We start from the raw sequence: 72,089 nt of genomic DNA on the forward strand, positions 1-72,089 counted from the left end.
ATGGCTCTCCTACACACTGGTAGGATATTAGGGTGACCTTGACTGGCTCATCTTTGAAGAAAAACATGTGTGTGCCTAAAATCCAAACAAGCCAAAGGACCTACAGTTACACAGCGTGGATATATCTGAATCGTTTAATTACTCTGCTAAAGCCTTTTTATTAAGGTCATTCCATATGGCACTTTGTAACATGAATGCAAAGTCATTGATGCTATATAAGTTTTCACAGATGTTATGAGAAAAAGAGAGGCATACACGTGGCAAAAAAGTGATTGGTTTACGAAACTCAGAAGGCTAAAAGCTAATAAATAACAGTGAGACTCCAGAATAAGTACCCATCTGAGCACATTCTCAGAGAACTGCTGCCATTCATAAATCACTGAAGTTGCACTATGTGTATTTTATGATGTCAGCAGAGATTCTTGAGTGAATTATTGTCTTGTATTCACATGACTACCACTCTTCACACTATATCATATAAAACACAGATAGCCAAAAGCAAAGGAAAAGCTGGAAATCATAGCAACAAATGCAAGGTGCTTATTCTGAGGAATACCCTTCTCAGGGAAGTATTTTCCTAAATATTTTTCTCAATTGTCTGATGACATGAAAATTACTGGAAGAAACTGCTCAGACCCAAGAAGAAGACATACCCAATAGATATTCCAGATAAGTTCTTGTCCTGAACAATATTTAATCAGCCTCCAGTCAGAGTAATGTATGGTCCGAGGGAAGAAGGAATATAGCCTTGGACTTCATTTCCTGGGTTAAATAATAGCCAGGATGTGAAGAGTTAATAAAGACAGTGCAAGGTCATTGGTTCCTCTAAGATGAAATATGTCCAGGTCCCTCTGAGACAGACTGGATGTCTTCCAGATTACTTTCATTACAATTCAATGGAAAATGGAACAATGGGAAGAGCAAGATGAGGGAAATGAAGGAGGATAAGTAATCCACTATTGTTGTAAGCATTGGTATTTACAGTTGTGTTTGTCATTGAATTTGCAACAACATTTTAGATTCCTTCAAGGAAGGCTACAAACAGTTTTGTAAGCAGAAATGTAAGCACTGGTAACAGGTTATTTAACAGGCAACAGATTACTGTATGAGACAATGAAGATAATTAATTGTTTTCTTCTGGAGGGACACAGAAGATTTAACATTTTCAGATATTCCTAAACACACATGTTCAAAAGGTCCAAAACCTTAAATGCCTTTGTTGTATCTATATAAAACAGAGAGCGTAAAATAGTTTCTTGGATGATTTCTTTTCTGTCTCTTTCTTTACTCTCTTTCTCTCTCCAAAATTACTTACTTTTTCTCTGTTTTTTTGCCTCTGAGATAGCATGCTACTACATCCATGTCCAACCTGTTTCTTCCAAATAGTAGAGTTACAATAAAAATGTAATACGTGGCTCTTATTCAGCAGATTACTTTGTAGTTCAGTGGCTCTGTTAGCCTGGAGTTTCAAACTTTTCTGAATTTTAGATTTTCTGTTTGGTTGGTTGATAGGTCAAATGTGAATTTTGACTTGCTCTCCAAAAAGAAAATTCTTATGGGCATTTAAGAACGAATGCACAACTTTGAAGTATTTGGTTTGGAAGAATCCTAACACCTCCAGTTCACATCTTTGTCAAAATCCAAGGAGGGTGTAAATGGTGGTATACATTCCACACCAATGAACCAGTATCAGTGAGTATAGCCCAGTGAAACTGAAAGAATAACGAAGTCAGATTGGTTCTCTACAAGTGTCTTGGTTTCGGCTGGGATAGTTAATTTTCTTTATAGTAGCTGGTATAGTGCTGTGTTTTGGATTTTAGTATGAGAATAATATTGATAAGACGCTGATGTTTTGGCTGTTGCTAAGTGGTGTTTACACTGGTCAAGGACTTTTCAGCTTCCCATGCTCTGCCAGGTGCACAAGAAGCTGGGAGGGGACACGGCTGGGACAGCTGACCCCAACTGACCAAAGGGCTAATCCATACCATATGACAGCATGCTCAGAACATAAAGCTGGGGAAGAAGAAGGAAAGGGGGGACGTTTGGAATGATGGTGTTTGTCTTCCCAAGTAACCATTACGCGTGATGGAGCCCTGCTTTCCTGGAGATGGCTGAACACCTGCCTGCCCATGGGAAGGAGTGAATGAATTCCTTGTTTTGCTTTGCTTGCGTGCGTGGCTTTTGCTTTACCTATTAAACTGTCTTTAACTCAACCCACGAGTTTTCTCACTTTTCCTCTTCTGATTCTCTCCCCCATCCCACTGGGGGGGAGCGAGCAAGCGGCTGGATGGGGCTTAGTTGCCAGCTGGTGTTAAACCACGACAAGAAAAAGCAATGGCTCTTCCAATCTCTTCATTCATGTCTTTTCCAGCCTGTAAAACATTTTAAGTCAAACATACTAATATAAACTTACCTGGTGGGATTCTTTTTTTGTTCTTTCAGCATATTCACATCAAGTCATTTCAACTTTCTGAAAGCCTAGTGAATGAAAATTCAAGGTGTGTTCTAGGCAACCTTAATTCTAACTTCGATGTTTGATATCTGCCAATGGGATTATTTCTTGAGGTTTTTTGGAGGTTTTGCTGAACTCAAGAAAATTAATAGGATGAGGGCTCCCAAAAGAAGTCTTACATTCTGCATTAATGCCATTCTTTGTTATGACTTACTCACTATTTATTTCCTAACTGATTATATTTGTTTGTTTGTTTGGTTTTTTGTAGACAAAGTATAAGAGAAACAGAAGAATTTAAGCATTGGAAGTTTATTCCTGTGGTTCAGTCACGGCGTTTACATCCCATCATGTAATGGATCCTCTACTAGCAGATATGATTTACTTGGAGGACACAATAGTGTCTCCGTCCTGTTAAATATTTGTTTCTTTTTTCTTTTTTTTTTTTATCCCCTGTTCCTCTCATTGGAAACCCTAATAAAATTGTACACTGTCTTTATGCTGTGCCTTTCCCAAGAATTTATCACTATACTCAAAAACCGCATCTTTTAAACAGAATTTTACAAGGTGAACTACATCTTCACACAGTGAGTTTTTAAACTTCTGATGATTAATCTTATGGTCAAGGTGAGGGAATGGTCAAGGTAACTAGTTTGGGTTAATTTACACATGGAAATTTTTTATAAGGGTGCTGAAAAATGGGGTTTACGAGTTATAAACTTTAGAAAAAGAGAAGTCAACCTTTTTATATATAAAGACATATGTATTTGAAGATTATTTTGCTGTTATTTATACTGTTTTAGGTCACATGCCCTTTACTGTTGACATTCATGCAGAACATGTCAGTGTAGGAATAAGAAAGAGAAGTGTTTCTGTTTGTATGAGTAGAGACAGAAGAGGTGTTATGAGCGTATATGAGAAATATGAGAAATCAGGAAGGGACAATGATATGAGCAACTGATGAAAAAGGGTACCCTTACTATAACCAGAAAATTTCAGAAAGATGCTAAAGAAGCTACATTGTAAATATTATTTAAAATTTTCTTGGATAAAAATACGGTCTCATGCTTTTAGAACTTTGGAGAAGAAAAGCAAATAAATGCTTTTTTAAATAATATTGTATAGATCTGGCTCATGGAAAGGTGGACAAAACCACTGTAAGATAAAATAAATGCAGGAAGTATGAGGCAAGGTATTCAGAGAGGTGACAAATACATGTTTCATAGTTGGTAAGAGTGAGCTGGGATGCTAGGTGAACAGGAAAGATAGTCTTTTAAAAACTGATGGATTTAGCAATTGACTGGATGTGAAAAACAGAGCTAGAATTTACACATAATATCATGGTTCTCATTTGAGATTAAAATAAAAATCTGTCAGATTAAAGATTTTTTAATCTATTCATAACAGAGATTGTAACTTTTCTAATCATATCCTGCTATAAAACATAATTTATTTTAACAAATGTTTCAGTGGAAAAGAGATTCTTAAGCAAATGTCAGTTCAAATAAAATTACAGGGAATGTAATATGAATGTGGTAAAATGGTACTTTTTTTGCCAGCTCCACATGCATTCTCAGAAAATTATTTTTTTGCTATTGTCTCAATCTTGAAGCCATGCTGAGGAATGCTGAGCTGGCTCAAGGCTTCTGACCTGTGTGTTCAGTGCTGTGACAGCAGCAGAGTGTATTGCTGGGGAGGACGGGGTAACAGAGCTGCTGGGGGACACAGTGGTTTTGGGGCACCAAAAAGGGGCGGGATGTGGGGTTGGAGGGACAAGGCAGGTTCAGAAATAGTGAGTCTGGGAGCTTCTGGATATAAAAGGAACAAGGGGGCACATGGTCTGTGGGAAGAGGGGACTTGGGGACAGGCGATGATGTTCAGGCTTATGGAGTGTAGGGGCCTGTCCTCTCCCAGTCCCAAGAGAGCCCAAACCATGCTCCTCTTTCCAAATTTCTGCATGATTTTCACCTGCTTTCTCCAGATTTCTCACTTCCCAGCTGCCTAATCCCACCACAGAAAAGCCAGCCTTTTCCCAGTGAAAGCCACACAGCTGCCTGCTTTGCACATGCCTAAGGGTAGTTCTGCTCAGGCTAAACCCTGAGTGTGGCCAAAGTGAGTTTTGAAAATGCACAAATTCTTCAAAATTTATCCCTACTGGGAATTCTGTGTGTAGAAAGATATAGGATTAGGACTTAAAATTAATGAATTAATGATTCATTTAAATTATTTTAGATCATTCATCCACTTCAGCAGGTTTTACCAATTATCAGGAAAGGTAATGGTCCCTTACAGTTAAAGGTGGATGCTATGTGTGATTTTCTCACTAACCAGCTGGGTTGCTTTGGTAATGACTGATTGCATAAGGGAAGAACACGAGAATCCTTGTCCCAAATGTAGTTATGATTATCTCCTGTCCTACCTTACACTGAAATAATAAAATATGATCCAAGACTGTGAAGCACCTCAAGTATAATATACAGACAAAATATTATTTTGCAACTTGAGTTGACGTTTGCTAACTTTATTCCCACATCTAAAAGGCATTTCAGCTCACAAAATAAACAGTGAAAAGTATCCTTGTGTTTATTTTATTATTTATTTCCTTACATAGTGAGAATTTGTAAATGTAAACTGTATATGGTGTGAAATGCAGAGATCTCATTTTGTCCTGTGCTTCTACAACACTTAATGTGATGGGAGCCCCAGGCTGGGTTGGCAGAAAAGTGCCACATCACAGATCATGTGTGGAAGTGGTAACGGGAATGAGCAACATTGAGAAGACCAAATTCCAACTTCCAACCCATATTAAAATACATATAGTTTTGATCCATTTTTTAATCTGATATGTCTAACAGTCTTAAATCAATGGTACATGACATAATTTCATAAGAAGAAGAATATCAGAAAACTAAAACCAAATCTATTACAGAATCACAGAATTGTATAGGTTGGAAAAGACCTTTAAGATGATCGAGTCCAACCGTAAATCTAACACTACCAAGACCACCACTACAGCATGTCCCTAAGCACCTCATCCAAATGTCTTTTAAATACCTCCAGGGATGGCGACTCAACCACTTCCCTGGGCAGCCTGTTCCAATGCTTGATAACCCTTTCAGTGAAGTAAAATTTTTCCTAATATCCAGTCTAAACCTCCCCTGGCACAACTTGAGGCCATTTCCTCTTGTCCTATCACTTGTTACCTGGGAGAAAAGACCGACCCCCACCCCTCTACAACCTCCTTTCAGGTAGTTGTAGAGAGTGGTAAGGTCTCCTCTCAGCCTCCTTTTCTCCTGGCTAAACAACCCCAGTTCCCTCAGCCGCTCCTCATAAGACTTATGCTCTAGAACCCTTTACCAGCTTCCTTGTCCTTCTCTGGACATGCTCCAGCACCTCAATGTCTCTCTTGGAGTGAGGGGCCCAAAACTGAACACAGTATTCGAGGTGCGGCCTCACCAGTGCCAAGTACAGGGGCAGGATCACTTCCCTAGTCCTGCTGGCCATGCTATTTCTGATACAAGCCAGGATGCCATTGGCTTTCTTCGCCACCTGGGCACACTGCTGGCTCATATTCAGGCAGCTGTCAACCAACACCCCCAGGTCTTTTTCCACCGGGCAGCTTTCCAGCCACTCTTCCCCAAGCCTGTAGCGTTGCATGGGGTTGTTGTGACCCAAGTGCAGGACCTTGCACTTGGCCTTGTTAAACCTCATACAATTGGCCGAGGCCCATCGATCCAGCCTGTCCAGATCCCTCTGTAGAGCCTTCCTACCCTCAAGCAGATCAACACTCCCGCACAACTTGGTGTCATCTGCAAACTTACTGAGGGTGTACTTGGTCCCTTCATCCAGATCATTGATAAAGATATTAAACAGGACTGGCCCCAACACAGAGCCCTGGGGAACACCACTTGTGCCCGGCCGCCAACTGGAGTCAGCTCCATTCACCACCACTCTTTGGGCCCGGCCATCCAGCCAGTTCTTAACCCAGCGAAGAGTACACCCGTCCAAGCCCTGAGCAGCCAGTTTCTCCAGGAGAATGCTGTGGGAAACCGTGTCAAAGACTTTACTAAAGTCCAGGTAGACAACATCCACAGCCTTTCCCTCGTCCACTAGGTGGGTCACCTTGTCGTAGAAGGAGATCAGGTTGGTCAGGCAGAACCTGCCTTTCCTAAACCCATGCTGGCTGAGCTTGATCCCTTGGTTATCCTAAGGTTATCCTTGGTTAAGGATATCCCTTGGTTATCCTTGATCCCTTGGTTATCTTTCTGGCTGATAAAAGTAGCTTTTTCCCACTGTGTTCTTACAGTTCTGTTTCTGCTTCTAGCTGGAACACAAACTTTAGGAAATGCACAAAAACACAATAAGCCTATTTCATTGCTTCTGCTGCTTAAACTGTGTAGGGTCTCTCCAGGTTGACAAAAAGAGACAAAAATCTGTTCTTTTCTGCCCATGTTTATCCCCTCTTACTTAAGGTTCTGAAACCACTTCAGACCAAATCAATGAAGTACAAATTTTCTTAATTTTCTTCCTTTCTAGATAGAGACAAAATTGGTCAGGAAGAGAACTGTGGTTGACCTGTGAGCCACACCCTTGGCTAAAGTGGGAGAATCTAAGTAACTTCACTGATCACATTATGTTTGGAAATTATAAACTGAAAAAGAGTCACCAAACATACACATATAAATAACATAGTCTTTTCTTCCAGTTCCATTGAAGTCCAAGATTGCCTCTGCACACTGAGGTCCCAATAAAGGAAAAGACCTGGTCCAGAAGAAAACTGCATTTTTTTAAGTGGGAAACAACACCCATTTCGGTTTTGAATTTGCTATAGTGTACTGGGACATACTGAAAGAGCATCACTGATATTTGTGCCTGAATGTCTTTATGCCTACAATTTTGCTGGGCCTAAAATTACAGTTGTCTTAACTTTATCCTAGATTCATATTTGTATTTAGATACCTGCTTTATATATTTGTTCAGTAAAAAATGCCTTTTCAAATGATTACTTGGAATCTAAGATCTTTCAGTTGTGCATTTGATTGGACTACTAAATGCAACTTATCTGTAAGTCCAGCAAATGATTACAAAAGCCAGCTGATGGTTCTCACTACATCAGTACTCATGGGCTTCCCATTTATAAAAAAGGGGATTAAACTGCTTCCCAGAGGTAGTGGGGAAAAGTTCATTAATGTATAGGTGAGGTCCCCAAGCATTTGATGAAAAAAGCTGCCTTGGTGCCAGGAGAAATGTCGAAACAGGTAGTGTGTATTTGTGTTGTTATCTTGCCATATGTATTTTACACATAAATATCCCCCAAAGATTTAAGAATATAAAGTTGCTTTTTAAGGATGAAATTGCAAAAATTGTGAGTAGAATCTCTTCTTAAAGAGCATTAACAGTGACTGAGCAATCACTTTAAATTCCGACTCAGTGACTTAGGCACAAGGAGGATTTTATGTGATTAACTCCCAGGACTGAGATTAAGAACAAATTTGTCAAATTCCAACCTCCTCCATAGATTTATCATGTGACATTGGACAAGTTACTTAACATCTCTTCTTAATTTACAAAAAAGGATCCAATTCTTCTTCGCACTTTCATCTTCCAAAAAATAAATCCTTTGAACAAAGTGAGGAATAGAGTGTAATTCCCCAGTCTTCCAGTTAAGGTAAATTTACATACGGTATCTTTAAGTCTCAAATGTTTAACTTGGTCCTGATGAACCACAGTTGTAGAGGGACCAACACTACTAAATATCAGCTCCATACATATCATAAAATTATTTTGGACAGAATTTGAGCAGCTGTACTCCCTTTGCTTCACACGGTCTACTGTTCTTTTCAAACTTGTACTATAAGGTAAGGGGAATGTGTGTATTTCAGATTTTAAGGATGGGGAATAAATTATGAAGGCCTTTGCCAAAAAAGATGAAGACAGCACAAGTAGATGAAAATACAGATCAGAAGACAGCAAATCCTCCATCCCTCATAATAATTGTGGCTGCAGAATGGCTTAAATATGAAAAACCTTCTTTTTGACTGAATTAACTGAGCTTTTTGAACACATTTCTGATACTTAGAAATCTTAATTAATAGTTGAAAATTATGGCATATATTAGGAACTGTTTCTTAAGAAAAATAATAGACTTAAGTCTCTCTGCAGAAAAAATTAATCTCTTTCATCCCATATCTGCTCTGTCCCCTACCTCCCTGGAAACCCTGACTGTGATGGGGGGAGCACAATGTGTGTCCACCTTACAAGGGGATGATGAGAGTGTTGTTGTCACCCTTAAGTGACTACCAGCTGCTGCTATCAAATCAAAAATGGCTGGAAAAATTGAAAGGGACATAAGAAAGTAATCCTTTCAAATTGCCACAATATTTACTGGAAAGAGAGGCTTTCAGGGGAAATCAGGCATGTAATCCTGTAAGCCCTCTGCCCAGTGATAGCATGAGCACACAGGGGCACCTATGGAAATATGGTAATGATCACAGTTCTGCAGCCCAGAGAACAAATGAAAATAATGAACACATTTAAAAAATAGGGAGAGATTCACTATTAAAGTCTTTTCCATGGGCTCAGAACAATTGTTGCTATTCATAATTAAAAGAATCCAGCTTTTGCCTTTTATGTAAGTTTGTTTAGAACTGAGATGGTAAAAAACTCCCCACCCAACACAAACACATTTATAGAAATAGTCACAGCATTATCATGCTGCATAATATCGAAAACATCCATTTTATGGCTGCACAATTTCCTCCTCATACTACTGTGCACCAGCAGTAACAAATACAAAAGCAGATCGATTTAAAGTTCAAGTTAAGTTGCATGAGTTCCCCATGGTGAAGCAATTATTCCCTCAGAGGCTCTCATTTTCTTTATCACACCAGGAATTCCTCAGACAATGAATGTGCAGTTTCCACCATGTGGTTACTTGCATTGCAACAAAAATCTCAGGAACAGTATTTAAGGACAGACATTTTTGTCTCTGTGGATGCTTCCTAAATTTGAAGTTTGATCTCTCTACAATCAGAAGCATTTATTCTTGGCAAAATCATATTTCCATTAATCTAATCTAAGCCATCCTTTTGCCTTTAAACCCACAAGTTATTTACTTCTCAATAATATAGATTAAACTTTTTGATAAAAACCTGGGGTGTATATAATAACACTACATATATTGGGTTGCAATGAAGTGATACCACCAATATTTTATATACCTAAGAGCTGGAGATAGATATCATTACTGAACCTTAGCATTATACTCCACTGTATCTCACTGCAATGCATGGACAGCATTGGTCTCAAACCTGTCACCACGCTCAAAATTAAGTTTCCCCCTTGTAGCACTCAGCTCTATTTGGACCAGTAGCTTCAATATCTGGCTGTAACCTTCTTGCAGCCACCACTGGGAGCATGGTCTCCATCTCTTTTTTTCTCTCTCTAATGTTACTTTTAGGGGGTAGAGCTCTGCAGATCTTCTGTCCTAGAGTCCCATAGCAGGGTGACTGCAGAAAAAATTCCTTTTAAGTCCATATTTTCTAATTGCCATTCTTGTAGGTATTCCAGTTAGGGGTTAACAGAAGAAAAAAAAGGAAAAAAAGAGAAAAAAAAAATCAACTTTGCAGAGAATTTCCTAAGATAATAAAAGCAGATCAGATAAGTTTACATTGCAAATGTGAATGGACTTATCAAGCTTGATAAAACTGTTGATGGGTTTATTTCTGGTTTGGTAAAGACATCCTTGACCATCTTCAGTGGTCAAGAAGAGTCACGATAAATCCTCAGGTTTCAAGAAACTAATATATTACAATAATAAAACTCATTCCATGAAGTTTACCATTCTTTTGGTTTTCTGCTAAATATTATTTATTTCCTCATCTCTCTCTCTTTTTTCATTTAGTTGCAGAGTGCCAGAGAACTCACCTGATAAATTAGCAAAAACTATATTAAGACCTAAAATTTCATCCCCACATTTATTAGACATGATATGAATACATTCTTGGAGATTTGATTTGCATGAATCCCTTCTTTCTGACAGGAAAGTAGCTGAGTTGTTTTTTTTTAATTTCTTGTGGCTATATTCAGATGTAATAAATACCATTTTTGCATAGTGTTTCCTATTGGCTTAACCAAGACTTCTGGTAGCAACTAGCTGATATGAAACACTAGACTTAAGGGGTTACATGGAATTTGGGCACCTGAACATGAGTGCAGGATGCTGCACAGTAACCTTTTGTGCTGGTTTTAGCTGGGATAGAGTTAATTTTCTTCACAGTAGCTAGTATGGGGCTACGTTTTGGATTTGTGCTGGAAACTGTGTTGATAGTACAGGGATGTTTTAGCTATTGCTGAGCAGTGCTTACACAGAGTCAAGGCCTCTTCTGCTCCTCATACCACCCTGCCAGCGAGAAGGCTGGTGGTGTACAAAAAGTTGGGAGGAGACACAGCTGGGACAGCTGACCCCAACTGACCAAAGGGATATTCCATACCATATGACATCATTCTCAGCAATAAAACTAGGGGAAAGGTTGGCAGGGCAGCCGCTGCTTGGGGACTGACTGGCCATCGGTCGGTTGGTGGTGAGCAATTGTTTTCATTTGCATCACTTGTCTTTCTTGGGTTTTGTTTCTCTCCCTTTGTTATTTTCCTTTTCATTACAATAGAAATGGTAGTAGTAGTAGTAGTAGTAGTAGTAGTAGTAGTAGTAGAATATTTCAATTATTAAACTGTTCTTATCTCAACCCATGAGTTTTCTCACTTTTATCCTTCCAATTCTCTTTCCCCGATGCTGCTGGTGGCGGGGGGAGTGAGTGAGCGGCTGTGTGGTGCTTAGCTGCTGGCTGGGGTTAAACCATGGCACCTTTCTCCCAGTAATCTGTAGTAAAAGACAAGAACGGCTGAGGGGTGGAAGAAGGCATCTAGTGTCAAATAAGGATAATATTTGTAATAAACATTTTCCTGCAAATTACATGCATGCACATACACACATGCACACACAAATATTTACATGCATACACTCATTGATTAATTTTCACATTTTTGTATGCTATTTTTTATTGTGTGGTTGCCTATAGATAGGAAAACCAAATAAAATCCTGACTAAAGGTGCAGAGGAAGAATGATCATACCAGGCAGAGTTTCAGTGAAAGAGGCAGGATAGAGACAAGACTGGGATTTTACTTTGAGATGTGGCACAGTGTGTTCACAAGCCTGGGAGGAAAGAACAGGAGAAACTGTGGGGAGTCATGAGGGAGACAAGCACAGCGGGGCAGAGCTGCAGAAGGCTATGAAGGAGAAAACAAGAAGTTCAAACCTAGTATGGCAAAGGAGAGGGTCAGCCTGAGAGCCATAAAGAAAGATGTTGTCACCTGAAAGTCAAATTTCATCCTCAGTTTTATTTGAATTACTTCAACAGAAATATAACAGGTATTATGCCCTCTCCATCACCACTTAAATGATTTATAAAACCAGATGTTCTTATAGGTCCATCACTGAAATCAGTATTTGCTGGTGGATAATTACTGCTTCACTCCTCAGTCCATCACCTACTTCTTGGCTTTGTAATTAGGACTAATGAGTGCATGCAATTTTCTACAGTAGGAAAAATGGACATATTTGCTGCTCTTCAGAAAGAAAATCTCGTTTCCACATTTCCCTTGAAAAGGAAATCTTAAAAAATAAATCAGGAAAACAACTGTTTCAGTTTGGTTGCATGGAAGTGAAACTTAACATCTTGCTGCTCCCTGGGGCAATTACCTGCCACACAAGACCAGCATCCCCATGAGTTACAGATGAGTGATGGAGCTGCAACATTTGAGGTGTCCCAACTCCAGAGCAGGCAGTAGGAGGGTTTACCATATCTGACTGGGCAGGGCAGAAGTGGCCTGAAACTATGTTTCATTGAAATCTGAACTCCCAGGCAAGCTCTGCTTTGGTGAAGGTGCATAGAAATCAATCCCTTTCCATGCAATACTTCCGTTTTGACAAAGCATTGTTTTCCACAAAGAAGCAGTTTGCTGAAAAATTCCTGACAGGTTTTGTTCACAGAACTGAGCTCAATAAGAGCAGATAACTGTGTTTTCAGCTGGTTTTTGTGAGGGAGCTTACATTTTGACAGTTTCATGATACTTATTAGAGAAAATAAAATCTTCAAGGAATGTTATTTTTTCTTTTAAAAGCATACTTATCAGCTTTGTTACACCGAAGATATAATGGTGGACAGCTAGGTCATAATATGCACTAAATCATAATGTTATTGCAAATGTAAGTTATGAGAAGAGACAAAAAAGGGAAAGAGCATGTGTGTCATCTGGAGTTACAGCTGAAACTACAGCTTATCAGAAATTTGATAACTGGTCAACCAGCAGTGCTCACTAGTTCATGACTATTATCTACATGTTTTCCCATTTATTACGTGCCAGCTGAGGCCAATTTTCAGCTGGGAACTATAGCAGCTGTCTCTGTGGAAAATAAAAAAATGTCACTTTAAATTTCTTTGCGGCTTGAAAGAAATGTCAGCTTCATGCTGGAAATGTACAGTGATACACATTTTTTCTGACCTGAACACGTTGCATCAATTCATGCTCATGAAAATGTCATTTGTGACTTTTTTCCCCTTCTTTTTAAGCAATTTCCAACCTAAAAAAAACCCCTTATCTAGCTACTCAGTGATCACAGTGTAAATTTAACACTAACCTCTCGCACAAAGTCCTGAAAGCTTTAAAGAATTTACATTTGTGGTGGTATAGTTTGCCATTGAATAAATTTTAATAGAGAAGACAAGGAAAAAAAAGGGACGAAGGAAGGAAGGGAAGAAGGGAAGAAGGAAGGAAGGAAGGAAGGAAGGAAAGAAGGAAGGAAGGAAGGAGGGAAGGAAAACTTATTTTCTGTGCTTTTCTTAAATTACATAAACAATTTTCTACATTTGTAGGCTATTTTCTTCTCAAACTATATAATTACTCAAGCTCTATTTTTTTAGCTGAATTTTGGCCACTGACATGTTTGATCAAGTCTAGAGTTGTAGAATTATTAGAGATATCTGATCTTTTAATAACTATTTCTGGAACTATTTGCCTATTCTTCCACCATCATCAGCCACTATTCCTAGATAGCATAAGCCTGATATAGGACTAACAAACTAGTCATACTAAGTCACTATCCAGCTCTAAACAGTAGTAAAGAAACAAAAAAGGTCACATTCCATCAGGCTTTAATTTTCCATTCTAATTTCAAAGAGACTCATCTCTGCATTCTTCACAGAAGTATAAAGCCCTCCCTACCTCTGATAATCCTTTAATGCTTTCACATTAATATGACAGAGTATAGAGTATTAATTATTAAATACTGCTTATACAGTGCTGTAAATATACACTACTTTACAGAACTTAAGATAAGCAATGGCTCCATTCTTAATGAGCTTATTATAATTAAATTCATTGTTGAATCTACATATGAAATGTAGCTAGGAGTCAAACCATACAGGAAAAATCTTTAAGCCAGGTAGAGGCACAGATGTGAAACTAACTTGTTCCTGGGTTATGAAAATTAGGAATAGTAGTTGTAGACTATGATTAACTATTTACTCATATAATTAATTGAACTCTTTGACTAAACATTTATAAAGTACGCAGACAGATACTTGTGGATGTTGCATGTTGTACATATGCAGGTGAGCTGAAAAGCTGACCTGCAATGTCTAATGGGCCATAATATCTAATATGTGTAATGTTATTTTACTTTTGGATTAATATGCTGGTTATTAAAAGTACATAATGGTATGCTTAGCATTGTAGGTACTTTATTTCAAACCAAGATTCATTCTACCCTCAAACCTTGAATGACACAAATCCCTTTCCCTGCCCACATCATACCTCACAGCTGTGGCATAGTTGTGTGTAATACCTTTTTTTTTTGGAAAAGTGGTACCCTTCTAGGAATCAGTTTATAAATTATCTATGTGCCCTTCTGGGACTGTTTATACTTACAGGCAAAAGGTATATGAAATGGGGTACAAAAGAACCAGTATTAAAAAAAAGAAAATTCTGTAATGCTGAACCGTGGTCATAGACTGATATTCAAGAATTTAGTGGGTACAGTAATGCCCAAATGTTAATAAATTTATTGCTTTTCAACATTAAAAGGAAAAAAAAAGCTGTCTCCTATTCCCAAAACCAAATGAATCTCTTCTCAAATGTAACCTCACATACTGTTTTTTAGGTTGGCAATCATTCCGTCGGAATGATCTCATGTGTGGGAAGACTTTAATCATGGGCAGATGAATAACTTCCCGAGAAGAAATCCAGTCTCTTCTCAACATCATGCCCATGAGATTGCTTGAGGTGAAAAGCTGCACAGTTGGGTGCTATCTCTAATTTCATGAGATCAGCAGAGTTGATCTACAACTGCTTCCAGAGAATTTGGCACTCCACTCATTTCACTTGGGGTAACAGACCTTCCTCCTTAAATGTCTGCTCTTTGGGTGGTTTGGGGTTAAAGACAGAGGCACATAACCCTTTGCACAGAAGGAATGAAATAAGGTCTCCACTCTGATCAACCTACTCTCTTATCCCAACTGTATAGATCACCTTATGCATTGCTCTAGCATGGCAAACCAAACACAGTTGCACTCCATAGCTGCACTACTGACTGGCTCCATGGCCAGCTTCTGGGTTGGGCAGATAAGGGCAAGAAAGATAATAATTTTTAATCATAAATTACAGCTGCCCTGGTCTTGATATAAATCAGCAAGCTAGGGAAGAAAGACTTCGTGCATATACACTATCCACTTTGCTATGCATTATGCATTAGCCAAAGTGTCAGGGGGAAAAAATCCTAATTGTCGGTTTCATCGGTAAATCTTGGCAACATACTGTTAAGCAGGGATATTTGAATACTAACCTTGAAAATATAGGACTCTGCTGTCCTACTTTTAAGTATTACCTATATAATTTCTGCAGGAGCCATACAGCATTTTTATTTCTAGTGGATTATCTTTATTGGGAGAACTTCTAGATTCGTAGTGTTAAATACAAATTCATGCTTTTCTTGTTTATTTGCAGCATATGTTCCTTGGCTATAGTACATGACACACAGTGTGTGTTGCTTGCATAAAACAGATGCTTCAAGGAAACAAAAAGGCATGAGTTTATCTTTAATGTTAGAAATATTGAACTAGCAGAAGAACACTAGATGCAGAATCAAAATATCTGTAATTTTCACTAGCAGTGCCAACTGAAAACCATTTATATCATAAACTGTGGTATAAAGATGGACCCAGCTTTAGGAAGTCTTTATTTTCAATTATCTTAAGCATGTTTTAAACCATTTAACTTGACTCTTTAGGATTTTTCTATATTGACTGTGCATCAATATTTAATCCTTTATTTTCTCAGGAATTTACAGTATAATAAACTCTAAATCCAATGCATTAACTTAAAACAACTAAGATCTATCTGACATATTTAGACTATTAGATTTTTACAGTCATTTTGAGAAATTATTTTCTGAGAGCAGACACTTTTGTGTCAAATAATTTCCTATGTTATCATTAATGCTGTTGTTATTACATTTCACTAGCATTGATGTGGATCTCTTCTGCATTCAGCACAGAACTCATTCTGCTGCTCTAAAAGACTTACAGTTTATCTGGATTGTCATGTCTTCTCACAGTGTCAGGCAAACTGGTGTGGTCAGTGACATTTTGATTGCTGTTAGCCAGCAGTAGCATAATCTAAGCTGATGTGTTTCCTTATTTACAGATGGGCTAGTATGAACCACTGGTCACATCTTATCACTGCTAGCCTCTTGAAAGACAAGTAAAGATGAAAAATGCTTATATTTTTATTTTTTCATGAACTGATTGATCAGCTGGAGGAGTTGTAGGATTCGTAACAAACAGTTCATCCAACTTTTCTTGATTCATCAAATCCTGACAGGCTTTTTCAAATGAAAGCAGAGATAGTTTATCTCTTTTTGGTAAAAGATCTTCATGTGAACTTGACAGGGAGTATCATCGCATTTCCTTTCTGAAGGCTTAGATGAATTATATTATCTGACACTTCACCAAAGCTTTCTTTATATACTTAAAGAAATTTTTTTCCTAGGTTACCATTATTCATCCTGATTTGAAGAAACTTTCTGTATGAAAGTGAGGATGAAAAAGGTTATATTTTTTAAAAAAAGAATGTGCTATTTAACCTGTTGTGAGCCATTCATTTTAAAGTGCTGTTACAGCCAAAAGTCAGTTGTTTATCAAAATAAGATGTTTCTTCCTGTGCGTACTTTAGCTGACAAATGCACTATTGAGCAAGCATTGCCCACTTCTAACTAGTGAAGCTCCACGTTAGCTACTGTACATATTGAATGTGAGCACCATACCTCAGTAAAGAATGGAAGGCTCCAAGTGTGGGACTCATGGGAAGGATGTAATGATTTTCTATATCCCTAAATGGGTGCTATCGCTGTCTAACTTACGTGAGAGAGAATATTAAGAGATGTTTTGAAATTAAAAGATGTTCTCAAATACAAATTATTTCCTTTTTTATTATTCACTTTTTTTTTTAAGGATTCTATCCTGATAGTTTATATATAGTACCAGTGCCTTGCTGAGCAGCTCATCTCCCTTTGGTTCAGTACCTCACAGGACTAGGTATGAACAGTCATCTATCCATATCCTTGGCACAGGAATCTCATGGGTTCCAAGGAGAGGAAGTAAAATTGAGAAGGCATTTTTTATGGTCTGTGCATTTATGAGAGTGGATTTGCTCAGGAAAGAAATCCAGTGTAATCTAAGTCAAGAGTGGAGGAGTGGAGAGGCTAATATAGAATAATAGATTTATTTTATTTTATTCCTCATTCTATTAAGCATTCTACTAAATATTTTCAGAATGCTAAGACAAAAGCAAAACAAAACAAGATAAACATTTAATTGGTAAGTAATGTAGCAGATTTCAAGCTCAAAAACATTCCCTATCTCAAATTCTGAAATTCCTGTATTGGAAATCAAAGTGAACTCATGAGTAGTTCAAAACTCCGGAATTACCCTTCTAAATACTCAGTAAATGCATTTGTGAAAAAAAAATGGCTGCTGTGGAAAAAGAATAAGCATGATCAAACTAGAGGATACAATTCATTTGTCATCCTCATTAATAAGTAGATTTTTAGAATCTATTTATTATATGCAATATATAAACTTTCAAGAAGATCATAAATGAGATGTGCACCTTATATATATATAGGTGTCAGTAAAAATGATACATTTTTCATTTCATCAGCCAGAAGTTGAATCTTTAAACTTTTGAAGAAACAAAATGAAATACAGCCCTCCCCCAATGTTGCTTACCATATCATAATCCTGTGCAATCTATCCATACATAACATAACAACAAAACTGAATTTTGATTCTTGTGATCACATCTCACTTGTTTATTTAAAGGTCAACCATTACTCTTAGAAATAAACCTATTAAAATGTTGTGACATAAGGATGTAAATTACAATGTGTCTAAATCTGAAATTATTTAAACATCAAATGACACTGAAGACGTGACTAAAAACTAAATAAGATTCATCAGTATTCAGCTGGAAAATCAAGACCAGAGAGTGAGTATGTTTTTTTGGAGCAGTTTGATAGAGTTGGGCCTGAAAATTTGGAAACTTCATGAGATTGTGTTTTAAAAAAACTTCTGGTATTTTCTGATATTCTGTTTCCTTTTTAAGATATGAATGGTCCTTTGAATGTGGCTTGGCTGTAGCCAGCTATCTCAAAATTATTTAAGTAGGAAAATTAAATGAAACAAGGCCAAAGTACCTCTGTATGAAAAATAACAGTCAGAACAATATATCTGTACTGTATCAATTTGAAATGTTATCTTATTTTATCCTGATTGCTCAGTGGATGTATTCCTCATCCTCTTCATTAGAACAACCTCACTGGAAAAAATGAAAAGGATTATATTCAAAGAGCATGGCTAAAATTCATACATAAAGCAAACACAAAAGAAAATCAACTGTCTCCGAAGAAAGTCCTCAGGGCTTCTGTCTAAGCAATGGCAGTGGATCTGGAGAATGAGTTTGTAAGGGACCAGAAGGAAAGATGAGCTCAGACTGGAACAGATGTTGAGACAAGGTGCTTAAATGAATGAGGGAATGCAATATCTGTCATCAAAGTGTGAGCTAGTAGCATGTGACCTATTTATTCTAGTGAAACAAAGGCTGAGAGAAGATAAGACTGCTGTCTATAAAGCCATCCAGAGAGGGGCTAAGCTTTGGGGAGGAAGATCTATTTCAGTAAAAGGATATATAAAAACATGACTGTGAATACATTTAGTCTAAAAACATAAGAACACTCAGGAAAGTCAAAGTTCAAAAATGTGTATATTTAGCAGTGGACATAAAACATGAGAGGAAAGCCTTGTATTACTATAAAAGTGCAAAACAAAGGAAACTGTTATTTTGCTGTGGCAAGAAAAAAACTGTCAAAAGATGATGCTGAGACCTTTGTTGTTGTTTTTCTTTAAATTTTTAAATGCATTATTTTGGCCATTGAAAAGGTCAATGGTGATCAGGTGGCTAGCACACTTAACGTCATTGACAAAGATGTAAGACTCCTGTCTGGAAAACAGAAAGAACAGTTTGAGAGCAGACAGATTATTTAGTTATTTTTCAAATAGCTGGACTTGATAAAATTTACGGGGCTATTTAAAGTGAGGAGGTTTTCTTTGAGAACTTAAAGAGGTGTCTGAGCTTCCAAATCCAACCACTGATTGGATTTAAAAGTATGTGTGGTAGCAAGAAAGAAAACCTGGAAAATCAAGACCATGAATTTGGCTGGCTTATTTTCAGTTCCTGGAAACAGAAAATGTTACAGACAATTATAGGCTATTAAAATCACCTAGACCAGTGGCAGCTCTAATATTTGTAACTGATGGGGAGTGCAACAGAAAATTTTGTAACAGATGTGTATGTTTGTGTGAATGTGTGTGTTGAGTGTGTGTGTGCATATAAGGCAGCAAAGATGTAAGAGGACACTAGCAAACAAAACAAGAACAGTGTAGCTTTCTATCTAGACAATACACCCAAGGCAAGACTATTAAATTATTATACATTAAAAAAAGATTTAAAATTGGCCATTATCTTTTAAAGGACTTTGTCAATGTACCATTTTCATTAACAGATCAGGTTGCCGTATATCCTTCTCTGTTGAGTTTGGGGATAAGCCAGCAAAATGCCCATGGAGGGCTACTGTGCAGGAGCAAGACAGCAAAGAACTCCACAGTGCATTTGCTGGTTTTATTTGTCAACTCAGAAAATCTGCTTCATTTAATCTCCTTGTAACAAGGGGAATCTAGGCACACAGTTATATGATAAATTCTCACCCCTCACCTGAAAAATAACATCACAGGACACCGGGGTGTCCACCAGTTTAGGCGCTCAGTCCCATGTGTCATATGCCTGACTGCCACCCTGGGGCTAGCCAGGGAAATCCCCAGTGGGGTTACAGCACCAGCACAGTGTACTTCCTCCCCCAGCCTGGTGTGGAGCTGGGCTTGCTTGGAAGTGCACTATCTATGCTAAGCACAAGGAAGAAGTAAGACTCAGAAAGATTTTTACCAAGGGTTATACAGTTCTGGTGGGGATGGACATCACTACCCCCAAGGTAAGAGTCACCCTTGATGGGATCATAACAGGAGATGATTAGCTGCCAACACAGATTTGTCATGAAAAAGTCACATAAAGCCAATCTAATTTTCTTCTACAATTAGTAAAAAGGACAGGTAAATAGACAAATAGTAGACATACACAATGCTAGTAAGGCTCTCAAACTGTCTCACAGGATGTGCATTTAACTAAGTTAAGACAATGAAGTCTAGATGAAACTATTATCAGAGGGGTGCAAACCTGTGTTGTAAAGCTGTTCTCAGAGGGTATCTACAAAATCTGCTGTGTGTGGGTTGTATCACAAATGTTTGTCTACAATTCAGTTGATGTAAGGGGTAATAGTTTAATTAATTACTCAGATGAGGTCATTGGTTGTTCCATGTCTGTTGGATTAAGATGATCTCGAAAAATTGAAATGCTCTGAAATAATATAGAATACAGTTTAATATGGAAATGTGAAATTCTGTCTATAAGCAAGAAAATTATTTTTATACATAGGGGATAGAGAACAAATAAATAGCTTACAATACCACCAAAAGAATTTGTGTGTCATATTGTGATCAGAAACTGAACTTAAGCCAATTGTGTCTTACTGTTGCAAACATTCAGATACCATATTGTGATGTTTGAGCAGAACAACTGATGTAAAAGAAGAGAAATAATCTTATATTGTTTTCATGGCTTGATGAGCCTCAGCCAGAATAATGTTCTTAGTTTTGATCACTACATTTTACAAATGATGAGACCATCTGAGAAGAGATGATGAGATGAAAGCAATGAGGATGCTCAGATGTCTATAAAAAGTGGAATGCTAGAAGGAAAGTTGGAGAAAACTGGAGTTATTTAGGCTAGAAAAAAAAAGATATAGAAAATAGATGATAATATATGAAAGATGCATACAAAATACAGAGGAAGAGAATAAAAATTTCCACAAAGATGAAGAAGTATTTTACTTAAAGCAGCAACAAGTGGGGTTTAGGTTAGGAATTAAGAAAAATGTTCTAACAGTACATACAGGTGAAGCACTGAAATAGATCACTTTTAAAGTCTCCAAAATTGAAAGATTTTAATAGTAGTTTAAACAGTTATCTTTCAAGAGTGATAGAAATAAATTTTATTTTCCCTTGGGACACTGGTGTTGCTTAACTGAAAATACTTTCCAGAACTGTTTATCTATGGAATAAAAAAAGGATATTAAACAGTAAGGTTTGGTGTACCTTTCCAAGTAGAGTCATGATGTCAGAAATCTCAACCATTGTAAGATGGAGTTTGACTCATCTGTGAGAGAGATGGTCATGCTCTTGATTTTGAGGTACTGTACCCTGTTTTTCAAGCTAGTAATTGGGACAGTTGTGCAAAACTTGGCTTTGATACCTGTTTTCAGTCAGCTTCATCTGAAGCCTACTGAAGACAATGGAAAAATTCAGACTTCACTCAGGTTTTGTCAAGCCTCCTCTAGTACTTCATATCTCAAGCAGTTCAATTAAAGTGAGTGTATCAATCTGAAGTTTATAGGTCTACTCACTCAAAATGTGAGTGGTAGCATTTGGCCTTGAAGATCCCTTCAGTTTTATACTGTGTGAATATGAAATGAGTGAAAGATGGACTTAAGGCTAGGAGTTAAAAAGGACTTTGAAAGTGTAATGACCCAGTGACTTTCAAAGGAACTGGAACTTTATTACCTTAACTACCTTTGAGCACCACGTGTCACACAAGCAGTGTAAGAGTTGTGATTTAAGATGCAGGATGTCTGCAGTTCTCCCTCTCCTTTCTTTGGGATCTGCAGACACATAAAGTCCAGTTTAATTCCATTTCAAGAATGTACCAAGTTAGTTCAAAGTAATTGCCTTAATGCCAGTTCAGAAAGGACTCATGTAGGTACATACATTTCCTAGCAAAATTGTAAATTGCAGTGGTAAACTGCAAAGATCCCAAAATGTCAACAGAGGGTTTTGGAAAATTCCAGGGGTCTTCTATAGCAAAATACTCTCTCTTAAAAATTGTTCAGAATATTTTCTCATTTTTACAATTGATTTTCAGGTGTACTTCCTAGTCTGAATTTTATTTTCTAAATACAGCTGGTCAATTATCAAATTTCAAGATTTGTCATAATTCCAAATATGAATATATATAATTGCAAGTTATTTGACATGCTCCATTTTTATTTAATAAAAATTTTCAACATTTTTGTGTTTATTTTCTATTTAAACTGGGAAGTACAGAATGCCATCCTGCCATATCATATGTCCAAACAATCTATTTGTGGTGTATTTAAACTCTCCACAGAAATTGTGTACCACATTTTTTTTCAGGGTGCATCAAGTCTTATACTTGATTAGACATTATTCACTGGTGATGTTATTTAACATCACCATAATGTGGACCCTATGACTACACTACATGTGTTTTATAGTGTTTCATTTCAGACTGCCTGTGATCTAATCTCTTTAACTCAATGCCTTTAGCAGCTGAAGCACATTTCATGTGCTCCTGGACAGCATCTTCCAGTCCAACTTCATGCATAAGGAATTCACTTTGTGCACTCTGAGATCACTCTGTGATATGAACAGATGTGAGGAGAATTGGAAATTCTCTTCAAAAGTGCATGCTGGGTCTGAAATAAACATTAATATACAAACACCTTGTGAAAGGCGATTCCCAAGTGTAATTTTTTGTTAAGCAACAGAAAAATATCTTTGGAAAAATGTCCAAGGGAAATAAAAAATGAGATTTACATTTTCATTTATTCATTTATGAAACACATAATTTAGAGTGAAGGGGGCTAACCGTGTTGCAGCATAGAACAATGAGGCCATTTTCAGTTGAAAACAAGGATTAGTAATTGCTGTAGATATGTATAAGCTAATGTGTAAATCCTACATTGTATTATAGCAAAGTTAATTAATGTAGTCAAGGTTGTGATCAGTGGCACAAATACCAACTGGAGATGAACCATCAGTGGTGACTCCCAGGGGTCAAGAGACATGGACATGTTGGACTGCGTTCAGTGAAGGGCCGTGAAGATGATTACGTGATTTGGAGAATTTGACATGTGAAGAGATGCTGGGAGAACTGGGGTTGCTCAGCCTCAACAAGAGAAGGCTCGGGGGGGACTGGTGGATCTTATCAATGTGTACCTGACTGGGGGCAGGGATAGGAAGATGACAGAGCCAGATTCTTATTGGTGCCCAGGGATAGTACCTGCAGCTATGGGCACAAACTGAAATATGGAAAATTACATTTAAACATAAGAAACTTTTTTTTTTTTTTTTCTGTGAGAGTGTTTGAACATTGGAATAGGTTGCTTAGAGAGTTGTCTAGTCTCCATCCTTAGAGATACTCAAAACCGGACTGGACATGACCCTGAGAAACCTGCTATAGCTGACGTTGCTTTGAACAGGGGGGTGGACTAGACAGTCTCCAGAAGCCACTTCCGATATCATCCACTCTGTGCATTTGTGATTCACTAAGTGCTTTATAACCTTTTTATCAAAAGGGAAAAAAAATTGCATGTGTTTCTATTCTTGCAGAGGACAGTGTCCAGGAACTGTAACTTCTACCTAAGGGTAACTGAAATTCAAAACACCCGAGAGTGTATTTTCCAAGAAAATTATTTACTGTGTAGGTACCTTAGCTAACATTGCAGTGAGATGTGTCTCTGTTTGTAAAAGCTTACTATGTGATGCATTGAAGTTAAAAGCATTACCTTAAAACAGAGGTCTTTCAGCTCTTTTCTTTTAATACCTGTTGCTTTTCAATTTGCAGTGACTGTAATGTTTTTGAAAACTGTCTTTTACTAGTTTGAAGTAATCTAAATTCTATTATTTACTTGCATTTGTGATGTTTAGTAGTCAGCAATGTAGTCTTCCAATGGTCAGAGAAATCCTGTCCGTAACAACTACTATTATTTATCTTTTTTGATATATTTTCATTAGCTTTCAGTACTGCAGCCTATAACTTGCAGCACTATGCGAGTACTTACTTTATACTAATACATAACTAAAGTAGCTGAAAGGTGTCTTTCTTTAAATTTACTATATCCACAAGCTATCATTCTAAACATAACCTCTTGCTCTGTGCACTTCTCTTCTCAGTAGCATTTCTCTCTCAAATGTTGCCTGAAAAGCCTATCAAAACAGCCAGCAGCAAAGATAACAAAAAAAAGTTAGAGCTTTTTAATGAAGCACTAGGGTGCACTGGAATGGACTGTAGAAATTCTAAACAATAACTATTGATTATTACATTTTGCTTTTTACACTTCAAGTTTCTAAAAAGTCAAGTATAGAAAAAAACAGTTGTACAAGTATTCACAGTAGGTGATAGAGAAGAGGTCTAACCCTGATTGAAGTAAATTAATTAGAAGATACATCAATACACTTACTAATATCAGCCTTACAAGTTATCCACAAGTTATTCACAGAAAGTTCTGAAAACTGCTTTTAATGTTGCTCTTGTATGTGATTTACTACTGTTGGATGAAGCCTAGAGGACCTGAGAGCATACATTGCTTTGTTTAGATATCTAAGCATTCTTGCTCAACTTGAGGCAAATTCTCACATAGCCAATATTGCCATTGTGAAAAAAATGCTTGCAGGCATAACATTTTAGGAGGAGATTTTTTTGTGAAAAAGATAAAGTAGAATTTGCTGAAGAAGAGATAGCAATATGATGCAAATAGTAGAAGAGTTTTGTAAGTAATCCTTTTTTAAAATTCAGATTAATTTTTTATGTAGAATGATTAAATATAATAGTCATTGTTACCTCTTTAATTATGTGTCAGAATAGTACACTTCCTTATTGGCATATTAAAAACAATGTGATGCCAGGGGAGATTTGCCTTCATTATTCCCCAGTGGAAAGCCTCTGTTTTAAATTACACCCATATGTCTATACAGCCATTTAAATGGACACAAAGAACAGAATTTTCTGCTAGATTTATTAAATAAGACTTCAGTTCAGGGGAAAGAAATGCCAACTTTTAAGCAAATTCTTTAATATAAGCCTATTCCTAATATGTGTTAATTTGGACAATGGATGATTCATGAAATAACACCTTAATTATTTTAACAAGGGTCTTGACATCTTATTTTTCATTTTCATGGCGGCTACTTCTGTACCCCATGTAAAAATTTAACCTTTCAGAAAATATTACTGTACAGAGACTATAAAACCAGAAAAAAGCAGTAGGCTTGCCCCTGGAAAGGAAATCTCACCAAGATATGTGCATCACTGGTTTGATCTATAAGAATTGATGAAATCACGCTATGGTTGCCTCCCTGGCAGTTACTCTACCCATTGCCTCCTGCTAGTTTTCCTGGAGGTGGGGGATTGCACTGGGCACTGGGAAGGTTGCTGTGATTTCCTCAGCCTTGCTGCTCTTGGGCTGCCAGGCTGGCAAGGTGGGTGCCTGGCGCGTGCTGCCAAGAACACTGACTGGGAAGAAGCCAGCAAGTCTTCTCAGGATCTCCACTCCAATGGGGCTCTTGGGGGTCTGGAAAAGAGCCTATCGTCACATCTTGAAAAATAAAAGTTGATGAGACTGCACATCAATTACAGAGCACATGTCAATTAAACAACTTCAATCTAAGTGTTGTGTATTACCAGCAAACCAGTGATAATCAGCCCCTGGTCCTATTCCCTTTCTTATTTTACAGGCTTTTCAAAATTAGGAGAAAATCACTGAAGCATTCAGTTGCACTTTGTGATGAGCTCACCCTCCCCACCCCCACCAGTGGTATGGGGGAGAGAATCAGAAAAAAAAAAGGTAAAACCCATGGGCTGAGATAAAGACAGTTTAACAGGTGTTGTGGTTTAGTCCCAGTCAGCAATTAAGTACCACACAGCCACTCGCTCACCCTCCCACCCCCACCCCGGTGGGATGGGGGAGAGAATAGGAAAAGCAAAAGTAAAAAAACTTGTGGGTTGAGGTAAGAACAGTTTAATAATTGGAACAACAACAACAACAACAAAATTGTAATGAGAAGGAAAACATTAAGAGAGTGAGAGAACAAAACCCAGGGGGAAAAAAAAAAACAGTGATACAACCGCTCACTACCTGCCAACCGACACCCAGTAATGTGTAGAGGGGACCCTCCCTTTGAACATCCAGCCCAGCACCAGCAGTCAGGGTGCCAGGAGGAGCTGTGCTTCAGTACCAACCACTTCCGAAGCAGCTCGAACACCTTCTTATGCTGCCAGTGTCTCTTCTTCAGTTGGAGTATAGTGGGCCTCAGATCCTCTGTATCCCCGACTCCAAAACCCTAAGGGTTGACCTCGAGTCTCCCCTGGTGCTTTCTGCCAGAGGCTCCAGGTAGGGCCATTCTCCCTGGCTACAGTGTAGAGCACAGTTTTTGCATCTTGCCCTGCCCAGACTGGCCCAAGGGCTACTGCAAGAACTATCTCCCGTTTAATTTGTTCAAAGGCTTGTTGTTGCTCAGGGCCCCATTTGAAATCGTTCTTCTTCTGGGTCACTTGATAGAGAGGGCTTACAATCAGACTGTAATTTGGAATATGCATTCTCCAAAAACCCACAATGCCTAAGAAAGCTTCTGTTTCCTTTTTGCTAGTTGGTGGAGACATGGCTGTTACTTTGTTGATCACATCCATTGGATCTGGCAACATCCATCTTGCCATTTTATTCCTAAAAACTGGATCTCCTGTGCAGGTCCCTTGACCTCACTTTGTTTTATGGTGAAACCGGCTTTCAGGAGGATTTGGACTATTTTCTTCCCCTTCTCAAAAAGTTCTTCTGCTGTGTTGCTCCACACGATGATGCCATCAATGTATTGCAGGTGTTCCAGAGCCTCACCCTGTTCCAGTGCAGTCTGGATCAGTCCATGGCAAATGGTAGGGCTGTGTTTCCACCCCTGGGGCAGTCGATTCCAGGAGTATTGGACGCCCCTCCTAGTGAAAGCAAACTGTGGCCTGCACTCCACTGCCAAAGGGATTGAGAAGAACGCATTAGCAGTATCAGTTGTAGCATATAATTTGTCTGCCTTTGACTCCAGTTCGTATTGAAGTTTTAGCATGTCTGTCACGGCAGCACTCAGCAGTGGCGTGACTTCATTCAGGCCACGATAGTCTATTGTTAGTCTCCACTCTCCATCAGACTTTCACACTGGCCATATGGGACTGTTAAAGGGTGAGAGAGTCTTGCTGATCACTCCTTGGCTCTCCAGTCGATGAATCAGTTTATGGATGGGAATCAGGGAGTCTTGGTTGGTGCAATATTGCCACCAGTGCAGTGTTGTGGTGGTGATCGGTACCTGTTGTTCTTCAACCCTCAGCAATCCCACAACAGAAGGGTCTTCTGAGAGACCAGGCAAGGTGGACAGCTGTTTAATTTCCTCCATCTCTGAGGCAGCTCAGTTTCCAAAAACCCACCGGTACCCTTTTGGGTCTTTGAAATACCCTCTCCTGAGGTAGTCTATGCCAAGGATGCATGGAGCCTCTGGGCCAGTCACAATGGGGTTCTTTTGCCACTCATTCCCAATTAGGCTCACTTCGGCCTCCAATACAGTTAGCTGTTGGGATCCCCCTGTCACTCCAGAAACTCAGATGGGTTCTGCCCCTTTATGGCTTGATGGCATTAGGGTACACTGGGCACCAGCCTTATACTCCTGTGGGTCTGATGTGCCAGGCCATCAAATCCACACAGCCCAGTAAACCCCACTGTCCCTTTCCTCCACCTGGCTGGAGGTAGGGTCCCTCTAGTCCTGGTCATAGTATTCATTACCCACTTCTCGTCGATATGAGTGAGGAGTCCTTTTATTAAGATCAGAAGTAGGATCAGCCCTTCTATTCTGTGTGGGGAACTGCCCACTGGAAACTGGAGCAGCAATTTTCCTGGAAGAACCCCCATTTGTGACTGTTTTTCCTTGCAACTCACGTACCTGTGCTTATACAGTCAAGGTAGGTTTTCCATCCCATTTCCTCATGTCCTCTCCATGTTCACGCAGGTAAAACCACAGGGTGGCCCGTGGTGTGTACCCACTGTATCCTCTCTCTTGAGCAGAGGGATGCTGACTCCTAATAGCTGAGATACTAGTTCGTACAGGTGGGGAGCAGGACATACCCTCTTTGAATCATTGGAACCCCTGGGACAGTTTTTTGGCTAGCATGTCCGGCAGTTTCTTCACGGCCGAGATGCAGGCCCATAGGGAGGAAGAGAGACTTTCTTCTTATTGCCAGAGTTGACCAGCCAATTCATCAACCATTTGTCCGTCTCTGTCTTTCCAGGTCATTACTGCCAATGAGTTGGCATACAACAATGATGTGCTCCGTACCAACTTCTGCCACATGAGTCACATGCACCTGATTTCATCTGGATCTTTCGATAACTGCTTGTTGTCCAGGTCATCATTAATCACTTCCAGCATGGCTAATGCCATCAGGTACTGGATACCTCTCTCTGTGGTGGTCCACTTGCCTGGGTGACATATAACATCTTCCTTGAAAGGATATCTTTCCTTCACACCTGACAGGAGTCGCCTCTAGCAGCTGAGGACTTGTGCCCCTTTTCCAATCACTTTGTCAGTGTCTCCTTCCCTAGAAAGGGATCCCAGCTGCTTGGCTTCCTTACCCTCTAATTCCAGGCTACTGGCCCCATTATCCCAGCATTGGAGCAGCCAGGTGACAGTGTGCTCACCTGGACAAAGGCTGAATTCCTTTCACATATCTCACAGATCACTCAGGGATAGGGATTGGGTAGTTACCATCTCATTTTGAGCTGTTCCTCTCCCTCTGAGGAAGAGGAGGAACCCTCCCGACGAGTTCTTCCCTGTGGGGGAAGTGAGGAATTCTTCCTCTTCCTCCTCCTGTTCTCATGATGGCCCTTCTTTAGAGTAGTCTGTATCCTCACTGGCAGGGCAGTATGCTTCTTCCTCTTGCTCCCTCTTAGGAGAAGCTTTTTCATCCCTTAATAAATGAGCTGACATTTGCTTCCAAGATTTCTTCTTGTGTATGGTGGTGATTGCTACTGGCATGGGTCGTTCCCTGGTTCAGCTGCAGTGCCTGTTGCCATGGTTTGAGTAGTCGCAGTGCCTATCACTGGGGTTGGAGTAACCACAGTGCCTGTTGCTGGGGTTGGAGTAGCCACAGTGCCTGAAATGGGGGTTAGAGTAGACAAAGTGCCTGTCATGGGGTTTGGAGTACCTGCAGTATTCTTAAATAGTTGTTTAACCCTAAACAAGACCTGGCACACATTAAGGAGACATAGCAATAGGAACATGCTGGTTTGAATATCCCAAGGATATTCAAAATTCTCAACAGCTATTGTAATTAGCCTGGAGGAGAAGGGGAAGATGGAGGAAGGTGTCTCCTCCATAGGTTGTCTCTCCAAGGAGAAAAAATAAAAAGTGTAATTATTAATAATTTCCAATAGATGGCTCTTGAAGTATGAAGATAATGGCAATGCTAAGTAAAAATACCAGATTGGTCTCACGACCAATAATTTTATCATACCATAAGCCAGTGTTACAAAGTACAACAAAGTGATAATCTTAATCCACCTCCCAGAGGTGATAAACAGCACATAAATACTGATAAACAGTATATAGGACAAGTAAGGTGTTACTTAACACAACTCTGAGAACAAATACAATAACTTTGAGAGCAAATAAATCACCATTGTGACCAGCAACTACTAAACTAATATAATGAATGCTTATAACAAATTTGTTTTAAAATGCTCTGGTCAGATCTGTCATTATCTCAACCCTTCATGCCCCACTTTGCGTGCCAAAAAGGGCTGTCATGGTTTAACCCCAGTCAGCAATTAAGCAGAAGACAGCTGCTCGCTCACCCTGCCCACCCACCAGTGGGATGTGGGAGAGAATTGGGAAAAAAAAAAAGTAAATCCCATGGGTTGAGATAAAGACAGTTTAATAGGACAGCAAAGGAAGAGAAAATAATAATAATAATAATAATGATAAAAAATATGCAAAACAAGTGATGCACAATGCAATTGCTCACCACCCGCTAATCGATGCCCAGCCCGTCCCTGAGCAGCGACTGCTGCCCCCCAGCCAACTCCCCCCAGTTTCTATACTGAGCATGATGTCGTATGGTATGGAATAGCCCTTTGGCCAGTTGGGGTCAGCTGTCCTGGCTGTGCCCACTGCCAGCTTATAGTGCACCTGGCAGAGCATGGGAAGCTGAAAAGTCCTTGACTAGTGTGAACGTTACTTAGCAGCAACTAAAACATCAGTATGTTATCAACATTATTCTCATACTAAATCCAAAATACAGCACTAGACCAGCTACTAGGAAGAAAATTAACTCTATCCCAGCCGAAACCAGGACAGACCATGATGAGTTTCAAAAGTAAACATGGATTCCAAGTTAGCAGCTGTGCCCTATAAGATATATTTGCAAAATTCTGTGAAATAAATTTTAAATTCAAATAACTTCCCTTGAAGGAATTGAAGTAAAGAAATAGGTTTTTGTTTGGGATTTTTTTGCTAGTTTTTTTTTTTTTTTTCTCTTTTTTCTTAGCAGATTAGTTACTCCATTTTTAAACCCTTCCCCATATATCCCTGTGTTCTTCTTTAGGCAAAGAAGAACTGGATGAAAATCCATTCCTATTATATGCTTTTATCTCTTAAATTGATCCCTGGAGTTGAACACAATCATTCAGGATGCACTCTTCTTTCTCTGAGGATGTCAACTTCTGGTCAGTTAGACACTAAAAGACTATAAAAGAAGGGCACCTTACATAATCTAAACCTACCCTCTTTTAGTTTAAAACCACTACCCCTTGTCCTACTGCAACAGGCCCTATTAAAAAGTCTGTCCCCATCTTTCTTATAAGCCCCCTTTAAGTATTGAAAGGCCGCAATAAGGTCTCCCCAGAGTCTTCTCTTCTCCAGGCTGAACAACCCCAACTCTCCTAGCCTTTCTTCATAGGAGAGGTGCTCCATCCCTCTGATTACTTTTGTGGCCCCCCTCTGGACCCGCTCCAACAGGTCTATGTCTCTCCTATGCTAAGGGCTCCAGAGCTGAATGCAGTACTCCACGTGAGGTCTCACCAGAGTGGAGTAGAGGGGCAGAATCCCCTCCCTCAACCTGCTGGCCATGCTTCTTTTTATGCAGCTCAGAATATGGTTGGCTTTCTGGACTGTGAGCACACATTGCTGGCTCATGTCCAGCTTTTCATCCACCACTGTCCTTCTCCACCAGGCTGCTCTCAATCCATTCATCATCCAGCCTGTACTTATACTGGGGATTGCCCCAACCCAAATGCCAGCACCTGATACTCTTCTGGCAGTGGATGGTTTTCCATAGCCTCAAACTTTATGTAAATGTAGAAAACATACAGAGAACAACACATAGTCATACTGATAACCTTATATTCTGATAAAGAGGGTATAACCACTTGGCTACATAAGCACTTGGCTATATTTTACCTCAGGGAAATCTAAAAAGCCATAGTTTGCATGTAAAAGACATGCTGTGATGTCCTGTGCCTGAATCTTCAACACCCATAAGTCATAACTTGGCCATAAGTCTGCTATCAATGTTTTGGTCACCTGGTGCTGTTATGTCAATTCTACTAAATTGTAGTACTTGGTAATTCTGGGGAAGTATGATACTTGCTGTAATACTCAACGGTGTGGACATGAAGATAAGCAAAAAGTGTGAGTCAAATCCTCCTCACCTGGTCTCTCTGACAAGGAGCAGGAGACACATGGTTCTGATTTACTCCATGTTTTTCCTACTACATATATATGAACATATAATTTATCTGTTTGAGTTAATGAGAGTGTAAGTTGTTGGGTATTGTAATTATCACTATATATGTAATTAGATATAATTATGTAAATATCTATACTTTACTATGCAGATAGCTATACATATAACCATGTGTACTATACATGTTCTTTTCCCATATTCTACCTATATTGTTCACGTTGTGCTATGCTTAATGTGTGTCTGTTACTAGACTGAGAAACACTGGAGATAGTAAAAAATGATAGTTATATTATAATACAGAAGCTCTGAGAATGAGAAGTTTTGACACTCCAATAAAATGTGTATAGTTTAATAAATTATAGAACACCAGTTCTAGCTCTATCTAGAAGTTGTATCACTGCATTAAATAGTGTTATGGTTATTCTTTCTGATCACACAAACTTAAGAAGACTGGGCTGTCACATAAAGGAAAAAGTAAACCGTGGTAGTCATATGGTGTATCAGCTGTTTTTCAGATGGGATGTAAAACAAGACCTTGTTTTATAACTTTCAAAGCTCTTATGGCACTTTATAAGATGCAGGTTCATACCAAAATTGGACAAAAAAATATTGTAGATCTCATTGCTCTGAGACTATCAGTTCACATTGCAGCTTTTAATTTAAAAAAAACCCTATAGGTGCCTTGAAAGGTGTATCATTTGAATGAAGGTGATAAAAACCTTGTGTGTCTTCTGCTTCGTACAACTCGGTTTAGTTTAAATTTAGTAATTAATATTTATAATTCCCTTGGAGATTCTTTGATTAAATGTGCCGTGCAGTAGCAACCAACTACCATTGCTGAAATTGTTCTCTTTCAGTTTGGCAAATAGCATTCTTCTTTGTTTTTTCATTCAGAAAAAAACAGTGTAGGTGAGGTATACTTGACTTCTTGCCATTAGAAATATCAGCCATGTCATCTGTGTCATCATTAAGAGCTCACTAGAGAGATTACTAGATATGTACTTTACTGATATTTATTGGTAAAACAGAAAAATCAGGCAATTAGAGATGAGTTACAGTGGACAATTATGTTTGTTCTCCTGTATCTCAGAGCAGATGGTACATTTGAACAGAAAGTGTTTGAGCAGAAGCCATTTGAACTTCAGTGGTGTTGTAGCAGGTGAAGAAAGTTTGTAGAGAAGTGAGGAGGATCCCTAACTAACCCTGTGGCCGCAGGAACTTTTCAGATCCAATGAGCTACTGCAGGCACTGCAGGTTAGTTTACCAGTAGATCTCCTTAGCGAGCTTGCGTTATTTTCCTGCATTGGACCTCAGAGGTTGACATCTTCTTGATTCATGCTATGGCAGCATAGGTTTAACCACAGTCCAGCTTCTAGGGAGTATGTTCTATTAAAATGCAGCGGTTTAGCAATGAAACAGATTGGATTTGGGCCTTAACTGGCTCCTTGGCCCCAAGCTGTCTAAGCACTAATATACAAACATATGAAATTGAAGCTAACAAATGGAGCAATCAGGTAGAATATGGCGACTTAAATATAAACATCAGCAAAGCTCCTGAAGAAAACACTACCCATGAATAGCTAACAGACATAATGTTCTAAGAAAGAGCAGGAGAAGTATAAAGTTGACAAACAGAATCGTTCAAAAGTTACCATAATTTGCCCTCTTATGCATATGTATTATTATGTGAAATCTATGAATTTACACAATTTTCCCCCACACTCTTATATCATTTAGTACATGGAATGGATGGTGTTTACTTAATGAGCAGCTATTCAAGATTTTGTTTCCCCCATGTGGCCCCAGGCTTTATTTATTATGGGAAAGTTAAATCTGCTCTAAAGGCAGAAATATTAATTTTCTCATGTTCTAAGCCACTCTCCAAAGAAGTATCTGAATGCTTTACAGACATAGGGTTTGACACAATCCTGTTAGGTTTTTAATCCTTTGTCTACTTTAAGATGGTTTTGAGAAGACTTCTCCTCTGGAACAAAAGTAGTATTTTAGCTTCAATTTTACATGACAAATTACCAAGCCAAGGAAGAGAGAGTGTACAAATTTTTAGTTTTCATAATGAAATCTGTAAAAGTAGAAAAATGTGGAAAAGGTGAGGTACATTAAGTCATTCCCTTAGGGAAATGCTTCTCAGGGAATGAAGCAAGTGTCATGCAGATTTTAAAAAAGGAAATGCAATCAATCTTCCCATTGATTTATATTTATCCTTATCTAATTCTGTATATAATTTAAATTTCAATCCATCTACCATCTACTGCTACAATTTCCATCCACTGGAAATTAAAATACAGTTGTTTACCTCATGCTGAATTATTCTATTTACAGATACTTCATTTATGCTTAATCAGGAATTGCAATTGAGTGAGCTAGGTATATTCATTAATAATGCACATCAATGGAGCCCACTAATCCCAGCCCACAGGTTTTAATGACCTCAAACTCCCTCACTGTGTATATGCAGATATTTTGCTTCCAAACAGTTGGGTTTTTTTTACCTCACTTCCTACTCAACCCTGTAATTGGCTACTCAATTCCTAATTAGCTGCTATGGGTATTTTTTTCTGTCTGTGTGAACATAAGCACTGGCTGGTTCCAAGCAAGGAACTGAAGAATTACATCTATTTACTGGCAGTATGTATTTCGTATCACTCCCAGGAAAGACTTTAATTTGCAACACACAGGCAATCATTTTTGATGAGTGGCCTTATTATGATTATTATTTGTTGTATACTGTTCTCGACACATTTATGCTAAGATCTAGGCCTACCTAAATGACCTTGCAGTGCACAGGATTACTCTACACCCAGAGAGGAAAGGCCTTTTTCTTTTTGATGAGTGGTTCTGAACAATTAATTATAGACATCTACATTTTCTAACTTTATTCTGCAGAGAAACTTCTGGTTTTATCAATAAAGTTTAGGCATGTCACTGGAACAAATTGGAAATTTGTTTGGTAACTGAATGCTTTTATTGTAGTTTTGGTATTCTCACTAAGGATCAGTTTTATGTTGTAAGTTCTTAATTAATGCTGCTTTTATTTTATTAATAGTTGCTAAACAAATAGTGACTTGTTTCTGGCTAATAACAGAAAACCAATGCCAATAATAATATGAGTGGTAAATACAGGAAAAACAAGGATGTAAACAGTAGAATGCCTTTGAATTCTAATTGAGTTTCTGCTACAGCCAGTTGGTTTCAGAGAAGTTCCTGATTTCAAAAGGTCTTGACTGGTATTCTAAAAACCTTTCAGCAGTACAGTCTAAAATTGCAAATATGAAAATAATACAGGAGTTGCAAGAAACTTTGTGTACATTAATGTATTTAAAGAAAACTGTGCTTCCACTTATGACCTTAGCCAGCATAAAAATTCATGTATATTTATAGCACTTTAGAAAGCATGTCCCCTTAGTGGCAGCAAGGCTCAATGGGAGAATTCATGGTGTAATAGCATAATGTGCTAATAGCAACATCTATACCTGGCTGAGTCTGCTAATTGTGTCCCTCTGGATATGGGGGCCTCATTTGAACACATTCAAATTGTCCTAGACTGCATACGCCTGGAGCTATTCCAAGCTCATTCCACTTCATATATGCTCTAAAAATAAGCTCAGAATATTTCACTTCATTCATTTAAAAGCGCTTACATGTGGTATGCTCAGTTTGGGGATTTAGTAATGTGAAATACTACAGGTACAGTGTAGTTGCTTTCCAGATAGCTTCTAGGTACAATTCAGGAATGAGGCAATTAACTACCTATATAGTTATGCTGAGTACATTCACAGTGCAGTGAAACTTTCCTTACAAACACACATAATCCAGATGACCTTAGTGTCTTAGTACAGTGGACTTTACTGTCCTGTGATGTCTATCTCACATGAAGAACATATGTAGGAATAGGTTACTGCTATTGCTATTTTAATATCTCATTTCTCTGCATTCATAGCAAAGTCTTGAGGCTGCTAGCTAAGTGGTTGTACTCCACTTGACATATTAAGCTTACATATATTAAGAAATTCCTCCCCAGGGAGTTCTGAGACAAAAGAGAACAGGTGAATACAAGAAGCAGAGAGGAACAGCGCTGGATACTGGAGGGACTGCTCTGTGTCATCAGTTGCAGTGACAGCACACTGGCAACACAGCCATTACTTTTAAAAAGCATAGATTTCATATGAGTGACTTCTATGGCTTTTGAGTTGTTTGACATGTGCAAAAGCAGCATACAGTATAGTGAGCTTCAGTAGCTGAATGGTTAAAGTGCGTAAAATATTTTCTAAAGTATTGCTTAATAGAAATATTACAGTAGTTCCCAAACATTTTTGTTAACTTTTCCCCAAAATAAATTAATTCCTTAAAATCCCCTTTGGACAGATTCTCCCTTTTTCTCACACTTGGGAAATTGTTTATGAAGGAACAGGGGAACAACAATCTTATCAAACCAGATAGACAGAGATACACACTTGATGCACTCCGATACACAGAGATAACGCAGGCTTGAGCAGTATGATCTGTGGCTCTGAACTGTGGAATTTCTAGTTTGAAAAGTAACAGCTTCAAGTTCTTCCAAGAAACTGGAGAAAAAGAGGTTGAAAAGAGAAAAAATACAAAGAGGGAGAAAAAAAAGAAAATTTGTAATAGAAATTGCTTCTTCTGCCTTAATACATAAAAAGTGGAGTTTCCTGTCAGTTGCACAGGTGCAAATCTCAGCTGTTCCTGAAATTGCAGGACTGTAATTGACAACAAAATTTGGTCCAGCAAAAATAGTTATATTTTGTATTGTAGCCACCTTACAACAAGCACTGTCCTTTAGAAACAACCCTTTGAAATTGAATGTTCTCTTGCTGCCTTTTATCAGAGAACAGCAGCCCACCAGAGCTCTCTGCAGTTTCCCAGGGGTGCCTGGAGACATTACAAGACATGAGCAGGTCAAGGCACATTAAAACATGAGAAAATCCCAGACAGATCACACCCAGAATTTACCTTTAATTGTCCTCTTCAGGCAAATGTCCTTGCATAAATTCAACTTCATGCGCACCTGCAAGCAACTTTGTAGAGTAAAAAATAAATCTTTTTCAGGGATGAATAGTAAATCCAAGTAGGATAGATAGCCTGGAAGTACAGCCACATCAAGAATTTCTTAGTATTGCTGCTGATGGGGAGGAACATACAAGCAGAAGCTGAATTACCACTTAGAAAGGGAAGAAGTAGGACCATGCAATAGTTAAGGCTATTTTTGCAAGTGTTTAATATTTGGGTTTTGTAAGCCTTAGTTTGCCTAAGCGTATTTAAATGGGCCTGTTTCTGTGTAAGCCTTTACAAATTGTGTCATCTTGTAACATTTTCAAAAGTGCTTAGACAGTATAGGAGCTCCATTTTTGAAAGAGACTTAAGCTCAAATTTAGAAAAAATTCATAGGTACCTGAAGGATCATAAATGAATTTTTCACAGGACCATTCCATTGAGGTCATTAGTGTAAATGACAGTACGAAAGAATAATCACAAAAGCTAACTTCAGCCTAGCAAAGCTCATTTACCCAGCCAACCTGCATAGTCAATGGGAAAGAAAACTCTTTCAGAGAGTTATTAGGAACAAGTGATGTGTCTGTATTAAGGGATGCATTGAGTGCGCCCAGCCTCTCCTCTGGGCTGAGACCAGGCCCCCTGCTCCATTCCTGAATTTCCCTGGGAAGAAAACACAAGTCAAGGTGCTGAAAGGCCCCAAGCACTCAAAAGCAGAAGGGAACCAGGCTGGAGGGTTGGGGTAGGTGAAAAATAATTTAGACTATGAATGCTGACGGGTGGCAGATAACTGTGTATACATGTGAATGTCTGAAACCGAATGTTTGAACTCCCAAGCACAAGCCTACTGCCTGCTCCCTACAACTGGTACAGGTTGGTTGTGAATTTTGATGACACCTGGAACTAGAAAGAAGTGACACATACTGAATCATTTACCTTGCATCATCTTCTGAAAAATGTTTTCAGTCTTGATGGCTGACAAGGGTGCCTAGCAAAGTCAGTCTTTGCTCATGTCAGTAATGCTCTGCATTCAGAGGACAGAGGGGGAGTGTCAAAGCCCATAATGCTAAGAAATGTAGGGTAGATTCATAATAATGTTTGGAACAGAGTCTGAAGTAATATTAGGTCTAGTTTTGACGTTGGCATAATTGAATAAATTTCTATCATGATTTTGGTTAGTGATATTTTTTTGAGTTTAGTTGCATTCAGCTGCAGAAAAAAAAATCAGTTGATTCAGGTGGTTTGGACTGGAGATCAGGGATAAGGAAAAGGAACAGTTTCACTTTCATATTCTTGTGAGGTTTTATGCATTTTGTTTGTTTGTTTGTTTTGAAGTTGTCCGGCTGTGGTTTTTACTTGGAGCTTGCCAGGTTAAATTAACACAAAACCAAACTGCTATAAAAGAAGGGATCAGATCTTGAGATGCAAAACTATGGACTTTTGAACAACTCTGCTGTTCTCTTTAGCTTATCCTCTGAGATTTCTACCCTCTGTATAGTTTCCATAATTGCAATGTTCAATCATCTCATAGACATTATTTCACTGTCTTGTTGACTTAAATTATGCCTCCTTTTCACATCTGATAATGGTTAAGATTTTGATTCATACAATTCAGACACTTCACAGCAGTAGCAGCAAGAGAAGCACATTATAATTATTTTGCAAACCCTTTGTTGCTGGTGTCATTTTATCTCTCATCCCTGCATGCTCTTTTTGTACATACACATCCCATAATATACACTTAGTATTAGAAAGAGGGAAACAACCATGGAATGGGAGTCATGTTAAAGTCATGTGTTTTGACCTAAGTGTTTTGTTATCACCAAACCCACTTAACTGAAGTTTTTAATTTTGTCAGTCATTCATTTGGGGTTAGATCCTCTCAGCTGCTGTGGGTTTATGCCTGATGCAGTTCAGAAGGGGAAAATGAGGTGCAAACTCACTCAGATCTGACTGCTGTTCCAGTTTTACCCTCCTGGCATGCTTTCTCTCTTCCTTTTAGCAAAGAAGAGTACGTACTTTAAATTAACAATTTGGCTTTATGCCACATAAAAATGCACAAGTTAAGTCACACACCTTGTATGGCTAAAAAGGAGCTAGAAAACACCTGAGAAATTATGAAACCTGATAAGTATACCTATAACATCCAAGACAAATACTGGGATTTGAATGATCCAGGGAAGGTAAGTCCAGGTAGCTTGATCCACGGTTTCAGAAACCTAACCAAAAGCTTTTTCTAATTCTTAGATTGAACCCTTATTGAACTTAGACCTATTCCTTCCCCAGCATCTTTAAAGAATGACTGACTCCTGCTTTTTGCATACTGGGTTGCTATCCCTTCTTCCAACATTTTTTTTTCTGCATTAAAAAAAAAACCAAACCTTTATATTTTTCTAGCAAGACGTGTTTTCCATAACTCTTATGTGTTTCTTTCCTCTAGGATGTATAATTCATTTACCTATTTTAAAGTTGCCAGAATTAGACACATATTACAATAGTTGTCTAACCAGTTCCTAAAGAATAAATATGGTGCCTTTTTCACACCCTACCCCAGTATTAGAATTTTTTCCACCCAGAATGAGGTCTTTCCTTTTGGCAATAGTATTATAACATTGACTGTTATTTTGCTACCTATGTGCTTTAAGTTTCAGATGGTTTTTTTCTATATTATATAGCCTTTTATATTTTGTATTTGTATATTTTTTTTCTCCTTCCTGGTGGAAAGCTTTTTGTTGTTTCTTTGTTAATTTGTTTATCTTGATTTTGGACCCCATCTCTTAAGTGGCCAAGTTTATTTTTAACCTCTGACCCTTTATTCTGATGTCCTTTATGTGAAATAATGTCAAAATATTCCACAGGGTGGAGAGAAATCTTCTGCATAAAAGCTGACTGACAAAGTGTATATACCCACTCTGCTACCTGGATGTAGCAATGGTATTCCTCAAGGGAATTCCCAGTAGCAGATGAACACAGACATGACGAACAGGCATACACATGATGTTTATAATCTCGGATCACTTTTTAAGCTCAATGGAAGTTAGCTCTAGTTCTAGTCATTGCTCTGTTTTATGGGTAGTTTGAGTGGGTTATGTGCTTACACTGTGCAGAAAACGCCTTTCTGTCACAACTAAAAAATTCCATACTTATGGCTGCTGTGCCTGATATCCTTGTTATGAACATTATTACATGCATATTTTGGCTTGACTTTGGTGTAACCATGCTGATAAGCTCTCTCTGTTGGGTCATTTATTTGCTATTGTCTTGTTTATGCCAGTTTTAAATTCAGGTTATGGTGGCAACAGCTTGTACTGTCTGAGGTTTTACATCTAGTGCATGCTTATATAGTGGGAGTGGGGGAAGCTAAATACTCAGAGATAAAGCACTATCATGCAGAGGTTCATTTTCTAGCTCTGCAGTGCTGTGCGTGGGAGAGTCAATATAGGCACAGGCATAGGCATAGGTTGCCATCACCACCAAAAGCTGCCTAAAAATAAAAGGTGTTAAACTAGTAATGCTGCATGTATAACTACTCTTTGTAATAAGAAAAGGCAAAACCAGCATGTGGCAATATGTGGTCATACGGACAATATAATTGGTCCAAGGTTGATTTAAATTTAAGCTCAAAGTCAAAAGCATGAAATATATCTCTTGTAAAGATTAAATTAGCACATATCTGAAATGTTTTATCCTGACCTGATGCAGATAGAATACATCCATTGATTTTACTGGAAAAAATCCAACTCGTATCACTTGGGGAATCTGCCCTCTCATCGCACTGAAGATCTGAGAGGCATTGATGCCTACAAAAATTAATGGGAATTGCTGATGTTCTTGGAAACAAACCCTGTAGAGTTCCATTATTTTAACTTGCTACTTTTTTCTTTTTAATGTGTTAGCTATTCTTATTATAAGGTCCAACAGAAGGACAATATCCTGCAATGCTGCAAAATTTCATCTTCTTGTGACAACCACTTTAGTGACAACCACTTTTCCTCTGAGAAAGTTATTCCACAATGTATTGAACAAGATATAACCACTTTCAGTGAACTGACAATGAGATTGTGAAGTATCATCAGAAAAATATTTTTCAACGTTGCCATTTATAGTATTTGATGTACGTTCTGAAAGTGTCTGGTTTTACCAAAGTTGAAAAAAATTCATAGAATTTTTTTTCCAGATGAGAATGTTATCACCAGTAATGAAATATTCTTTTAAAGTTTCTTAAAGTAATGCATTTGCATATATTTTAATATTAATCAATATCTCAGTTTTGGGAAGAGAAACATTGAACAGAGATGAAAATCTCTGAGCACTATTTATGTAGCAATGTGTAGGTATGGTTGTGAGTGAGCAGAGCACGACCTTTCCACTGGATGGACCAGTCCGTAACGTGGGTTTTTAGAGAGACACTTTAGGAACAGATACCCAGACATCAGTCTCTTTTAGTCTTCTTGGCAGAAACATTTCTGAAGGTGACCAAATAACTATTCCAACTCTGGTACACAGTAGTGTCAGCTCAGCTTAGCTCTTACCACAGGCACAAGCTGATACAGTTGTAAAAAAATGGCTTCTCCCATTTAAGGCAAATTTCCTTCTCCTCTGATCAGCAGCAAGGGGAGTAGTTAGTGTTCATCAGACCTTTGAGTTTTAGAGGTAAAGACCTTTCTCTGGCCTTATGCAGCTTATCTTGGATTCCATATATTAGTACTTAAAAGTCCATTAATCCTAGCTGAACATGCTTTACTAGAAACTTTGAAATAAAAAGGCAGGGTAACTGCTGAACAAAACAGAGGGTATCCACTTCTTACCTGATATTCCCCCTGACATTTCAGTATCCAGCCTCTCTCAAATAGTGTAGCTGCGGCAGCAGAGATAGGGAGATACGGAGTGACTGAGTCACCTCTGACATTTGTTTTGAGTCTTCAAAACAATATTATGCCTTTACAGTGCAGTCATTTTTCAAATTGAATTTATCCTTGTGGACTTTTCCAGCTTTCTTCTTATCAGGTGATAAGACTGTTCTGAGTTTTGCTCACATTTATTTTCCAGTCATGCTTCATAACCGCTTGAATGTCTCCCATTCAGGAGAAAGAGTTTTGTTAGGGCACATGGACCAGTCCATCTAGCCATGCCTGTGAATTGCAGGAAAAGCCAGCAAAAATTCAAGTCACCGATGCTCTGGCTTAGCAGTCCATCACTGAAGAAAGCAAACATTATTAGTGCATTAAATTTAGCATAGTGCTGAAATAAGTGTGTATACACTTGTGAGGAAATTTCAGCCCACTAATAAAAAATAAATCATTTGATTTGCTTTAAAATCCTTCAGATTATCAGCTGGTTTTCCCACTGAGCAATTTTCTTCTGTTAATCCAACAGCCGCTATTAGCAGTAGGCAACTGATTCATTCAGCTAGTGTTTTCCTGTAACTGCTCTGAATTAATTCTGCACATCAATTTACAAATTCCAAATATTCAAGGAGAAGGTGCCCCAATGATATGAAACTTTCCACAAAAACATGAGCTACACAAAATCCATTCTGTATTATCTTAATATATTACTTAATATAATACATTAATAATATATTACAGCTGCAGAAGTAGCAAAAATTCTGGTTTCACATGTAAAGAAGCTATGAAAGTCTTATTAAACAAGGAGACCTGCTGTAGTTTGCTAGTGTCTTACCTTATTGATTTTTAACTTTCACTGAAGTCTTAGAACAAGACTTGTGGTATTGAATTGGTGACAGAGCACTTTCTCAAAATTTCCATCCTTTTTTCTTCTCATACTATTTTCTGTAGCAGTTTTCTAATTATTGGATTTAAATCCACAGAAAACCTTATACCATTTCCTGTAGCAGCAGTGTGTTATGACAAGAGGCGAAAAACCAGTCATCTGTGTAATATTATGTTACCCACTATAGCATATGCAAATTATACAGTAAGTGAGGCAAATGTATGTACCGTTTGGGCTAATGTTTTATGAACATTTTTGGTGTCTTGATGTTAACATTTAAAACCAATAAATTAAAGGGTGAATATATTTGAAGTCATGGCAAATATCTGGAAAATATCTTTCACTTGAAGAACTTTTAATTGCTTGCTTTAACCAAAACCCTATTATTTATGGATTAAAAATGAAGTCTGTCTATATTTGTGTGAAGCATGGTGTAGATTTTCACTGCTTGAATACATCAACTGAATGTCTCATGTCACCCCTGAAGACAGTCCATCCAGCTTCTGTAACTGAAGAACAGAAAGTGCCCCATGCCTGCTCTGCCCCTAGTCTGGTCTCTCAGGTAAACTTCTATTGTTCTTCCTATAAACTGTCTGCCTAATCAGCTTTGGGTGGTCAGAAAGAGAAATCAATCAAATTATAAGTTTTTTCTTACTAAAACAGTTATTTATAGCTCCTGATTATAACACGTATTACAATATTAATATTTTACCTTTATACAGCACCTTCCATCCCAAGGCATTTCACAAGGGTACTCCCAGAAATGTACCAAACCTGGAAGACAGAGCAACAACCTTTTGCTGAGACCTGCAGGCATTTTAACTCAGAACACTTACTATTGAGGCCCATATATAGTTTGTGCTTTGCTTCTACTTCATATCCAAAAGATGCTGCACTCAACATATCTGCTCAGTCCTACTGCATAAGGGAATAAACTGCAACAAAAATATACAGTCAGCATTTTTCTCTACTTTTTAGCACGCCCTGTAGGCTGGATTGAAGAGTGTTAATAGATAGCTTCAGTGGATAAGTAGATGGGCTCTTCCATCTACTGTGTACAAACGGTCAAGGGGGCACAGGTCCTCTAACATCCTCTGACATGTCTTTTAATGAGCCTTTCACAGCTTCTTTGCATGTGAAGTCACAACTCTTACTGCTTCTGCACAGCTGTACTATAATTGTGGATGTTGTATTACTCATACATTTTTGTGCTGGGATTTCTAAGACAGTTTTCTGATTTGAACATCCTTGAGTATGCAGATCTAAATCTCAATTAATGTACCCAAACAGTATGTGTGTTTCACATATTTACAAAATTTGGTGGGACAATGGTATTTTTTCTACAGGGTGAACCGAAAGAAGTTCTTCTGTGAGTAGGATAACTAAAACTGGTTTCTTTCCTGTGTTAACCCTGGGAGCCCTCCTTGTTTGCAGTGACATTCTCACTGGGAATGAGACGGCAGCAAGGAGCACAGTGCCTCGTTGGGCTGGCTGGGGCTTGACTGATAGCTGTCCGGCAGACTGCTGACACACACAATGCACAATGGCTGTACTCTGCCTGGATTTCCTTCAGGGTTAGCAATTAAACTGGGTCAATATCATCAGTGCAGCTACCAATGTTGATGCAGTTTGCAGAAAAGGAATTATCATTGAGACCACCATACATGTCTCATTTTAATGTTCCTTGGAAGTCCCCTATGAACAGTGGATTTCATAGCAAAGTCTAAAGGTTTTTCCACCTTCTGTACAATGACCAGAAGAGTACAGCGTTAACCTAGTGAAGCAAGATGAGACAGAAGAGAATTAAGCCCATAATCTAAGGCCTCTACTTTATTCCTAGACTGCATTTGGGTGCCATACCTAATATTCAACAAGTACTCTTATCTGCTTGTATTTTTTTTCTTTTCCTGGCTTCTGAAAGAGGACTTTTTGCTACCTATATTATCCCAAATATCTTCTCAGTCAAACACTCAGAGGCACTCAAATGTTCTAACTTGAAGTTTTAATAATATACGGTTTTTTTCATTATTTAACCCTACATGATTCACAGGTACCATTGGACTTTCAATCACAAAAAAAACACACTATGCTGGAAATGAAATTATATTAGCTCCTTTTAGACAGAAATATGAATGTCTGAGTGCTATGGCTGTGATGGCTAATCTAGAATAAGGATTGAACCCTCCTGGTAACACTACAGTCAGAAGGCTGCACCTTCTCTTTAAAATGCTTTTGTCCCCTTGTGCTTTCCCTAAATCCTTTTGATTATATTGTAATGCAAATACCACAATTTTGATCTTTGTTATTGGACTATATGAACATGACCTGTTTCTTAATTTATATTGTTAAACATTTTGTGAGGAAATTGCCTATTGTGTTTTGTTGTGGTTTTCATTAATATAATGTAGCTCAGCTTCCTCTAAGATTAAAATCAAACATGAATAACTTTGTGCCCAGCTAGAGCACACCATTTGCTAATTCATCTGAGATCAATAATGATTAAATGAATAATTTAGTGAACCACTGTGCACCCTTTTTGGCTGCTTTATTTCCTTCCATAAGCTACACTTGTAATTTGCAATAATATACAGCATTTGGAGAGTTAGGGGAAAAGAAAGCTTGGGGTTTTTTTCCCCCCCTTTATTTTCCTTTATTTGTTTCTTAGTAAACAAAAATGAGTTTGTGGTTTTTTTCTTTTTAATACCTGAATGAAAATCCTTTGGGAATGTAAAGTCTCAATATTATTTTCTTTTAAAGACCTCTTTGGACTTTCTTTTTAGTTTTTGCTTGACGATTGCTTCTATGCTGCTCATTAAGATGCTGTGCAGATAAGTGGTTATGAACAACATATGTAAGGTTGCCAAACATACACTTTTTTATATGTGCATAGTGAGTCTAATACCACCAGAAAGTTGTCATTCAGATTGATCTTCTGTAATAAGTCCAAAATGCCTAAAAGAAATTCTTTAGACTTGAGTGTGAACAATCTGTAAGAAACAGTTAACCAAGTGACCTAAATTAAGAGGCACAGGTCTTTCCACATATTTGGGTGTGATGTCTCTGTTCAGAGTCATTTTAATCAGTAAAGACTGAAAAGATTAGTCATCTGTTACCTTTTATATCAAATCACAACCTAAAATATTTCTTAGCCAAAATCTCATGAGTGGTCTAGCAGGTATTCTCAGACCACATGGGAAACACAACAACTAAACCAGTTCCCCTCACCCCCATAACCCAGGTCTTTTATTTTTAGTTTTTATTGAAAATTCCATCAAAGGAGACAAGGACAGAGATTTTAATTTATACAAAAGTCACCTCATTGGGTCAAAACATAGAATTGAATAAGAAAGATCTGTCCAGTGGAATCCTCTTCCCCAGAGGAGATTAATGCACTGTTTAGGTAGGGCTCTCTCCAGGGAAGTATCGGCTGGGAGGTGTTTTTACTCAGGAGTGAATTGAAATTATATTCCCAAACTTATGTTCCTTTATTTTCTTCTAACAGTTAGTCTGTGGGTCAAAAAGGAGGGGGAAGGGAAGGGAGAAAAGGCAAAAAAGTACTATCAATTTTTGAAAGAGCATCAGGTAATGGATGTATGAATGAAAGAATTAATAGATGGATGGAGCCATTCATTCACACAGCATTTTGGCTGTTCTGAAGCTTGTTCTAAGACAGATATCTGAGAGACCTTCCTGAATAAATAATTTAGGAAGGCTCCTTCTGCTAATGTCTCTACTGCTTTTCTTGCAGTTATTTTGATGACTTCTTAAGGATATACTTTCAGGATTCAAGAGATAATGCAAGTCTCCCAACTTTCATCTTCACTTTAAAGGGAGAAGAGATATCTTCTAATGCTTACAGCTGCAGGTAATAACTAGAAAGCGTTTCTGTAATGCACAGAAGCTAAACATATCTTTTTTTATTTGTCACCTTTTTAAGGATAATCCTTTGGGAAATGTGGAAAAGTGGCACATCAGGATAGCCATTTGGGATGCTATGGTTATTTAAGGCATGTGCCGTGACATTTGATAAAAAACACAAGGGATATTTGTGTCTTTCTGGACCTATAGGTAGGTGAAGGCTGGGCAATATACCTTAGGACAGCCTAGACAGCAGCTGGATCCTACATTTAGGGAAATTAACTGAATTAATCACTTAGTGTAATTAGGTTGACAATTTTCTTTGATGTATTGGATTAACTGCTTAAATTGAGGCATCAAATTTTTCCTCCTTTATAAAAAATTGAGAAATCTGACTGAGGATTGTGTATTTCACTCTGGAGGTGGTATCTAACACCATAATCCCTGTGCTCCTTCTCGATCTAGGCCATAGATACGATACGTGAAGGAAAGACTACCATGTGGAAAAGATGCCCAGCGTTGATGCGAATAACTTTTACAGTCATTGCAATTTATTCTGTATTAAAATCTGAAAAAATTGTCTTTTCATAGACAGTTAGACAGCAGGAGGAACTGGGATCTAGTATCCAATGCTAATGTTATACTTTGTCAGTATTAAATAGAAGGTTATTGATTTGAACAACAGTGTTGCATGACATGTCATTACCCAGTGTCAGTGAATTAAAGCAAACAAAATACCTGGGAAGAGAAAATTAGTTTGGTAATGCTGTTGGTAGTCATAATGATATACTGATTACATATTAACACAATAAGATATATAGTTATATGTAGTATATTAATTTCTACATTGACGTTCACAAATATTTTTAATAATGGGTCTAATTGTCCCATTATACTTTCCACTTGGTATCAGACTATAGGGAATTTTGACCATTAGAGAATTTGATATAGTCCTTTTTTTCCATGTCTCTGCATTTGTTTTCTTTTGGATTACAGAAAAGACAGAGCCAAGGTGGTCCTGTAGCTGATCCTACTGGCTACACACTGAGTAGAGCTTGTACCTACAAGGGAGATTTTTCCTTGGGCTATTTATAAACATAATGTGACTCAACTGTGTTACAGGCAAATTATGAGTAAGCAACTTCATTTTAAACTTTGCATTACCCTTTTTGTGTCAGTGACATACTCTCTCCTTTGTGTTTACCTATCCATATTAGGCATTCTCAGGTGTAAATCTTAAAATACATTTCATTTCAAAGCTGAGGTATGTTATGAAGTGATGATGAAAAAATCCCACAACATGTTTATAGTGGTGATTTTTTAAAAGTCATTCACTATGCAGCATTTCTTCAGTGTTCTACAGACATCATTTCACATGATTCGCACTAGGCAGTATATTTTGGAGGCAGTTTCATGTCCCTCAGCTGGTTCTGTTTTTTTGGTGTTAGATTGTTTTCTGCGTGAGGAATTCCTTTCATAAACCCTGTGTTTTTCTTTCCCCAGTGGCAGCACTGTCAACAACCCTATTTGTCAACCTGACTGAGGTATTTACAAATTGTTTTAGATTTGCACATTAACATGATGCAGAATAACCTTTTACATCCAGTATCAAGTGATATATTCTTAACACAAACATCTCATAAATGCATCAAGGCACTTCTTATGCAGCCCCTGGCAATACAGGTGATGCCAGATAGAACAGCTCCATTGGGGTAGCTATAATCTTTTCATCTCTGGTTTAAAAACCTCTATTTCTACTGCCTGAAAATGTCAGATAACTAACCATTACTTACAGATAGATTGATATAGGCAGACATCATAAGTGTCTTGTTTATTTAGAGAAAAATATCAGAGAAATCACTGAGGAAAGAACTCTTACAAAAAGTACTAAAACAACAGACTTGAACGACTATAGTGGAAAGATTCCTACATTTGTGTTAAACAAGTTAGCTTGGATACCAGAAAAAGTCTTGCTGTGCAACATCAAGCTAGGAATAAGGCTAATTTACTTTACTTCTTGGCAAGATATACGGAGCATACCAAATTTCTGGTGTGATGGATTACTATTTAGTTCTCTCCCATAAAGCTAAGTAGGTCATCCCTGCACCGAACTGAAACTACAATATAGACTTAAGTCAGGGATATCCTCCTGGAACTGCTGCTTTTTTTTTCCCCTCCAGTTCTAGTAGTTGATTTAGAAATTATAGTATTTTTCATGTTTGACCTCCTCATATCCTAAGACAGACATATGGAACGGTTAAGTGACTATAGCAAATTTTCTCATGGATTACTATATCCATGGTAAGATCAAATTTATCTCCATATGACAAAAATATTATTGGAGGGGTATTTTTTTATTATTTAGTATGAAATAGAGTGAGGACATCAATAGCATTTCATATGCTTTAGCAGTTTAGTAACAGACTCCGTGAAAACTATTGACGTAATTTATGCCATAATTCATGACACTGTCAGGTATCTTCCATGACAGCTGAGTAACACCTGGAGATAGTTGAAAATAGTTTGTTTTCTATAGTTTGGTAAGATGTGTCCTGAATACAATAACAAGGCCTCGAACACCATTTTTTGGTTGCAATGTCACATATAAGGATTACCAAAGGAAAGTTACATTAATTTTCAGCTCAATTCTTAGAAGTGAGTACAAGTTCACTGTAACCTGTAACCTAAAACAATGAATGTCAATAAAATCAGTAAGACAGACAGACAGACAGGGGCTAGATTATATTTAATCTGATTTTAATTGTCTGAAAATTAAATATCCAGTCTAAATTGCTCTATGGTTAATGGAGACAGTTAGGCAGCCCAGGAAGGTCAGCATGGGTAAGAGTGGTTACTCACAGACCAAAATATGACATCTAAGGTAGATAGGATGAATCATGCTGTGGAAGTGCCTGTAGAAGTACTCACTGTCTGTGGAAGCTGTATACAAGCATGTTTCAATCACCTAAATGTTGGTGTCTAGTGCTGTTTAAGGCACCCTTACAGGGTTTACATTATGTCACTGGATTTGCAGGTAATCCAGCAGTAGAAGATCAGACAGGACACCTGAGAGTATCTCAGATGTTAGTGAGTGCAGATGATTAGCAAACTGAATCAAGACACTAACTTCTAAAAAGCCAAAATTAAAAAAAAAGGCCTCAAAGAGTAGAATAGTTCAAAAAGTATCCAATAATATAGTGTCAGAGCTATGCCAAGATTATATCTATTAAACTAGAAAAGGCACAGATCTGGGAGCCAAAATAACAGAGTTGCATGTTATAAATAAGATATAGTTTAGAATAAATAATGATGGGACAAGCCAATCCACCTCTGCTCTCTTTCTTGCAGATTTTTCTGTAGCGAGTTTGTAAAGGCCTGCAGATGTTTTATTCCATCTCAGGACTCTCAGCTTCACTGAGCCTCATTGAGCAGACCTGGGCAAATAACAGTACCACAGATGGACATTTCTTAGTGTTACGACCAAACTAATAAAGAAACAAGCCTAGCACATGCAAAATGTGGTTTTGTCTTTCCCTCTTTCATGGATTTGTTCCTCTCCTCTCCTTCTTCTGTCTTTTCTCTCACTTTATCATTTGCTTTCTACTGTAACTGCAGATCAACATTTTCCCTCCACCTCTGTCCAGGTCCAGAATGACCTATGCAGGAAAGGACCTAATTAGAGGAGATATATTATCTCTAATTAGGAAGATTAACTGGGATTCTGCTCAGATTTAGACATAAAGTTTCAAGTGTGCTTACTGAGCAGCCCAAGGTCCCTGTAATTAAATTACAAAATTTGTTTGACTGCTTGTGGTAACAAATCCATTGATTCCTCAAAAATTATTTTGATTTCAACAACTATTAAAAATGAAAAATTATCACAAATACAGGAACGTCCTCAACAGTATGATGAACATTTTAGATGTTACTAACAGAAAGTAATGTTAGGAAACATTTGGGAATAAAATTACATACTTTTACAGAAACTTTCACCTTATTCATCAAGAATTTTGCAATGTTTGGAGTAGACTTTGAATGAAGATTTTGCAGAGGATTAAATGAGCATGAAGAAGAACCATATCTATTTAGGACCCTATATCCTTATTCTTACTGTTTTCTGGACATGTAGGCTATTAAGGATCATTCAGAGCATTATAGTTAATTCAGCTATTGAATTAATTCATCTATGAGTTAATTCAGCTATGAGACCCTAAACTCTCCAAAATACAGGTCCTAAATTACTTGAGGGGTTGGAGGAACTGCACTGCTAAATCGATTAAAATATGACCGTCAAACACGTTTTGTTTTTCTACCACTTTTAAAAAGTACAACATTTGATGGCCTTTCTAACCAGGAATAAACTCAGCCAAAACTCAGTCAAAAATTCCAAATAGGCCGGCCAGTAGTAGAATTCAGACATCTCTCAGTCTCACCAGGGAACTGACTTTTGCTTGCTAATTGCTTTGGTCTCCTTGATATGGTTCCTGCTGTGCTGCTTATAAGCCTGACTGATATCCTAGAAATGGCTTCTAAATGACTTCCTTATCAGCACCAAATTCTTTTAGCTCCCTGGAGGAGGTAGGAAGAGAGTTGTTTTAGCCTCTTTCACTAGGATACGAAGATTACTACTGCTTTTCCAAAAATTTGCACACAAACAGACCAAAATGTAGATATTACGTCAGATGTGTATTTCAATGCTGTTTTCCATGATGAAAATGGTTTAATGTGGATTCAACACTGCGTCTTACTCAGATCCCTTTGAGAAAAGTCAGGGGCACAAAATGAAGAAAAAAATGTTGTAAAAAATGCCTGCATGTTATAGATGTTTCTAATTCCTTGTTTTGCTGTTATTTGTTTAAGGAACTGGGATAGGAACAAAGTTGAAAAGAAAGGAAGTGGTGGAAGCAGGTATAGTGAAAGGATGAAAGAGGAAGATAGAGGAACTTCAGGTGAGGAAATAGAAGGAAGAGGAGGAAATGCATTAAAGTAAACAGTCAACAAGGTCAAAACAGAGAAAATTTAGTTTAAACTACAGAAACCCTCAGAAGAAAACTGCAGCTGTTCCTCCTTAGCCATCCATTTCTCCCTTTATAGTGTATCCTGCCTTCTTCATTCTGCCTGTTCTTAAAACTTTTAAATATTATCCTAGTCTTTCACCAATGAAATGATATTTCCTTTACATTTGTTTGCTCCCTGAATCTTTTTTTCTCTCTGTGTCCTGGATTCAATCAAAGAAAACCTGTGCAATCTACTAGATGATCATGGCATTATATTATTTTTTCCCTTCTTTTTTTGTTGTAGGAACATCCAAGTTTGAATTCTCCATGTATGATAATGGAGCTCCAACTTTGGAATAGTCTATATAGTGACACTGGAAATATGGGTGTCCTGGTCTGATAACAACTGGGAACCTGAAGGCAAAACTTGAGGTTGCACTGAGGGATCAGAAGATGAAGTCTTTAATTGTACTTAAAGTTGACACTGTGTTACAATATGAATGGAAGTTCTTACAGATGTACAATGCCTTTCGTATTCACCTGTGAGGAAAGATATTTGATAATTCTCAGTGATGTTTGGTGACTAAAAGTCATTTGTAGAGCAGAAGTGACTAAAAGTCATTTCCAAATGAGAGATTTTCAGTGACTTAGCATTGCAGCTAAACTCCAAGGGAGCACTGTGATACCAGGTGGAAACAGTGACAAGAACATGAGACTGGAAGGGATTTACTGAAGCTTCAAACTGTGCCTCCTTCATATGCATATGAAATACATTCCTTTTCACAAACTCCATCACTATCCAGCTAGACATTTTTGGCTGCACCAAAGGAAATTTCTTTCCTCTTGCAGCATAAATGTATCCATGACCAATGTGTACCTTAGTGTTTTTATGCCAGTTTTGTCCCTTAGCTCAGCTAGTTCTATCCCACCTATGGTCTTTACTTCCTTGATCTGATGGCCAAACAGTCCTTCCAGCTTCAAATTCCAGCTCCTGCATCTTGACTTGAAGGGATAATCCCTTTTACCTCTTCCTGATGAGGAAATGAGTTTTAAAAAGTGAGCTGTACTGATTATCTTCAGCAGAGGTCAGTGGTGCAGTTTATTATGAAATCGGTTGTCCCAAAAGTGCACAGAGACCTAGCTTTTCAAAATTACTTACCTGAACCAGGTGGCCTAATGTCCATAACATTTTGGCTTTCAGAGTTGTCAGAGATGAACAGCCACAAATTCAGCACACCAGGTTTACTGATACAAACAACCCTATTTAGTTAAAAGGGGTTTGGAAGTTTTGGTAACCAAAAAATAGTGGAAATTTCTTGCATGTTCTGTTCCTATGGCATGTACGTAAGTTTCCAAACTCTCACTGGACATGCTACTTACAATTTGCTTTCTCTGTGTTCATAATTTACAGTCTGCAAGATTCCACTGTGCTTAGCATTAATATATTTGCTATTGTGAGTGTTTAATATTTAATCTCTTCTTGGTGAATGCAAGCTAGGCTTTTGCATAGATTAGATTTAGTTTTGTTCCTGATAGTGTGCTGGGGAATAATGCCCCCTGGATCACTCCTTTCTGTGTGAGAACCTCAGTGCTGGTAGAATAGCTGTCAGGTGCTTCATCCAGGTGTTTTGGAGGGGTCGATATCTGTCCAATGAGCAGAAAGTGATTTTAGGAAGACCATTCCCTTCTAGTCTAAGTTACAAATCTAAAGTTGAGTGTTACAAAGTCTTCCTCCTCTGCTCTTGAATCACATTTTCTTTCTCAATTACTATGAAGTCTTCAGGGGACAGCTTTAGATAAAATAGGCAACTACTTACATAATACATCCAAAAAAGAAATTAGAGCATCAGCTTATAGCCTGATTCTAAGATAAAGAACAGGGAATTTGAAACAATGCAGTAAATGTTTTTTTTTTCTGCTATATTTATCATAGAAATTAAGTCAGTTTAGGTTTCATTATAGTCACTGCACCAAATACAGAAATAATAGGTAAATCAGACATGATTTATATGTCAGTACTCAGATATAAGAATAGGAAGTGCAGAGCAGATCATCTCTTTGGTCTGAGCAAGGGATCAGAAAATGCAGGTCTTTTAACTTTTCCTTGCAGCCTTGAGAAATTGTGGTGGGCTGGAGGCTCAGCTCTGTGCAGAGAAGGTACGGAAGCTACTCCGGGAGGGATTGTGATGGGGCACTTAGTATCATGCTGCCTCAGGATCCTTTTGGGCAATGTAAATATTTTATGCTTGCTAAGCATAGCTAGAGCAGCCAAGTTTCAGGAGTCTAACAGGGAGTAATCTGTTTATACTGTGCATCAGAGAAAACCACAAGTGCTAAAATAACTAGTTCAGAACACAGATTGCCTTCTGAATTTGGGCCATAAATTTGAGTTCACCTATCAGTCATACATTTCCAAGATAATCCAATTGACTGCAGCATGATAACAGTGCAATACTTCGTAATTATTACACAAATCCAAATAAGAACTGAGTTTGTCGCATAGACTTCTAACACTAGAATTCACCAATAAAAATCCTTAATAGCTGTACAGGACAGTGAATTTGTTCCAGTGTACAAGTGTAATAAAAGAACAATGTATAACCTCTGCTAGAAAATATGCTGCTCTTATCTAGCACTGTTCATAAGCAGGCATCTAAGCCCCTAACAGGGGATGCAGGTATTACTGTCTGTGTTTTACAAGGGGAAAAGAAATTATTCTGTCAAAGTCAAGAAGCAAGCCTGTGGTATAAATGGGACATGTTTGTAGATCTGACTCATCAATCCACAGTCTTGCCATATACAATGTCCTGTAGGCTATGCCAGCTCTGCAAACTAGCTGTTAGAGTAGACAATGACTGCAAGCACCACAGCCAACGGTTTTTAAGAGAAAAATCTAAATAAAATATATTATAGTAATAAAACCAATTAGCAGCTGTTATCCTGAGGCAACAGTAATGAAGCCCTCACAAAACAGGCCTTTATTAGAAGTAGTAACAGTAATCATAAGTTCAAGTTTAACTAAGTGAGCCATTAAAACTGGAATGCTGAAATGAACTGAAGCAAATTACAAAGTAAAACATGCCTGGGGCAATGAACAGGTTTTTAATTTGTTTAACTTCCATCTTTCTGGTGTCTGGCTCTAAAAAATGATGTGACAAAAGACTCCTCGCTACATTCTCGTCTGAATGCTAAATAAATTAGTAATAACAGCAGCAACAGTAGTACATACAGCCTATTCATCTCCCATGGTGCTGACATCACTAGTCCTCTGGCTTTGCTCTTTGGTTTTCCATTATTCAGAGGAAAACATAGTCCCTCTAGCTGTAAGCAGTCATGGAGACTTTCATACAGTAAAGAGCTACCAGTCCCCATATTCAGGCACTATTTGTCATAACAGAAGATTCTAGGCTCAAATTTAGCAGTAAAATCACATTGAAAATTTCTTGTACTAACTGGTGTGAACGGGTGGGTGTGTGCCACCCCTCTGTGGGCACATCCAGGCAGACCTGGCATCTCCTGGACACCGTACAGGCACATATCATTCAGAGCAGCCTTAGGACTGCTCTAGGATGTTCTCAGAAACTGTAACCGCAAAATCAGAATGGAAAAGAACACCAAATTAGGTTAAAGCAACATTTTTCAAACTTCTCTAGACTACAGCTTCCTATAGAATTTGTATTTTAGCTTTCTCTAAGAAATGGTAGTTATTTTGCAGTACAGTCATAACAGAACTATTGTTTTGTTCATATTTACTTCCTTGATTTTAATTCAAGACTAGGCTTAGCTCCTATAATCCTGTTTTGCTTTTGTGAAAATACATTTTCTTGTGCACCAAAACATTAATGAAAAACAGTACCAGAGAAATAAAGATAACTAAGGTTTTCATACAGCATTTCTAAAACTACTTTAAATATTGTAAATATCTATTTCCATCACCAGGCATACCGAAGAAAGTTAGCTAGAAAAAAATGCCATAATGACTTTCAAGGATTTACTGAAGGCAAAAAATTGCATTTTATAAATCAAATTCCTTAAAAACGCTGACTTAGTTTCAAAATCATTTTCTCTACTTATCTACTGAGTTTGTCCTTGCTGTGCTAGAAATTGTACAGTGAGCTTTATATGAACTGTGAAAATGGATTTGTGATTCTTAAGCTAGCAAATCTAAACCAAAATAGTAGTTACCATTTTAAGAAAACAAAACCCCTGCATCAACAACTTCTGATGTTAAAAACAGCAATCAAAATTTTACCAGTAAAAATCTGATTATTACAAACGTAATTACAAAATGAGATTTTTTTTTTACATGATTTATGAGTCAGTGATATATTTTCTTCTTGTGAAGAACTGCATGTTACTCTAAACGTAAATAACTTCTATAAAATCCATTTGTGTCTGGAATACTAGGAGTTACAGATGTAAAGCCTGAAAAAAAAAAAAGTAGAACTGGTTAGTTTATTAGGACAACTTCATAGTATGAGTTGTTGTAGTCTATGTAAGAGCGTAAAAACTGCTTGTACGGTATATGATCCAACTGTCTTCCTTCTGGTAGTGCTAATTACTGGACACACAGGGAAAAAATATTAAAAAGGGGCAACTTAGCTATATACCTCCTAGCCTCTAGCAAGCAATAAGGTAGGGCCTTCCTGAATCTGATATTGCATCCAAATTGTCTCGAATAGCTACTACTAGACTTATGACTGTCTACTCGCTTTTTTCCAAACCACTAATATCTCTGACAAACTCGGGCAATCAGTATCACAATTTAAATATATCAGAGTATAAAAAGAAACATGGAAGAAAAGAGGAAGGAAAAAAATCACCTTTCTCTTTGTTTTACACCGCAGTGAAGTAATTTTGATGGTAGCGCACAACTTTACAATGGTAGCCAATAGTGACTAATCATAGTTTTTGCCAGTAGTGATTAATCATATTCCATTCACTTTCTCTGAACTATTTATAGTTTATAGACAGATTTTAATTTCCTATGTGAATAAATGAGAAGACTGAAGTAAAACCTAAAAGTTCATACGTGCTACATACATACTGCAAAATTCATCCAGCTCAGCTTGGCCAGGATAGCCTGTACTCACTCTTCATCCACATGTGCTCACCCTCCCTTGAGTAGATTGGCCATATCCACAATACACAAGATTTGACTCTGGGTGCCATTTAGGCCCCATATGTTGCCCTCGTGATTATAAGAAATAATTATTTTTGTGTGTATGGGGGGTGTGTGTGTTCAATTTCAAGTACCTGAAATAGTAGGTGTAAAAATCCTGGGATAGTGTTGGAGTACATTGTAGGAGGGTGAATACAGCCAACGAGGTGTAGACTCCTCCATACTACCTCATGCGAGCAGTTTCTAGAATGAACTATATTCAGAACTTCAGCTGGATTTTTTAATGGAAGCAAACTAACAGGTTCCTCACAAAAAGGAGGTTGAGAATGAAGTAACATTTGTGCTCAATGGACACTGTAGGGAATTAGAACTGACAATGTGCTGAGGAGCCATCATTTGCCAATGCAGTTGAACTCACAAAGAATATTTCATTGCTTTTTCCCATTCACACGGAAACCATAGAGCCTTCTGACATTTCAAGTTATTCAGAGACTCAATCAGTCTGAAAATATCTCACACAGCAAACCCTGAGCTAAAAATGTTCTGCCATGCCCCTCACAAGTGAGGTTTTGTGCCCTACACAATGGCAAAACACTGAAGAAAACACCGGTCTGTGAAGCATGACATGTTCTCTGTGTTCAAAGAAATCACTGTTGTCATCAGTATTGAAAATTTCCTTACAGGAAAATAATTCCTAAGGTGGTGAAGACTTTTAAGTTTTGCCTTTTCAGGAAAAGTTCATTGTCTTAACACTGGAAATGACCCTTAAGCAAGAAGAGATGTCATTCAATTCTGTTGTTTCTTAAGGGACCACTATGCGCTTCATCAAAAATTGCCAGTCTCTGCATGTGGGTTGGTTTTTTTTTTTAACATTACACATGGCAAGCAAAGGCAAGATTTGTATCTTGTAGTTATGACTTTTGTAACAGTAGCACATCTGAATAACCACTGTGTGTACATGGCAAAGTGGTAGCGTTAGAAGCACTTTTATTCTGCATACTTCATTCACCAAATATTTGAACTGTATAATATTTTCCAGAGCGTATAATTTGTACACATTTGAAACTACAGGAAAATATAATTACAAATTTGGCATAACAAGCTCTGCTTTTGATAGGTGCCTACAACTTTTTTAAATTTAAGTCTAAGTATTTAGACAAGAAGTGAATATAAATGAGCTAGCCAGCAGGTGCAAGTCAAATGATGAAAAGGCTAATGAGATTTTGATCTTTCTTCTTTCAGTGAAATTAAATTTAATTTTCAACTGCTCTGAACATACGCTTCTATTTACTCTTATTTGTTTTTAGGAAATTCTGTGAGATCCTGATTATACCAGTAGAAAAGAGGTGAACATGTATGCCAATATATAAACTGCTATAGTATTTAATACACATAGTTTGAGAACAGAATTTGCCAAAGTGGATTCCATCAATGATTTTTCTACAATGTTTTTCGATTTCTAATGGCATCCTCTGCAAGTGTTTTCAAAGGAACTTATAAGTTGGACAATAATTTTTCTATAGATGAAGTTTCTTCCTAACTTCCTCAGTTAATGGTTCACTTATGCTCTGAGGAAGACCTGTATTTCTTTTCTAAAAATATTATTTTATATCCTATCTAAAGTAACTGTGGATGTTCTCATTATCCTTGTAAAGGTTTAATCCTTTTTTAATTCCTGCTAAGCTCTTGCTCTGAATGCTATATTGTGACAATGGGTTCTAATAATCTATTATTGTGTCTTTGACTATTTAAAATTCCTCTTAGCCCATGTTTCCAATGTGCATTTCACCTGCCATTTTTTTGCACTGCAGGATTTAATACAAAAGAAACACCAATTTCTTTGAAAGCCATGTTCTGCTAACCTCTTGAGTCTTGCCCATTTAGATATGCATTTTTCCCTTTCTTTCTTTTAATTTTTGTTATTATTATTATTATTCAAGATTGTTAAAGGAGAGGTGGGTTCAGTGGTTAAAGTATTAGTTTGACCAGTGTTTCCTTGTTGTGTAGCTTTTGCCTGTATGATCCTGAGCAAATCACTGAGGAGCTTTGCCACAGTGACTCATCTGTATGAAGGAAATAGTAATATTTTCTACATTAAAATGCATTCAGCAGTGCCCAGTGTGGTAGCTGGGGTTATGTAGATGCATTCAAAAGATAGCATAGATATATAGTTTAGATAGATAGTTTTTATAAGTTTTTGCTTTGGCTAGATTCCTTTTTTTTATTTTAATCCTCACTTTTCATTCACAGTGTTTGTTTTTATATGGTTCCCTTACTGAGGTGTTGAATTTAGTTATATGATAATCACTACTATGTAGAAACGCAACCAAATTAATGAAACAACTTCTTTGTGTTACAATATTTGGCTATGTACCACACCATCCTGTGGGGTACAGAAATATGGCTGCTTCAGGAAACATTTAGAGTATCAAGAAATTAATTTACATTTCATCTAGTTGAGCACTTGACCAGTATATATGTGGGTGCTTCAAAGACCTCATGATTACTGTTTTATAAAATGCTGAGTCTTCACCTTTGTTTTCTTTGTTGGGTGATAAGAACTGAATATGTCAGTCAATTCTTTGCTGAATTTTGTTTGCACATTGGCTAGGTTAGCTATTTAATAACAATTTTGACAGAAAATATAGTTGTCAGATGACCACTTCAGAAAGAGTTAAAATGGTTATACAGACTAGTCATTAATACCATTTAAATTCAAAAATAAAGGAATTATCCAGAGGAGGCCAACCTGACACCTCTCCTCTTAACTACTTCTTTTCGTGTGAACTACAAATCTGATATTCTAAGAAATACATGAATAATTTTATGTATTAATTGCATATTTTTTTCATAGTAAGATTTGTATTTAAGAAAAAAAGGTCTTTGTTCCCCTAGGTAAAGTCAAACAGGGCATACTTCTAATTTGGCCGTTTTCTAGTTACAGTGATTTAGTGAAATCATTATTTTAAGTAAAAATTCTTATTAAATACTGCATTTATATTGCAAGGATGACTCCTATCTACACCTTTAAGCAGCTTCATTACACTGTTAGTTCTGCTTTGTCAGTAGTTCTGTGTTAAACTGTTCATATGACTAATTAAAATGTGATTCTAAATTCTATTTGTTATTACTTCTATTATCTTTCTTATAACACACTGACATAACATGTTTATGGGTTCTGTAAGCTAATCTAATTTAATATTTTGCTTATAAGTGAAATGCCCTGAATAACAACAGCTGCCCTTGGAATGCTGATTTAAATATATATACACACACACTTACACACACACATATATATATTAGTTAGACTGCTAGTTTTTAACTAATTCTAGCCATGTCTCCTTTCTGTCACTCCAGAGAGGCAAATTTTTCCATGGATGACATACTCAAATGGAGATGTTAATTTGTGTTCAATTAAAGGAAGAGAATTGGGTGTATGAAAATCATATCCATACTCTATCCAATTCAAGGACAAAAGGAAAACAAGCATATAAAGGAAATGTATTTTGCTATTTCATGTTGCTCAGGTTGTGGAAAAGCAGATATAGTCTTCCTTCTTCAAGGAGAATATTAAATATATTAAGTATACCATATTTCTTGGTTGCATGGTCTTTAGTGTGTGAGCTTTGCATCTCCATTACCCTTAACCCTTGCTACCAGGCAGCACTGAGTTCCCTTGTCATTTTTCTCTGTCCTGTTTATATTTCTTCTCTCTTTGCAGGCATCATTGGAGCCATAGACTTGAAACTGATTCAAACTTGAAACAAAAGACTTGAAACAAAGACCTGAAACAAAATTCAAAGTTAATTTAGACTATATAGTACCTTGGTTTTGTTCCTGTCACACGTAGTGTCTTCAAATCATGATCCTTTTGACTATTCCTAACTTAGATATTCACAAACATGTGTAGCTTTCCCAAAGGAGCTTGTAGTTTGGTATGTCAGAGAGTAACTCTTCTCTAAAAACTTTATTGTCCTCAGTTTTAGATAGTAAAGTTTCCTCTTAATAACCCAAAGCAGTACACTCTATGATTAAAGGTTGTTTGGGAGTTGGCAGAAAAGCAGTGATTGTGCAAAGCCTTGTAAGAATATTTTGCGTGCCTAAGAAACAATTATTTAGTATTGTCTTCACTTGAACTGAACCATCAGGGTTCTCAAAGTCAGTAGAAATCTTTGCACCAAAGTTGGCAGAATATGAACATATTCGAAAGAACAATTGTTAAATTTTAAAAAACAGTAAATCAATCATACTGAAAGGCACAGAAAACTAAGTTTTCACTGAGATTATGTAGCATTTTGGTACATATTACAAAGAGGAATCTAGTAAGCAGTTATGTTTCTTTTATCTGAAGGATTTTATTCTCCTCCATTGAAGTAAAGAAAGTCAACAATTCAAATACCATTGAAAATCCATTCAGTATCTGTAGCATATATTTTCCAAGTTCTGCTTTGGTCTATTCCAAGTCTACTGTTGTCATTTCTGAGCATATTGCAGTCATGTTTTGAGCTATGTGCATAACACTTGACATTTCTGTAGGTGAATTACAACCTCAGCTATCTCCAGCCAAAGGGCTAAGTGTGCCTTTTAAAACCACAGTAAAGATGTACCCTTGTAAGGGACGTCCTAGTTAGCAATGTCAATTTTTCAAAACATCTTGTACTGAATGAGCAATTTCCCTCATAGAAAATATCTAGACACACATTATCTATCGTATTATATCCTTTTCTAAGTTTTTGATTGTTAATGCAAGTGCCCAGCTTCTTAAACTTGAAGAAGCAGTTAGTGAAAGGTGAATTTCAAACTCATTATAAGTGATGAGACCACCTAGAGAGTGGTATTATACTGCATTGTACTAGGCTACATTATACAAGCACTATGGAATGATATTTACCATAGGAAAAGCATATCCTGCCCCAAAGAACTTGCATGAAACAGGCATGATGGATACAATTAAGGAAAATTACCTTATTTCAAAGATAGGGACTGTGGCAGGGAGAAAGCAAAAGCCATTCATCAGAGACTACAAACCATTCAGATTACAATAAAAGCTTCCCAGTTCAAAATAATACCTGCACTGTGGAAGATAAATTATGTATTTGTATGTGTTTATTCAGTACTGTGTTGCCCACTTTTGAAGTTTCATTATGATTTTTGGTTTTTCCTATAACATCAGTTTTCAAGATTATATGAATGTGTGTGGCTCAGTTTGCATATAGTGATTATAATGTATAGAAGTAATAGCTGGAAAGACAAGCTCAGTAATGTGATCCAAACATAATTAAAAATGTAAAATAAATAGAACCATTTAAAAAAAAAACAAAACAAAAAACCACCTAATTGATTTGATGCCTAAAGAGGCATGAGTATATCAGAAGATGCTTTCTCGCAAAAGATAAATACATTTTATGGCATGTAGTTTCCTGTTCTTCACTTTTCAGAATGTAAGCAAGAATGGTAAATAAAAGATCTTCACAGAAGTTGGCTGAAGAAATACGAACCTGATAAATGGTTGGTTTTGGCTGTATGTGGTTAATTACTGTAATGTAAAACATCTTGAAAAATGTGAAAAAATGTGGTAAATATGTGGTTAATTACTGTAATGTAAAACATCTTGAAAAAAAAGTTGAATGCAGATATTACCCATTAACCCACAAATCTAAGCAGCAAAAATCCACAATTAATAGAACACTATACAGTCCTTGTAATTACAAGCTCAACATGACAGTCTGGTGTCACAAGAAAGTTAAATCCTCTAATTAGCCAGGATTTCAAAAGCAAAGACGAAATTGAAATATGGAAGGTTAGACAGGGAGAAGCAACATTGTAACATTATATTGTGAGAAAATGACAGCACTTAGACAACCTCCAATAGTCCTTATGTCTGGATATATGATAGTGTCCATTGGGAATTTTGTCCCAAGTCTTCTGTCCCAAGTTTATCTGTAACAACAACCACAGCAATAATAACAACACCGCCTTTGAAAGAGAGCTTGCTGTCAGTCCTGCACAGGTAAAGCCTGAACGGTTAATGTTGGGTCTGGTAGGGACAGGTTCTTGAATAACATTTTTGGTATCTTACATCAGGAAAAGGAGGTAAATCTGCACTGGTTTAAGCTTAGTGCAACAAGGATCTTTTTATTACAACTGTTTCTTGGAGATCACATCACAGCAACTTGATTTGTTTTGGCTCACTAATAAAAGGTCACATTTTAAAGGCAATGAAATTTGGTTTTCCTTCAAAACACTTCATAAATAAAAGTAGCAGTAGAGAAAAGGACACAGTGTGGACCTCTTCACTATGAAATGTAGCTGTTACTTTCCATTAAGATGCGTAGATGAACTCATTAATTTATAGAAAGTATCTTCAAAGTGTAGTTCACTAATGGATGTATAGTACATAAAAATGTAAGCCAGTGCAATTTCTGTGAAGCTATCTAAAAGCTTTTATCAAATACACTATACAAATAAATTACATGAAGGAAGTAATGCAGTATAGTTGATGGACAGACGATTACTGCATTTCTTAATCAGGACCAATTTCTTTTATTTAAACATCTATTTGAACCAGATAATCATAAGACATGATATTCTTCAAAATGAATTCTACTACAAAAAATGTTAAAATTTAATCTCCTGTGTAAAATACTGCATCAGGCATGTCCAAGACAAAAATACCTCTAAATTCCGAGGGCCAAGATTACCACTTCTGTTCTCAGAAATACAGATAACTTTTGCAATATACACTAGAAAGCAGAAGTCTACAGTCCTAACATCTGCCTTAGGAGGGGTAGCTCTTGTCACAGCTCAGGATTTTAGATCCAGACTTTCAGCTGGAACACACAACTTGATTTATTAAAGAGGCACTGGCAATTTTTTGTTTGTTTTCTTATGAGGACAAAAGATATTCAGTGGAATATGGATATGGTATGAAGAAACTACTCAGATGAGAAAGGGCTTGCAACTTCAGACAATATTACTCTGTGGATATCATTAACTTGTCCTGGATTTGTTGAGCCGTGGTATTTTCATCTGACAGACTCTATACATCTGATAGTCTTTGTTACAAATGCTTACACATATTTCCATGCATTCCAATAAATTTTTAAGTGAGATTTTTCCTGGGCTGAATAAGGTATTCTATTTTATCCAAATAAAATAGCTGTGTCTGAAAGGGAGAATGTCGTTAGCTGTAACAGCATATCTAAGTGGCTCTGAAAAAAGAACTCATTAATTTGTAGCTTGGGCTCATTTTGCACTGAAATATTCATGCAACATCTGAAGGTGTTGTCAGTAAAACATCTGGCTTGAAAACAGAAATCACCATTCACTATACAGAAGTGGTTGCTCATTCCCATCTCCAATATGATTCTTTACATGCTCAGTTTGGCTTGATTATACCCTTCTGCTTCATTTCTGTGACATAGATGCATCAGCAATGATTATGAGGATTTTCAAAGCAGAGTAGCACTTGTAGTGCTATAGGCCAACTTGTTTAGCCTGCAGCATGTTTGTAATGCTCAGGTTGATTATCTCTTCTAACAAAAGAGTCCCTAGTGACCCTCAGCTGCATTTGCATATATTTCAGACTGGTGTATGTACTGAAATAAGTAGTAAGTAACCTTAAGGACAAATTATCTTAATTGGTCTACTACTGCAGTGCCTACTACAGTTCACCACCTTTAGCTGGAGTTACTTACCTCCTCATACTGAAAAAGAAAACACATCCAGCTCTCAGTTACCTGTGTCTGGATTGCCTGAGTTATGTCATGGGACTTTTATGATCATGATATGCCTGTGTTATCCAGACTGTGCTTGAGTACAAGACATGTTCAGCTGGAGTTATATTCAGATCTGAAGCAACTAAAAGGGTTGAACTACCTCAGGTTAGCATTAGCTGTAGAATCAGTAATGCTGCTGTCCTTTCTTTACATTCTCTGTTCTGCCTTAGTGTGTGACCTTAAAGCCAAAATTAAGTTTTACACGATCTGCCTCTCTGCTTTGACCAGGCTGTTCTAGTACTTCTTTTCACATACACACACATCTGTACTTTGTCCCAGTGGGAAGTATTGCAATGCCCTGATGTGTTTCATGCAAACGGAAGATGCACCTGAGGGAGTAGAGCTGTCAACATCTGATCCAGTTATCTAGACTCTGCTTTTATTCCATGGAGAAAAGCAGGTATAATTCACCTCATCTTAAAACAGATGACCAAATCCTGAAAAATTATCTTCTTTGCATACAAAAACTCAACTAACTATTAGACTAGGGTGATTATTTATATCATAACAATTGCAAGTTAGGTGGATCCCTGACCTCAGAGTCAGGAAAGTGCTATATACTAAACAGAGGTCACTGAAATTGCATGGTAAAATGACAATTCATAGAAAATGTAATTTTGGCAAAACTTTCTACTATAACAGAGACTAAATTTATTGTGGGTATTTTGGGGGTTTTGAGGGGGTTTTATATATGTGTGTGCAGATTTTTAGCTGTCATTTTAAAATCTACACTGAATATTTTGGTTCCAGTTGGTCTGAACAGAATGTGTTTTTTCTTTTTTTTTTTCCCTTGTGTATGTCCTTAATCTTTTCTTGACTCAGTTTCTTTTAACTATGATATGATATTTTGTAATGATAGCTGGAAAATATTTGGGATGCTATATAATTTCTTGTAAAAATATACTTTTTCATTCATTTCCTTTCATTTAACTTTTTTTTCTGTGAAAGATTCCAAGATTCTGTGAAATTATTGAACACTGAAATACTTTGACCTAAAATTAGTAGTGTTTTGTCCCACAAAATAATGTACCAAAAAGACATCAGACCTAATTTTTTTTAATTCTAATTCCATGTTTCTCCTTTCCACCATTTTCACCTACTTACTTATGTCTTGAACCATGATGTGTGATAGCCCATGCCAAGGTGGAATGCTTAAAACTGATCAGAACAGAATAACTACTACAAGTATTTTCCAGTATACTCCATCCTTTGTATGTCTGTTTTATCTCTATTATTTGGATGCTGATCTTCAGTAAAAGAGGCAAACAATGCATTTTGATAGCATCAGTTATTATAGAAACATACAAATATTTTAAATCATCTTGTTGGAATGGAAAGTCTTTTCTTCTCTATCTGGACTGCTATCTTGGAGTAATCATCTGTGTACAAAAGGAGATGACACTCTCAGTCCAAACAAATTTTCCACAGGAAGACATGTTTTTTCAGCTTTCTACAAGATTCTCTGATCCCATGTAACTTAAAGGGTGATACCTTGTCCCTTATTGAAAGGATCTTGATTTGTCATTACAGTGGACACTTTTCCTCTACTCTGTTCCCTGTTTCCCTATTTCATTTATTTCCATCATGCGTATAGGAGAGACTGAACCAATCAAACCTTTACAGAGCACAATTTAGCAATCTAGCCATTGATTAAAATTAAATTGAAGTCTTTTGTTAGAAAAGCATCTTTTTTCTGTGGTTGCCAACACCTCATATCATGCACATAGCAATAAATAGTCCACATAGTTGTCAGTTTCTACACAGCTGAAATAGAAATAATTCATTGTTGTCTCCTTGAGTATTTTTAGATGAAAGAGAAATTGCATTAGGAATATTTGAAAAATAAAAAGTGATTTAAATAAATTGCTCTGAAATTTGAAAATGTCTTATCACTTGTAAATGCTAAATCCAAGGTTAAGTTTGAGAGATACCATTTAGTCTGCATATAAAAAGCACAAATTTTCTTCCAGCTATTTGTCCACCTTATTTTCTCATAATATTGCAAAGTAAGCTATAGATAGGTCTTCATCGGATTTTGTAGGCTGAGTGACAAAAGCTTTCAATTACCTTTCCTCAAAGAGCTTCAGAGTTGCAAGACATGGTTCATTTTGCCAACTCTGAACACAGAGAAATATAGATGTGTTCCCAAAGCATGTTTATCTTGAAACTAAGTAGTTGAAAGTATCTTAAAAAGCTTTCTAGATATTAGAATTTACTTTTGTACAGCATGAAAGGCCTTCCCAGTTGTAATTTTTCATTTTCTATTGAATTCATAATGATGGCAATGTGAAATATTATTTTTCTTTATTTTACAGTGTGCCAATTTGTTTTAAGCATTATAAAGATTTTAAACATTACTTTTAAAATTAGAACGGCCTGCTCCTATATGTCCTAAAGTTTGGAATGCAATGAATTCATGGAAGTATAAATTAAAATGCTTGATGACTTAGTCTTTGGTCATAAATGTAAATAACTCTTATCTAAAAACATGCTGGGCAAAGCAGAAGAAATTATAAAAGGGTTTCATTCAGTGGTGCATAGCAGATCTCAAGTAGCCCAATTCATATTTTAATTCCAGCAGACGAACTAGTTTTAACTTTATTGAGCCACTTTCTCTAGGGAAAAAAAAACTATCAACAACAAAAAAACCCCCACCCAATCCCTCTCCCCCCTAAAAAACCAAAATTAAAAAAACCCAACCAAATCCAAATTAAAATAAAATCAACCCTAAATATTTTAGGTGATTTAAGTTACAAAGGTTGGGGTTTTTTGGTGAGGGATATATTATAATGAGAGGCTCATTTATACTACATAAATTTGACATTGCAGAATGGTTTGATGTTCAATGTTCAAATCCTACTTAACTCACTTGACTGCCATATAGACCATATTCTTTCAATAACAAATACAGAAACGAAAACAATATGTTCTTTGTGTATATTTAATATTTGGATAGACTTCAGCAGTCTGATAAATATTGACTCTATGGACAGACCATCATGTTTAAGTTAATTTCATTTGTTCATATAAAATGTTTTATGTATTGATTAAAAACCTGAATATATAATAATATATTATATAATAGTGATATGTGTTGTATACAAATACATGTATTTAAACTGATAGCAAATTCTATTTTTAAATAGATTGATGCTTATGATGACTCAATTATATTTTTTTGTTTGAAAAGAAAAAAAGCCTAGATGATATACTGAAGGAAATAGTGTTCTAAAGTAAAATGCTTTTTCTTACTTTCAATGTAGTTCAGTCATCAGACCTATTTACCTTAGCTGTCTTTAGCAGTCACAAATTACTTGGGCAAAATAATTGGCTAAGCTTCCTTTTTTCGTTTTTGTGTGAAAGTTTGATTGGAACAACTTTGTGGATCTGTGACTTCCAGGGAATGCACTGAAGTTATGAAATACTTGTAAATGTGCAAACAATCTGACCTAATGCAGCTATCGCTGCCATAAAAGATTACCAAATCAGAACGGACACATTATATACCTAAATTACAAAAATGAGCTTTAAAGGTGTAACAACATTTGGAGAGTATGAAAAAGACAGTGTCATAGAAAGGAGAAGGAAAGAGGAACTGAAAATAGCTCTAGTGTAAGTGATGTTGCAAGGGATGAACTCCACTTCTAGCAGCAAAGCAACAGGGCAATAAATTCTAAGGCATTTCAGCTTGCAAAACAGAAGCGAGCTAAACAGATCCATCAAAATGTGTCTGCTGAGGAAGTGGGAAAATGTAACGGTGAGTAGATCTCAACTATGGGAAAACCTGCTTAACAAGGCATGTAGTGACAGGGCTGTTGAATCAGCCTTTACCTCTTTGTCTGTGGGTAATGGACACCAGGGTTGTTAGAGCCATGAGCATGGTCATCTGGAGCATTATTCCCAATCCAAATTTGCACTCTTCTCCATCTCTATTCCCAACAGTGCCTTCAGGTAAGATGCACACTGGATCTAGAATTTAACATGAGTACACATACATGTACAAAACTTCTCTCTTTTCTTTTTATTTTTTTCACCAAAAGGTGGTGCACCAATGGTTAGTAGCAGGCAGCCACTTCACTGTCTAAACACTTGTCAGAAATATTCAGACACTGACCTCCAGTGCAGCAATACATCTGTATTGATGAATCAAATTACATTCTCTCACCTTTAGTTTCTCATCTGAAATTTCTTGCAACTGATTTCAACAGACGTTGTTTTTGTCTTTTTCCTTCTTGATACAAAAAGTTAAGAAATACCATCTTAGAAATATATCTCCTATTCGGTCTTTCAGTTACAAATTATAGCCAAGTTTTTGACATTTAGGTCAAGCATTCCTTTAAAGACTTGACAGGAAGAAGAGATGAAAGTATGCTAGAAGTATATATGTTGCATTTCAGTTCCTCACGACAAAAAAAGGAGGCGGGGGAATAACTTCACTACATTTTTTATGTCTTCTAATGCCCCAGGCTAATAAAATAAAATGCTTTCTTTAAAGTGTAAAGCTATTTCTTAATTCATGCATTTGCAATGTTTCCAACATCATTAAGAACAGATTTCTAAGTCTGCCCTAAGTCACTGAGCATTTCCTTTCCGTGACAAGGAATTTTGTAGAATAAAATAAGTTAATTTATACTATTCAACAGCTAATGATACCAGAATGAAACTGCTGGAGAATTTTCAGTCTTTAAGTACATATTTTCAACTCTATGCTTGTATGTATCAGGCCTGCTAATAGCAACAGCAAGTATATGTTTATTTTTGGCTTTGGAAATGGAAAATCTTTCAAGTGAGGAAAAAAGACATAGGTGTTAATGCTCGATCTTGGCAGGAAGAAGGAAGGAATAGCCCATTGAGGCTCACAAAGACACCAGAAAATTTGGCAGTGGAAAGAAAGAGAGATTTGGCAGGGGGCAAAATCAGGAGAGAATACACCTTCAGTGCATGTAAGAGGGATTCAGCACTCAAAAAAGAAACCAAGTGCAAAGAGGACACCTGAATTCCTTGAGACTGCTCTGACTTTGGTTGAAAGGGTACTCAGAACTGCTGAAGGAACCTTGGTACATACGTGTGTGCCAGTATTATCCATATATGTTCTTGCTAACTTGAATAGACTTTGATAATTGAATCTCTTACAAACTGTATACATCTGCTTGCTTCTACTGTTAGGTTTTCTGGGAGGCCTCTGCCAGTATTGGAGGTCTTTTTTGTACACAGCAAGCAGGCATGACCAGTTGTGAGGTTGGACATCAGAGGAATTCTCTTCCCAGCCTTTAGGCCATCAAAGGGCTTTCTGATGTGGCTGGGTCACATCCCAGTTAGTTAACCAGAGGAACTGGTGATTCAAAGCCCTGCTCAGCAAGATGCTCGAGCACTTTCTGAGCTTCCAGTGTCTAATTGGTGTCACTGTTTAAGATGGGAAACATCAAATGATTAAAACTCCCCCTAGCTCAAGCCTTGCTAACTGGGTCCTCAAAGAACAAGGGCTCCTGGTAGCACTATCAACTGATGGCTCTTACTAGAGTAATTATAACTTCATTTTTTCTCATGCCTAATTTAAAATGCAGTTTATTCTGATATTATGCAGTTTATTATTATTATTCTGATAAAATGCAGATTATTTTGATAAAATGCAGTTTATTCTGATAGCTGATTATTCACATGCTTGTAATGAGTGTCTTCCTTAATCAGTGCATGGTGGGTGAGCTCCCAAAAGTGCCACATCTCCCTGTGCTCAGACATAAGCAGGAGGGAGGTCGCAGCTGCCACAAGTCTTTGCAGCATCACACGTGTCTTCCTGGTGTCACCCGTGGCATCCCCTCTGCTGCCAAACTGTTCTCAAAATGGAGTGGAGCAGTTAGAGATAAACCTCCAGCTGCTTCCCAGCCCCTCTGAAATGACTGCTGCTCAACAGGCTCCCAGGTAGGTAGGCTTATACAAAAATATTACAAAAACCAAAGCTATGAGCTGTGAGTTTGAGATCTAGAGGTTGTCTGTGTCCTCTCTTACTTGCAATTTATAGAGTCAACAAAATACACCTGAGAGGCAGTCTGGCCTTAGGCACATGGATGTGACTGGACATAAGTGAAGTGTGGGCCTCGTCCCTCTCCTCCTATCTATGCACTGAATATCTTGCACTGCTCCTATCCTAGTTTTGTGACCTGTGTGAAGGGTGAACCAGCAGTTGTCTTACATACTTGTTCCTGAAACCAGGGCTGTCAAGAGGAACATGCAACTTGGGGACATCTGCTTAAAAAATGAAACCTTTTCTACTGTGTCGCCTAGGAGAGGAGAGAAACCATCCCTTCCAGTGCACCTGGTGACTTTGCTTTCCTTTTCTTTCTCAATTCCCAAAAGTAAACAGTGCCACTGAGTTGCAGTGCTGTACTTTGGAAGTGAGGGAGAGGGCTGGTCGCAATCTGTGCTGCTGACACAGTGTCACAGTGTAATGAGGCATGTTGTACCATCTCAGCAATGCGTCAAGCCTGGGAAGTTTCAAATGGTTTGGCTAAACTGCCCTAAAGAATTTAACTGCATGGAAAAAGGGTTTATATCTTCTTTTGTTGTTAGTGCTTAGAATTGGGTTGCACAAGCAAAACAATCTGTGGGCTTGCCACGTTATCAGCAGGGACTCTGGTACATCACCATGATGCACAGCGTCTCCCAGAAAAGTCAGTAGTTTGGGGTTTGGTCTATTATAATGTCTCACACCAACACAAGTGTGTTATTGTTTTACAGGAGAAGGGTGGATTTCTGGCACTTTCCCAGGTTTCATGTTGCCAGCTGTGTCTTCAGTTTCAGAGATTTCCTGCATGTTCTGTATTTCCTTCTAAGTAGTACAATATTCACTGCAAATTTGTTACCACAGTTATATTTTTCCATTTTGAATCAGGAAGTGTATGTTATACAGTGTATTTCATTTAAGCATTTCTTAAACTGGTATTAACCAAAGATGTTGCAATATGTGCCAGAAATCTACATGCATTATGTTATTTATAATAAGGGGAAAAAATTACAGGAGCTGGAGAAACGTGCCCAATATCATGTTGGTGGCAAAATCACAGCCAGGAAGAGGGAAAATGTGGGGTTTTTTGCATGACAGTATCCTGCGGCATGGGGACTCCTGACCATCACAATCCCCTGAGACCTCACAAAGAGGGACTGATGGGGAGACAGGAACAGTGTCCCTGGCCCCTCTCACGTGTATGGGACACACGCGTGCCTTACAGGCAGGCGGTAGGAGTCAATGGGAAGCCTGTTTGTTTTCAGATATCAGCTATTTGTTTCATCTTTCTGTGCTTCAGCTTGTCCTCCTGCAAAAAAGCGACAAGATTCAAGTCCTAAGTGTTGTAGAGTTTCATGAACCTCAAAAGAGGTTTATGAAGATCCCCCTTTATCTCCCTTTGCCATGCAAGGGAGACTGCTGTTTTTTCTAAAATTGTTAGTGCTCTAAAACTCACTTGGCCCTGTAAGGCTTGATATACAGAAACTGTATGAGGCTTTATCCAGTAAACATATAAAATACTTCAAGAACATCAGATGTCAGACACAATAGAAGTATAAAGAATTATTAATTGTTACTTTACAAGAGTACCTGGAGGAGTAGTTTCAGTTGTTACATTTATTACAATAGTTTGAAAAATGAAAAGCATTATGTAGGGGGTAGGAATTATTGTCCTTATACTTCAGGCCAGTCAGAAAGATTATTTAAAAATTAATTTGATCAGCTGTCTAACCAGGGAGGATGTCAGAGTGTTAAGCATTCTGCTCTTA

This window comes from Ciconia boyciana, chromosome 2 (assembly GCF_034638445.1).
Source record: "Ciconia boyciana chromosome 2, ASM3463844v1, whole genome shotgun sequence".
NCBI lineage: Eukaryota > Metazoa > Chordata > Aves > Ciconiiformes > Ciconiidae > Ciconia > Ciconia boyciana.